The 58,177-nt window shown below is 38.7% G+C and overlaps 6 protein-coding genes across 6 annotated transcripts; 2 read left to right on the top strand and 4 right to left on the bottom strand.

The window, feature by feature from the left end:
- The first annotated feature begins 3,437 nt into the window (after positions 1 to 3,437).
- On the top strand, positions 3,438 to 7,049 carry LOC121744794 (alanine aminotransferase 2, mitochondrial-like). Its single transcript, XM_042138442.1, has 13 exons — positions 3,438 to 3,582; positions 4,039 to 4,140; positions 4,220 to 4,285; positions 4,356 to 4,417; positions 4,856 to 4,934; positions 5,032 to 5,136; positions 5,214 to 5,324; positions 5,404 to 5,541; positions 5,639 to 5,713; positions 5,806 to 5,926; positions 5,996 to 6,150; positions 6,213 to 6,287; positions 6,511 to 7,049. Exons 1-13 carry the CDS (start codon positions 3,541 to 3,543, stop codon positions 6,829 to 6,831), a joined length of 1,452 nt encoding a protein of 483 aa, XP_041994376.1. The 5' UTR covers positions 3,438 to 3,540; the 3' UTR covers positions 6,832 to 7,049.
- A 10,778-nt stretch (positions 7,050 to 17,827) lies between these two features.
- LOC121745565 lies at positions 17,828 to 18,561 on the top strand. Its single transcript, XM_042139522.1, has 3 exons — positions 17,828 to 18,051; positions 18,120 to 18,244; positions 18,316 to 18,561. The coding sequence occupies exons 1-3, from the start codon at positions 17,911 to 17,913 to the stop codon at positions 18,398 to 18,400; spliced, it is 351 nt and encodes a 116-aa protein (XP_041995456.1). The 5' UTR covers positions 17,828 to 17,910; the 3' UTR covers positions 18,401 to 18,561.
- Positions 18,562 to 18,819: 258 nt separating this feature from the next.
- LOC121745563 (1-phosphatidylinositol-3-phosphate 5-kinase FAB1B-like) lies at positions 18,820 to 27,267 on the bottom strand. The gene is made up of 11 exons (XM_042139521.1): positions 26,642 to 27,267; positions 25,382 to 26,134; positions 24,538 to 24,691; positions 24,070 to 24,414; positions 22,941 to 23,789; positions 22,492 to 22,823; positions 22,032 to 22,155; positions 21,770 to 21,940; positions 19,855 to 21,327; positions 19,323 to 19,589; positions 18,820 to 19,210 (listed from the first exon to the last, which is right to left on the bottom strand). Exons 1-11 carry the CDS (start codon positions 27,196 to 27,198, stop codon positions 18,881 to 18,883), a joined length of 5,355 nt encoding a protein of 1,784 aa, XP_041995455.1. The 5' UTR covers positions 27,199 to 27,267; the 3' UTR covers positions 18,820 to 18,880.
- A 2,435-nt stretch (positions 27,268 to 29,702) lies between these two features.
- Positions 29,703 to 31,651, bottom strand: LOC121743038 (DNA-directed RNA polymerases II, IV and V subunit 10-like). Its single transcript, XM_042136217.1, has 4 exons — positions 31,529 to 31,651; positions 31,370 to 31,428; positions 30,134 to 30,245; positions 29,703 to 29,914 (listed from the first exon to the last, which is right to left on the bottom strand). The coding sequence occupies exons 1-4, from the start codon at positions 31,562 to 31,564 to the stop codon at positions 29,873 to 29,875; spliced, it is 249 nt and encodes an 82-aa protein (XP_041992151.1). The 5' UTR covers positions 31,565 to 31,651; the 3' UTR covers positions 29,703 to 29,872.
- A 2,284-nt stretch (positions 31,652 to 33,935) lies between these two features.
- LOC121745787 (FCS-Like Zinc finger 17-like) lies at positions 33,936 to 34,367 on the bottom strand. Its single transcript, XM_042139740.1, has one exon. The coding sequence runs from the start codon at positions 34,365 to 34,367 to the stop codon at positions 33,936 to 33,938; it is 432 nt and encodes a 143-aa protein (XP_041995674.1).
- Positions 34,368 to 48,980: 14,613 nt separating this feature from the next.
- On the bottom strand, positions 48,981 to 50,044 carry LOC121744005 (protein LURP-one-related 11-like). The gene is made up of 3 exons (XM_042137439.1): positions 49,715 to 50,044; positions 49,374 to 49,625; positions 48,981 to 49,298 (listed from the first exon to the last, which is right to left on the bottom strand). Exons 1-3 carry the CDS (start codon positions 49,934 to 49,936, stop codon positions 49,185 to 49,187), a joined length of 588 nt encoding a protein of 195 aa, XP_041993373.1. The 5' UTR covers positions 49,937 to 50,044; the 3' UTR covers positions 48,981 to 49,184.
- Positions 50,045 to 58,177: the final 8,133 nt, after the last annotated feature.

Genomic DNA, 58,177 nt, shown 5'->3' with positions numbered 1-58,177 from the left:
GTGGCATGAGGAGTTTTTAAGTGCTGATGATGTGACAGGAGGAGTTGTGGATGGCCTACGGCTTGTCCAGAGCCATTGGAGATACTCTAGGAAAAGGGGCTGCTTGGAGATTTTAAGCGATTTATGTCATGCTCCAGATTTTTTTTGTGGCAAACTTAATTTACAAAGTAGATTAAGTTCTTTATTCAGAATTTTCATCGGCCTCGTGAGTTTTGTTTGACAGTCACAGTCCAGGTACAATTATTGGTGACCCATTTTACTTTGTTCTGTTTATATGTTGAAATGTTAGCTAAGCTAATCAATTTACAATCAGTAATATAATCTTTGAATAAAAGTAGTGGGACATATAATGATGTGTACGACTTTGCAATATTAATTCAAGAGAGAAACAAGTTGTTCGAAATTATTGGCCGAACTTTTCATGAGAGCTGGGGGTTTCTTCATTAGCTAGCTCGGTCGAGCTTTTAATGATCACTGTTAACAAATTAAACAAAATATAACTATAACAATATTCAACATTAGTTGTTAAAACAGGTTTGAAATAACTATAAATATTTAGTGGATCAATCCTGGTCTTACCAATTGCTTTTAGGATAAAACTCTATAAATATCTATTATGATATCAGAATGGGTCGTTAACTGTGAACAAAATTTAACTAAGCTAACACTATCTTCAGTGAAACTAAAAAATGATTTACTCAGTAATATATCTTGTCTTTAAATTTCCTCTCGCTCTTTTCTTGTACTCCCTCCATCGCTGAAAAAAGTAATCGGCGGTTCCGAACAGTAACCGTCAGTTCCGGAACCGTGGGCACCTCTACTCCTAACCATTTGAGATGCTTTTTAACAGTATTGGTTATGGGTGGCCTTAAAAGTTTAGTTTAGACCATTAATTAAACTTAGCCGCTAAAAAATAAATATGAATTGGGCTGACAGTCTAGTTCCCAATTTTTCAAGAAATGAAAAAGGTCTAGTATCTTAGCAAACCCTATATGAAAGTGGATCTTTCTCCACCTAATTAGGCGATCCACAACGCTATCTCTTATCCGTCTCATCCCTTAACTATTCATGGGCCCCACTGTACCTTTCACTCAATCTCTTAACTATGAGACAGAACCTGCAACCCTCCATCTATTATCCGTCTCTTAACCATCTCTTAACTTACTATTCATTCAATTTAATTTTTTATTTTTTTCCAACAAATTCAATTAATATAAAACACACTTCATTAAATAAAATAAAAATACAACTTAAAATCCTAAAAAAATACATAATTAAATTCGTGGCAAAATAAATAAAAAAACATAATTTAAAATACAATTTTATAGAAATTAAAAAAACTACTCCGCCGGCGAATCATCTCCCAAAGGCGGTGGCGGTGCACTCAAGCTACTTAGATGCGGAATACCAATTTGTCTTGCCATATACTCAATTCCGGCAAGATGGGCTTGGTATTGTGGAGGCATCATGCGGGAAGTGTCCACCATCGTGGCGGTCAATTACATGGACAATAGGGTGTTCGAGCCAGAGCCCGAGCCCGCCTGGCTTGATTCGCCTCGGCCCCTCCTACCTCTAGCCGCCTTTTCCGCCTTGGTCCCTTGCGGCCGACGGCGCACACGGGAGGACCCCCCGGAATCGTCTGTCGTGCCCTCAACCTCCTGCGAGGCAGCCTCTAGTGCGGCGATGCCCGAACCGCCCCCACTAGATGAGTATTGGCCACCCGCCATGTGCTTCGTGCGCTTCGAGGTTGAGCCCGAGCTGGACCGCACACCGTCGGCCCACCTTTCCTCGTCTTTGGCGGCCTCCCAGAAATCGACATGTCTAAATTCTTTGCCGGTGTCGTCGAAGTAGACTCGCAAAGCCGATCTCAGAATGTCGGCTCCCGTGGCTCCGCTTTGGTAATGAGCTGCTTCGTTCTTGTAGATGCCGCAGAAATTTTTGACCTCCCTGTCGACTCGGTCAAAGTGAGCGCGGAGCATCTTCAATGTGCGGTGGCGGGACCCTCTTGGCTTGATCTCGTTGTAGACCTCGGTGACCTTTTCCCAGAAGCACTTCCGGGATTGTTGATTTCCGACGATGGGATCGTACGAGACGCTGATCCAGGCGTTGCATACCGCCATCGTGTCCTTACGGCTGTACGGATGCCGGTCTACATCCTCATCCTCCTCGGCCACCTCCTGGCTTTGTTTAGATTGTTTCTAAACAAAGATTGCGGTTTATATTAACATCTAGCTGTTTCTATATTTTAAGTAAAAGTTGAGAGAATCATGAAGGCTATATTGTATTATCATTAAATTTGAACTTAATTACATTCTAAGTTTGTAACTCTTTATATAGAGTTATATTCTACAGTAACAATGAAAGTAAATAATCTATATTTGACTCTATAATATCTATTGATTTAGATTGTTTCTAGATTGATTTCTTCCTTTTTTGAATAAACTCTAATTGTAGCATTAATTATTTTCTCCATTCCAACAAAGGGTTATTAAAATACACTTTAAATATATTTCGACTATTTTTATGAAAAAATTACTATAGTGGAGTAAGTATATTTTTGTAAGATTGCACTGAATCATAATCAATTTAAATACAATTTACTTTTGTTCTTACAATATTGTCTACTTATAACGTTGACATATTGTAAAACTTATAACTAAAATAGTGTTTGTGTGTGTAAATGTGTATTATTAACAGATATAAAGGAGTCATACGTACGACGATAGCTCATAGCCCTTCATAGATCCAACGGACTTATTTAGAATATTAGGCAGCCTGATTCTTGATGCTAAAACTTCAGAGTTGGCATCAAATATATATAATTGTACAATATTTTTTATTATTCATAATATATCATGCCTATTCTAAGGCTAGATTTCATTCATGAGTTGAGTATGATATATTATGAAGCAAGTAAATAACATTCGTATTTAAAAGCCGATTAAAAACTAATTAACATGGACACTAAACGAGTAATTAATAAACCATGTATCAATTAAAGATAAAAAATAAAACTACTATAGGTGACAATTAATTAAAACTACCACTTTTTCTTTCAAATTAAATACTTATTTTTATGAGTAATTTAAAGATATCATACTTATACTTGTTCAGACTAAAATTTTTGATGAATTTTCATACTTGTCTATCATTATTATGGTATAACCATTTTTGTGAAACAAATTTAGTACTACTATATCTGTTATATGAGTGATGCATATTTATTATTGGTATTCTTGTGTGTGTGACATTCGCATGTTAGTCACGTGCGAAATGAACATGATGTGGAATCGATTCTGAGACGAATAACTCTAGATTGGTGTCCATATTCTTGGATTGGGAATTTATTGTACGTGGTTTGTTTGGCCAACAAGTTATTGGACACACAAATTTGACCCAATAAATCTGGTTGCTCTATTAATTCCCTTTTTCCCTTGATTTCCACCTTTTTATATACCCCACATCCCAAACGTGTACTAGCGTCTCACTACTCCAAAAATCTCATCTTTTGTCTTCCCTCACTGCTCCTCTTTTCCTCCAATGGCTTCTACTCCTGTTACTCGAGACACAATCAATCCCAAGGTACTAAACATTTCCTCACCCCTTTCCTTTCCACGATTTTATTTATTAGAGGCTTATTCTTTTCTTTTTTTGCCATTTTTTTTCATTCTTGATCTGGGATTTGTCCTGCTTTTCTTTCTCTAATTGTTTGAGTTCATTGTGAGTTGTATGTCCATGGCGTTTTAATGTTTTGTCTCTTACAAATTATGCAAAACAGGAGTATTAAATACACACATCAAGATGTATTATTGAATCCAGTGGTGATTTCATCGCTCTGTTTTATGTGTATTCCCATCAAGATCGATTTTTTATTTTATTTTAACACTTTTCCTGCTGACAAGTAATCATTTTTATATGATATTATTGTATCTTTGATCACTTTTATTTGGTTCAAGATCTTAGCTTTGTGGTTAATATTTTTTAATTTCAATACTGCTTTGTGAATCTGCTTATAACAATACAAATTCTTTTTTCAAGGTATTGGAGTGCGAGTATGCTGTTCGTGGAGAAATCGTGATTCTTGCGCAGAAATTACAAGAAGATCTCAAAAACAACCCCAAGTCTCAACCTTTCGATGAGGTACTGTGCTGATTTCATTATGTTGTAGACTTTCCATTTGTAATATGAGTAATATAATAGTGTTTGGTCATCTTTGTAGATACTCTACTGCAATATTGGAAATCCACAATCCCTTGGCCAGAAGCCAATCACTTTTTTCCGTGAGGTGAGGAGAGGATGATGCATCGCCCCATGTTCCATCTTTACCGTTATCGCTAAACATTCTGATTTTTCAGGTCCTTGCTTTATGTGACCATCCTGCTCTCTTGGATAAATCTGAAACACACAGTTTATTTAGGTAACGACATTGGTTTACCGTTCATATCGTTGCTGTTCCAAAGAATTATGTGAATTGGAAGAGTGTCGATTTTCTATTTGCTACCTAGTTGGAATTCGTGTTCTTGCAATGTAATGGTGATATTAATTGTAGTGATGTGAGAAAAATGTATTCTGGTCTCTAGATGTGTAATGATATGCTAGAAAATGAATGAGGTGAAAGAAATGGTTGTGTAGAGAAAAAATTGGATCAAGTGGTCTCAATTTTTCAGTTGAATGTTGCTCTAAATAAGTGAAAGTCTGTTTCAAGCATGCATCACAATTGCTAAATAACTAGTTCTGGTTTGAAATTGACAGTAATATTTTGTGATTTATGTGATGCCACCATTAACAATATTGTTTTTCCATCTTTCTTTTTAACGAATCCGTCTTCTGTTTTCTCATCGTGGTCTTTTTGTAGCGCTGATTCCATAAAACGAGCATCTCAGATCTTAAGTCAAATTCCCGGACAAGCAACTGGTGCATATAGTCACAGTCAGGTAATAACGCTTCCTTCTTGCTAGAATCGCTATTCTTGATCAGCATTTCGAGACTGTATATCGAACATTTCCCAGCTGATCCTAATGACGTGATTAGGGTGTCAAAGGATTACGTGACACAATTGCTGCTGGCATTGAAGCTCGTGATGGATTCCCAGCTGATCCTAATGACATTTTCCTGACCGATGGTGCAAGCCCCGCGGTACAGATAAATTATGTCTTTCCCAAATTTTTACGCTTGAGAAACCATGAAATTAAATTTTGCCATTTTCTTGCTAGGTTCACATGATGATGCAGTTACTGATACGGTCGGAAAAAGATGGCATTCTCTGTCCCATTCCTCAGTACCCTCTTTATTCTGCTTCGATTGCCCTCCATGGAGGCACTCTCGTATGTATCACCATTTATTATCACCTATCTCTTTAGCAAATGAAGTTCTCAGACGTATTTCTCTAACAATGTTTCGTAGGTCCCCTATTATCTCGATGAAGCAACAGGATGGGGGCTGGAGATCTCGGAGCTTAAGAAACAGCTTGAAACAGCCAAATCTAAGGGCATTTGCGTCCGGGCATTGGTGGTTATAAATCCTGGCAATCCTACCGGGCAGGTAAACTTATATCGACGACAACATTTCATCATCTCTCAACTGATTTCTCGAACTCTCTCTAGTTACAACCTTGTCTAACATTTCGACATACCTAAAGGTTCTGGCTGAAAACAACCAAAAGCAAATTGTGGATTTTTGTAAGACGGAAGGACTTGTTCTTCTCGCAGATGAGGTGATTAAAGTCTAATATCGTGCGATTTTCAGGTCGAGTTAGTAGTTTAAAGGTTTCTAGACTAGGCTAATACTCGAGGATGTATCTTGCAGGTGTACCAGGAAAATGTTTATGTCCCGGACAAGAAGTTCTACTCGTTTAAGAAGGTTGCGCGGTCAATGGGCTACGGGGAGAAAGATATTACCTTGGTCTCGTTCCAGTCCGTCTCCAAAGGTATAATTTTGAAGATTCTTACGCATGTTTAAGAGCTATATGTGATTCGGTTTCTTCTATCCTCCCCAGGCTATTACGGAGAATGTGGGAAACGAGGAGGTTACATGGAGATCACCGGGTTTAGCCCCGAGGTTAGGGAGCAGATATACAAACTGGCATCAGTCAACCTTTGTTCCAACATATCTGGACAAATTCTTGCAAGTCTTGTAATGAGCCCACCAAAGGTAAGATACTATTATCTCTTGCTAGAAACCGCGGCCACGTCTCATTTTTGTAATATGTTTAGGCCGGAGACCAGTGCTACGAGTCTTATTCAGCAGAGAAAAACGCAATCCTGTCCTCGTTGGCTAAGCGTGCTCAGGTTAGTTTTTTTTTTTTTTAAACTCCTATATGAAGGAGGAAATTACAAATAAACTCTTATAGAAAGGAGGAAATTACAATTAATGTCAAGAGGGTTCGAACTCAGCACCTCATACAATAATGTCTAAGCTCCTAGTTAGTTAGCCTTCAACTCTTATTTTTTTTAAAAGTGCGATTCACGCAATTTCATGTCTAAAATTGCGATTTTTGGCGATGTGTTGTAGCAACTGGAACACGCGTTGAATGGCTTAGAAGGAGTTAGCTGCAACCGAGCAGAAGGAGCGATGTATCTGTTTCCGCGGATTGAGTTGCCAAAGAAGGCAGTAGAGGCGGCTAAAGGTGCCAAGACGGCCCCGGATACGTTCTATGCGCGTCGTCTCCTCAATGCCACGGGGATAGTGGTTGTGCCTGGCTCGGGCTTCGGGCAGGCGGCTGGGACGTTGCATTTTAGGTGTACGATACTACCGCAGGAGGACCGGATTCCGGCCATCATAAGCCGTCTAACGAAATTCCATGAAGCATTCATGAAAGAATTTCGTGATTGATCAAAGAGACCATCCAGAGCTATATCTAATAATCGTAAATTCAAATAAATTTGTTGGTTGAATTGTTTTGGCATCAGTTTATTGTACCTAAATATTAAGGATACTTTTCCGTCGTTTTTGAGGTTTAGAATTATTTTCATTTTTCACCCATATTTTGTCGAATTTTAACACCTGTTGATGGTTCAGCCTGAATTGAATCTCTTCTCAGTTTCATTTAATTTTACTTCTATTTAACATCTCTCACCAAAAAAAAATGTGAATTTTAGTGTGGATGAGAATGGTTTTCTACCATTTTCATTTTTCACCCGGCGATTTTTACCATTTGTAAACAAGATTTTCACTCAGTTTCTCCGACTTATAAGAACATTCACAATAGGAATAGCCCAGCAATAGCCTAGCCATAAACTCTTCTTACCACATCATCAGCCCTAAAAATTTTCCTGCCACATCATCAAGACCAGCAAATAGTCCAGTCATAGCCTAGCCACATCACTCAAAATTATATAGAACAAATAATTAACAATCACACAACATACGGAATTAAATTTACGACACAGATACGGGAAAATTTAATAATACTATTAAAAATAAAAAAAGTACATTAATTAAAAAAAGGTACAATAAAATAAAAAAAATACATTAATTAAAAAAAGTACATTAATTAAAAAAATTCACTCATCGTCTCCGTCGTCGTCGTCGCCGCCTCCGTCGCCACCGTTTTCGAAAAAAAAATCCGCTGGGCGATGCGCTCGGCGATCCGGACCCTGCAATGGCGCCGAGCGCATCGCCGAGCGCCCGTATATCGCCTAGCGCTAGGCGATTTTTTTTTTCGGAAAACCGCTAGGCTGTTGCAATAGTTCGCCGAGCGCACCGCCTAGCGCTGGGGCTCGGCTAGGCGGTGCGCTAGGCGCCATTGTGGATGCTCTAAAAAACGGAAGCATCGTTCATATATTTTCTACCTTTTTCTTCGATTCATAATGGAATCAAACTCTACCTATACAAACCAATACTTTCTCCTGAAATTTATCACTTATTTCCATTTTACCCGTCACTAAAAATTTATCATTTTTCACTTTTACTATTTTGGTAATGGACCTCAAATTTCAAAGCTCATTCTCATTCATATCTTATTATAAAACTATTATAAAAATAGGACTCATATGCCAATAACTTTTTCAACTCACTTTCTATTATATTTTTAAAACCCGTGTTGAATCAAATGGTAACAAATTATTAGGGATGGAGGATGCACTGTAGAACAATAAATTATACACTAATATAAATAGAAAAGCTACTCCCTCCATCCATGAAATGATGAAATATTGTTCAAATTTGACTTGACACGAGTTTTAAGAAATACTCAATCCGTCCACAAAGAATATGCACTTTGGGTTCGACACATGTTTTAATGTAAAATTGGAAAAGTAACAGATGGGTAGAGAGAAAAAGTAATTAAAGCATTGTTAGTGGAAAATGGGTCTCACCTCATTAGAGTGGAAGGAGTTTCTAAAATTAGTAAGTGCATATTCTTATGAGACGGAATAAAAAGGAAAGGGTGCATATTCTTATGCGGTGGAGGGCGTATGAAGAAAAGTATTTGAAAAAATTTGTGGAATGAGGGTCTCATGTATTAGTTTTATAAGGGCTCGTCTGGTAGCCCTCATATGCTGTGAAACCCAACTTCCATCACGCCTAATCCACCGTTTGGTACGCCTCACACCAATCGGCCGACCCGGAAAACAACAGCCGGGTTTCAGGCTTTCACATACTACTATCGGCGCATTTGTGTCAACTCTATCAAGGTGAGGGTGTGGTATTAGTTTTCGACTTCCGTCGATTAGGCTGAAAAGTTTACATTTGTACCAATTTGCCCTTTGAAGTCGTTAATTCCTTTTGTTTTGTGCACCGTTCGCAGCTGAAATTTGGTCGTCGGTGTGCGAATCGACATTCGCCGGTGTCGGACTCTTTTCAATTCCGGTTCGTTCGCATTACCTTTGTCTGGGTATGTCGATTTATCGAGTTTGGGGGTTCGATCTGTTGGCAGTGAATATGAATTTGGTGTTGATGTTTGAATTTGGGTTTGATTTGAACAAATTTGTCTCTGCATCTGTAGCTATAAAACTACCAAACGGTAGAATTGCATTGTTTTCAAGGTCGATCTGTAGGTTTATGTTTTGAATATGCAACTTGTGTCTGGTTGTGATGTTGCATTCTTTATGGATTTGTGCCAATTTTGCGAATTTGTCTTCGATCAGTCTGGGTTGCAAAGTTTATTTCGTCCTGCATCCTCCATTAATTGAATCATTTTTTAGGATAGCTTTTTGAGCATCTACGAAAAGCTAGGACGTGCTTCTAAGTTGTCGTTCCGTGTTGCCGTATTAGTTCAAATTTGAGCTTTTGTGGATTGCGATCTGTTTGATTAAGATTAGAATATGTTATCGGTCTGGTTGTTTAAGATTTGGAATATGTTATTGCCGTATTTCCTTGCTTCTGTTCTTTGAGCAAAGTTTGTAAAATTGCATATGTTTTTTACTTTGTCTTGAATAATTGATTTGGTACAGCCTTAAAAAATGTCACTCAAATGAGAGGAGATCTTGTGCACCTACTCTAATTTATTTGTGTTTCTATGTTGTTGTTCCTAAGTAACCAACTAGTTCGAATTTGGAGGTGTGAATGGACTATTTCTGGATTGATTCCAGTGGTTGTTATTCGGTTATTTAAGATTACATCTATACTAACGTCCCTCGTTCCAGCAACCTAGTCTCTTTGTGATAGAGCTCTCTTTATTTGGTTCTTGTTGTAGTCGAGCATGCTCCTGATTGCATGGTATAAACCCTTGGATATTAACTCCTGATTGTCAATTTTCAGAATGGAAGACCCAAGGCAGAGAAAGCGAAAGGAGGTGGAGGCCGCGATAGTCATGATTGAGGACATTATCCGTGACCATCAACAGAACTACTTGACCATTTTAAATATGGTTAGCAGCTTGTTATACAATTCGAACAAAGCCAGAGATGAGGAAACACGGGGGTCTTACAGCATGTCAGAAAAAATTCCAGCTCAAGTCTCACATATGAACCGGCTTACTGGGGTGACTGACGTGGACTGCATCAACAATCTGCGTATGGACCGCAATGCATTTGGGCACCTATGTCGCATTCTTCGTGATAGGTGTGGATTAGTTGATCAAAGGTATGTTCGCGTGGAGGAGCAGGTTGCAATGTTCCTTAGCACTCTGGCTCATCACACAAAAAATCGTGTGGTTGGGTTCCAATTTCTTCGGTCAAAACATACTGTGAGTCGCTACATCCATGAGGTTATGCGCGGGGTTATTCATCTGCACCGAACCCTATTCGTGCAACCGTCTCCGGTCGATGACAGTTGTGACGATCCAAGATGGAAATGGTTTAAGGTAAACAAATCGTTATCCAAACACATGACTTCGTTGGCATGTTTATGCTTATTAACTTGTACGTTTCACAGGGCTGCCTAGGTGCACTAGACGGGACGTACATTAATGTCCGTGTTAGTACAACAGATGCTCCTCGGTATAGGTCTAGGAAGGGTGAAATCGCAACGAACACACTAGCCGTGTGCGACAGGTTTCTTCGGTTTGTGTACATTCTATCGGGATGGGAGGGGTCCGTTGCAGATTCAAGGGTTCTGAGGGATGCTGTTACTCGACCCAATGGTCTCAAAGTTCCTAAAGGTATAAACTTTGACTGGCATCGATTGGATTGAACTTGATTACATTTTAATTGGATTTAAGTGGCTTCGATTGTTTTATATACCTCAGATTGTAGCTAACTTGCATTTTGCATAAGGTTCGTACTATTTGTGTGACAATGGGTATGCCAACAGCGAAGGTTTCCTAACACCTTTTAAAGGCGTGCGCTACCATCTCAAGGAATGGGGCCCTAACAATCAGAGACCAGCCTCACCCAAGGAAGTGTTCAACATGCGACATACAATGGCCCGTAATGTCATCGAGCGTGCGTTTGCAATTCTGAAGATGCGATGGGGTATATTGCGCAGCGCTAGTTTCTACCCAATCGAAACTCAAACCCGTCTGATTATGTGTTGCTTCCTCCTGCATAATTATGTTCGAGGGGAAATGGGTGTGGATCCGGTTGAAGTAGAACTAGATGCACTACACGGAGATGGAGACGGGTACCATGAGGGTGCGCAGTCAGAACCACCAGCTGAAGTCCAGTTTGTCGATACAATTGAAGCGTCACCCGGTTGGAATCAAAAGCGTGTTGATATGGCGAACTACATGTGGAAGAATCAGTAGGTGTTAGCTGAGTCCTTGTTGTTTAGTTGATCGAACCGTGATTTCGGTATACGGCAATATGCGGTATACCGCGATTTCGTTCTTATTGTGGAATGATTTAAGCTCAATAGCTAGTGTTGAATGGTTAGATTTGTGTTCTTATTGTGGAATGATTTAATACATGAGATGGTTAGTGTTGAATGGTTAGATTTGTGTTCTTATTGTGGAATGATTTAATACATGAGATGAGAGTAATATTGACATTGATTAATTTCGTTCTTAAACACTATGGATAATCTAATTAAATGATACTTTCGTTATTTATTTATTTTTCTTTATTCTACCTCATTAGTTCCTTAAAAATAAAGATTTTATGGACTATGCGAGTTTTAATGTAAATTTAGTTAAGTATGAAAAAAAGAATAATAGTTTTAGATTTTTGGATGATAAAATGATACTTTTACATCATAAAATGATAGTTTGAGGGGACAAAATGATAGTTTCAAATGATAAAATGATACTTTTACATGATAAATTGATTGTTTGAGTTCTTTGGTTGGATAAAATGATACTTTTGCATCATAAAATGATAGTTTGAGGGAACAAAATGATAGTTTCAAATGATAAAATGATACTTTTGCATGATAAATTGATTGTTTGAGTTCTTTGGTTGGGTAAAATGATACTTTTGCATCATAAAATGATAGTTTGAGGGAACAAAATGATAGTTTCAAATGATAAAATGATACTTTTGCATGATAAATTGATTGTTTGAGTTCTTTGGTTGGATAAAATGATACTTTTGCATCATAAAATGATAGTTTGAGGGGACAAAATGATAGTTTCAAATGATAAAATGATATTTTTGTTTCATAATGATAGTTTTAGTTCTTTGGATGATAAAATTATACTTTTACATCATAAAATGATAGTTTGAGGGGATAAAATGATGTCGAAATGTTTCATTATTTGTTCACAACCTCAACATTCTTCTGCTCATCTGAAACAGAGTGTGCTTCCATCCATCAAAAACTCAGTTTCTAAATAATCAAGTCTTTTACCAACAGATTGAGTTGAGAGCCCTAACATATTAAAGCATATGCTTTTGTGAATAAAATTTTAAACCTGCACATTTTTTATGATTAACAGCAACTAACAAGATAGAAAAGCATTTTAAGTTGAAAGAGGGAAAACTCGACCAGCCCATAAGCTTTTTCAATTCAACTCTGATACTTTTATATCATAAAATGATAGTTTGAGGGGATAAAATGATACTTTTGCCGTATAGAATGATACTTTCAGACGATAGAATGATACTTTCAGCCGATAGAATGATAGGTATTTTTGGTGTATAAAATGACATTTTTGTTCAATAAAATGATATTTTTACCTTATAAAATGATAATCTAAGCGGATAAAATGACAGTTAGCTTATAAAAATGATAGTTTAGCTGGAGAAATTGCATATAAGCTGATAAAATGATACTTTAACGTGACAAAATGACATAAAACTGATAAAATGATACTTTTGCCCGATAGAATGATACTTTCAGCCGATAGAATGATAGGTATTTTTGGTGTATAAAATGACATTTTTGTTTAATAAAATGATACTTTTACCTTATAAAATGATAATCTAAGCGGATAAAATGATAAATAGCTTATAAAAATGATAGTTTAGCTGGAGAAATTGCATATAAAACCACAGGGAAGGAAAGATTATTTAACTCTAAGACATAGAAAACACATACTAAAAGATGATTTGATTTGAGGATTTTGATTTCAAAATTAAGCTAAAACAATTACAAAAGATTAAACAAGCAAGGCGAATTAAGAGAAGAACGTGTTACTCCAAACATTCACGGATAAAACGATTTTTAGCCAAGCATAATCAAACTAGGAGCAATTGACAATGGAAGAAGAATCCTTTGATTCATGGAGTAAGTAAGCTTGAAGAATTAACAATTCATCAACACAAATCGGCACGTCTTCTTTTTCACTTCAAATCTCCCCCAAAGTCAACTTCTAATTTCCTCAATTTTTGTTCAATTTCCTTTCAATCCCAAATCAATTAAGTTTTTATCCCAAAGCTATAATGTAATCTAGAAAAAAATGGAGTTTGAGGTGATTTTAGAATAAAGATTAGCGAACTAAGAATTTTGTGAGGTGATTTTGGTGGAAGAAATCCTGAGCCAAAGAAATAAATATTTCAGGCCTCACATGCATAAAGCAAACTAAATGTGAAAACTTTATACATATAAAGCTCAAATAAAGTAAAAGAACAAGTACAGATTGCAGAAAATTAATTGCAAAATTTAGTAGAAAGAATATGCCTAAGAACACATTAGCTAAAACCACTTCCTACGCAGCAAATGTCAAAACCCAATAGAGAATTCCAGGATTAAAAGTAAGTTCTCATAGCAAAATCGTTCTGAGAAATCTAACATCAAGGGTTGCGAATGATATTTCATCATGCAAAAAAATGTTTTTTGGAACACAAAACAACTGATATTCATGAAGCTGTATAGGTAAAGTGGCCAAGCAACTATAAATCACAGCTTAACGCACTGTTATTTAAGAGCCCACAACATCATTAGATTACTTCTATCAAAATGAGGTACACCCATGCAAATGTATATATCAAAGTAAACGACAACTATTCTACCATCTACTAGTTGCCACCTAATACAGAGAAGTCCACATAACTACCGCTTAGACATCCACATAACTAGTACTTATGCATCTAGATAACTAGTACTTATGCATCTGGATTGAAATTATGTGTCTGCATCCCACACCGCTATATGCAAAATAAGTGGAATGTTGAACCAAAAAAACATCTCCATCCATGAAGCAGGACACGCCCAACCCTACATAGCAAGCTTCTCCTCCAGGATGTGGATAATGTAATCCGCCTTGTCGACGATGGAGAAGCCGGAGAATAAGTCCAGTCGTTCGGGTTCCTTAACAAGTATGTCGCATGCCATAAACTTCTGCTTCTTGGTGATTTCTGGGATTCTATCTAGCATTTTCGCAACTTCCACTCGCTTTGTACTCAGATCAAAGTCGTATCCGATGCGCATAGAGAGAGTGTTGAGGCGGTCGCTGGTATTCTCATTCATCTTGGTCATCGCGTCCAACATCGACTCCATAACTTCTTCGACCTTGCGCTTGCGGAGTGCCTTCTTCGGAGCAGGTGGGCTTGGTATGCTTTTTGTGTCACTGTCAACAAAGGCATCAAACCCGTGCCCATCATAATTGAGCCCTTCATTGATCTGTTCCTCGGTGAAGAAGTCGTCGAGGTGGTAAGGACTCATAGTGGGTTGGGACTCATCAGCGATGGATGCGTCTGAGCCGTGGAGAACATCATCAGCTTCAGACACCTCCTCCGCACGTCCACCCGATGCGCGATCCTTACCGAAGATCATTTTCCAGTCTTCGTAGAAGGGCCAAGCTTTGTGGCGCATATGTTTGGCGTGGCTGTCAGACTAGATAACAGGTTTGATGTTAAAGGAAATGATCAATGTGAATGTGTCAAAGCTCACCATAAAATACCTTAACAATTTGAGCCCATTGGTCATCGTTACACTCAATTCTATGCCCACCGTCTGAGTTGAAGCCGATTCCGCTACGGTTTAGGATATTGGACAACGAGTGATAGTCTCTCTTCCAAGTGGCGATCTTGGAGTTGATGTGCAGCGACACCCTCATCTCAATGTTCGGGATCTCCCGTTTCAGCACGTTGTATATAATTTTAGAGTGCCCGGGCCGGAATCCGTTGTCCGCCTTCCAACCTCCCGCAACGATGTCGTGCAAAGCCATGATCATAACCTCTTCCTCTCGCTTCGACCAAGAACGCCGCGTACGTTCCGGCTTAACAACCCCAGACGGACCACCCGATGCTCCAACTACACCCACATCACATAACACAGAGTAACATCCACTCAACACAGACTCATACACTACAATTGACATATAAAGTCGATTCCATACCAGATTGACTCCCGTTGCACGTCACCTTCGCCTTTCCCTTCGACGCCATGGCTGTGACATTACGCATACAACATAATCAGTGCGACTAGTACTACTAACAAGACCAAGTAGTGAACACCATCGTATATATTTGTGTCGGAATACAACAAGAGGATAAGCAATCGCATGACCGAAATTTGTGCTCAATATGCATCGAAGAATACGTATTCCATAGCAACATAAATACACATCAACAGATCAGTGAGCTATCACTAACCTTGTTTCAGCGGCTCAAAATGCTAGCCGGTTCGGGTATGCTCGATGAGGCGTTCTGCTTGCTGATGATACAATGCTGGTAACTAACATCCAACATTTAAAGTAACCTAGTTATGCTGCATAATGAAGTTTCGGAGTGATTTGGCGGGAATCAATCGTAATTTACCGCCTAATTTGGCTCCAAATTTTGGTGGATCGCCGCTAATTTACTTCCTCACGATGAGAGGGTAATTTTGTCACAATAGATTTTGTTTCCTTCACACCCTGCTTGAACCAAACATTATATATAAGCCCAATCAGCCTACATGGGCTGAACCAAACAATGTATAAGCCTACCAACCAATTTAGGAAAACCCATTAACAATAGAATCATGTTAAAATTTGTGGTGGCTACCAGACGCACCCTAATAGAATATGAGTGTAAAGAGTTAGTAGAAAGTGAGGTCCATTTAACAAAAATAGAAGAAAAAAAAAAGTAAAGTGGATAATTTTTCACAGACGAACCTAAATGGCAAAACTGAACAACATTTTATAGACGGAGAGTATAAAGTAACATAACAATAAAAATAAAGTAAAAAAGCAGCTAAAAACAACTAAGGTTCCACTTCCACTATACCAAAAATGGACATACATTCGTCCTCTCAAATTAATATTAAAGACTAAAAACAAACCAAAAAAGGATAAAGAAAATAAAAGAACAAAAACAATAAAAAATACATCAATGATCACCATAAAATAAAAATGAATAAAAAAACCCAAAATGCAAATTTGTATCTAGTTTTAGAAATATACACTAAATTTCTGTGATTGGCCGCTTAAGCTTTCAAGAAAATGAATCGGGTTCAACGGTTTGGGCTCTGACCTTACAATTAATTCTACTCTTGCTTTTGATTACTAATACGATATTTAATGGTATAAGTGCTACTATGATATTGAGAAACCAGTGTTTTAAAAACCATTTGAACCGGCCGGTTCGACTGATCCGACCACAAACCGGTAGGTAGCCCGGTCCGGTTTACCTATTTAGACCAGTGTGAGGTTGAGCCACCGAGAACCGTCTGAACCGGCCGGTTGGACCGGTCTGGCAGGAAACCGGTTTTTACTTTTTGTGTTCAAAATTTTAAAAACTTGTTGTTAGAAGGGCTTAAACTCATGACCTCAACTCCAATTAACAAGAGCTTAACCACTCCACCACAAGCCCCACATGGAAAAATAAGAACATTAAACAATGTTATACATAGAACATTAATATTTTTATTTAAACCAACTAATAATTTATTTATTATATATTTTTTATGTAATTATTTATTATGATATTTATTATGATACATATAATTATCATCCTCTAAATTTTATCTATACTTTCCTAGTTACTATATTATTACTATAACGCTTATTACTATCGTTATATTATAGTAAGATTCGATTTTTTCAATATATTTATTTAGTATAGTTTATTATTTACTAAATATATATTTTTATAGCATATATTTAATTTATGTAGCCTAAATATTTATATTAAAGTATTCTTTTGTTTAAACTAACTAATAATTTGTATTCGATTATCCCACCACATACATTTTTTTTGAATTAATATAAATTTGGTTTATTTTTATATGTAAAATATTTAATTTTTATTCACACTAACTAACAATTTTTTATATTTTATTATATTCACTAAATTTTAATGTTTTATATTTGTATATATACTAATTATTTGTAAGATTGAATGTTTCTGTGATACATTATTGATCATATTTTATTATTTATTATATTGGACACTATATTTTACATTATAAATTGAATTATACATATTTGTAACAGTGAACCGGTTTGGTCAGTGATTAAACCGGTCCGACCGGTTGGAACCATGAACTAGTAGCTTCACCGGTTCGCTTACCGGTCCGATTTTTAAAACATTGATTGAAACATAGTAGGTTGATACGATGGATGGTGGATCCACCATCAATTACTTACTTTATCATCTTAATAATTTATTTTCCATCTTTCTTTCTATTGGAACTACCTACTTTATGCTTTTCCCCACTTTATTAATCAAGTTCTAGAATGGATTGTTGACTCAATTTCACTAACATTAACTTGGTCTCACTCAATTTAGTATACTATTATACCCCACTTTTAGTTTCTACACCCTTGATTATATGTGAAATGAAATCCAACTAATTACTCACTAGGTTACCATACAATTCCTAAAAGATTATTCCGTTGGCTTTAATTAACGCTCCCATCTGGAATATCTACATCTAATCATACTCAATTACTTGCAGATTATTTATTTTAGGGGAGAAGAAAAAAATCAAAGAAAAAGTCATTGAAGATGGGAAATGATTTCCATCATCAACAGGTAGATGATAAGCCAAGATGGGGCCCACCAAACCATGGTTTCTTCCCCGCATATTTACATTCTAAAAAGACAAAAAAACCCCAACTACAACCATAATAAAGCAGTCCAAACTTCATTCATTAAGTCCCACATCAAATAAATAAAGCCCACTCACTCTTCTTGATCTGTCTAATTTTGTTCCAAATTGAGATCAATGGCTTCAAGATTGTCTCTTTGTTCATCTCCAATGGCTGCTACATTCATGGGATCAAGGGTGGGCTGTCTAACAACTAGTAAACTGGTGATGATGTGTTCCAAGAATCATACTCACACTAGAGCATCTACCAAGAACAAGGTGAGTAAATGTGTGTATATTGAATTTGGCTTTGATTGTTAGTGATGCTCATCTTCATCTTCAAGCAGATTTTCGAAGATCGATCGGCTGGTATTGTTTGCTACAGAGATGAGAATGGAGAGATAACATGTGAAGGCTACGATGAGGGCCCTCGTTTTCATCAGAATATTTCAAGATTCAATCACAATCAAAGGCAAGTTTACCAACATTCTTAGTTACACTATAATGAATGCCTAATTATGCTCATCATTTGATTGATTACAGAGATGTTGAGATAATTGAACTCCTTCAAAGATGTTGGCTACAAGTGGCTGAAGAGAGTCATCAAGACAATGGAGGGGAGAGTTAACTGTTTCAACAGATTATGTTTACAATTATTGGATATGCATATAATAAGAATCATTCCCACTTACATACTTCATTATATGGTGTGCTTTTGTTTGGTTTTCATTCTGGTGGTGTGTAATTTGATAATCTGGAGTTCTACTATATATTTCTTGTTCCTTTCAAGTTCTCTAATGCTGAAAAAACAAAAAAATGGTTAGGTGAAATAATAGTGAATAATCATATATTATTGAGTTTGATCCCAACTCAGCAGAAGAATCAAAGTATAATGGAACCTCACTTTATACAAAGAAAGAATGACAATTGCATGGTAGTTAAAATATACACAACTAGATGGCATAAAAATACAAAAAAAATTACAAAAAAGGACCTTTTTTCAGGAGATCATCAAATATTTAGTCCTTGGTTTCAAGAACTCCCCAGTTTTGCTTTACTTGTTTCTTTCCTAACAAACAATCATGGCTTCTAACACAAAACTGGAGTGTTACCCAGCAGGGGTAATGGTTTGTGAATGGTTGTCTTCAGATAAGTCAGTGTGTGTCTTAGAAGGAACGGATGCAGGAGATGACCATTGGTCAGGGACCATCAAGAAGTAGGCAGTCATAGCTTTCCTGAATCTCCTCTTGTATTGCTTCGGAGATATCACGGTTGGTGAGGCATTTTTGGGGCCTCCGAGGATGCCTGATGCCTTCACCCAAGTCTCGAGGTGTTTGTCCCATGTGTACTGTCTCATGAAATCAATGATACCAAGAACAAGCTCATTCTTTTCTTCATCCACCCCAACCAGTAGTGAGTAATCCATGACATCTACAGACTGCATTTCCATGAACCTAATAAATTAGGAGAGAGATACGGTCTGCGCACATGATGAAAGAATGGAGATGATGGTGTACGTGATGAAGTGAAAAAAGAATGCACAAACTTACAGCAAGAAAAGCAGTATCATTCCAGACTGCTCGTTCCAATATTCTCTTGGCTTTGTTGCCGACAAAAATTGGAGAAGTGGGCATTGCTTCGATCAAATTCTGATCCAACAAAACCTTGTTGCTTCCAGAAGTATCTGGATTATATCGTGACCTAGAGGATCCTTTTAGATCATAAAGTCGAGATAGATTTCTCCCATAAAGAAGGTTCTCCATAACAAGAAAATTCATTTTCGATTCCTTCCCTCCTTTGTGCTGTCTGGATCCAACCTTTTCAAAAGGAAGCCAGATGTTTTATGGCAACGCAACTATTAGAAAATCCATGATGTTTTATGCCAACAGAACTAATAGAAAATCATTTCAAAACAGAACCTTTATATAAAGCATAAATGTGTAAACTTTCATGTGTGAATAACAACCTTTTAGGATAGAATCATCTGCGGGAGAATGTATACTGTGAGCAAGGGACTGGGGTAGACAGAGAGAGAAAGAGTGTGTCTACCTTATGATAGCAAACTCAGTTGCTCAGACATACCTCATAGATTCCAAGTATCTTTGCGAGGCAAGTTGGACTTCCAGAGGCAATTGATTCAGAGAGATATTTAAAGTATCCAGGTGCAGATTTAGTGAATGATTCCAGTTCTGTCTTAGTCACTTGCTTAATGATGAATCGATCATCCAAAGTCTTTGCAAAAAAGACATTGCTCTTACCACCTTGAGCACCCCACTTTTTACAACGGCTAAGAGATCTAACGAAATCAACTTCAGATGGACAGCACATCCTCCTCAAGGTATCAAAACGCTTTGCAAAATAACAAGTGACGGTGTATGTTACCTGTCCGAGGGGTCCATCAACCTCAAAAGACACCCTGGCATGCGATGCTTTCGCGGGTAAGAGAGGATCCATGGGTAAGGGCAAGGAACTGCGAGAAGTTGTCAATGATAAAAAGGTCTCATCCCCAGGTCCAAAACTTTTTGAAGACTCCAACATCATTTCATGGAAAGACTGAGAATGGGGGAGACTCAGAGAGTCGAGGGACTGCATAGGAAGCAGAGAATCAACAACATCCCTCTGTCTCTCCGTCTCATCAGATAGTTGATTGACATAATCACCCGAAAGCAGAACATAAGATATAATACTGGTAGGTTCGTCATCATACACTGGAACAACAATGTCATTAACTCCAACAGGCAAGAGCAGCCTGGCCCCAGTTTGGAGTGAGGATTCCCGAAATGATGATATGTACACAGGATCATAATCACTTAGTGTATCCAGTTTCTGAGAAGTCCCTGAGATCAATGATCTATAGAAACCCTTAAATGGCACCCTTAACCAGCTTACAGTTTCCTCTATATTACTATAACTTTTCGGAAACGCAGTGGATGGCTGATCCTCCCCGTGGTCTTCTTGCTCCAGCTTTTCCGAAAGTCCCACATTGGGCAACTTATTGTCATAAGATAAATTATTGTTCTTTGTGATCTCGAAATTTAGATTATTTCCGCCCGTCCATGCGGTATCCAGAGTCTCTGTCAAACTAAAGGGAACTTGCCCGTCAGACAGGGACCTACGAAGACTACGATCAGATTCCACAACATTAGATCCATCTGTGGTTTTTGTTCCAGCAAGATCACTGGAAAAAAATGAAGTAGTTCTTTGATGGAGTGCCAAAGCATGATGGTTGCCTTGCTGATCACTTAGACCATGCTTGTGGCCTTTTGCAGTTTTTGACTTAGCTGATACAGAACCAGAAGTACCGATTGATTTGTCTGTTTTAACTGGCACCCCCAAAATATTTTCAGTAAGAGCAGGTTTCTGAACAGTTTCTGTATTTTCAACCTCCACATCACCTTGTAGCGTCTTGCTATCTAAACTATCTGCATATATCAGGCGGTGGTCCCACACATAAGAACGAAATATAAGTTGCCTTCGGAGTCGATTGATCTCTAGAATATCAATGGCTGGTTGTCCTTTCTTTGGTTCCTTGTTCACCATATTCCGGAGATACTCCTGCATGGTTACAAACATCTCTCAGCACCCACGTACCTAAATTAGTCCGACAAAGAATGATAAAAAGAACTGTGTTCCTTTGATTCAGTCTATTAGCATAGCATAACTTCCCAGTATACATCGCAATAAAGGATGCTCAAGGCATATATAGTAGATGTCAGACAAAACTTATATCCCCGACCTCTCTCTCGTCGAAAAGGCAAGAGTTATATTAATACGTGCATATCACTTATTGGAAACTTATGATGCACAAGCAAAGGATTAAATGATTCTATCTTAACAAAACAGTTAGCAAAAACTGTGACTATGTAGGAACATTTATCAAGTTCATATAATCCTTTCACAATTAATTCATGTCAGTTATACATAGAAGCATAAGCAAGATTTATACTTAACACTCGGTACGGATAATATAACAGGACACTTCAAATTGATACCAGACCTCAACTTCCATCTTCTCTTCATGCAAGGTCACTTCTAGATCTGCCAAGTGATGAGCTGATTGAGGAACACTGCTGCCAGTACCGATCATACTTGAGCAAGATTTGTTTTCTACCAGAAGATGCAGAGCACTAAGCACTTCAGAGAACAAAAGCTCAGCATAATAAACCACCTGCTAGATAAGATAGAGAGATGAAAAAGTTTTCAATGTTGGTATCACTGATGAATGAAACGAGAGAAGGGAACAAGCAAGCTGGTTTCACCTCATTTACTTCTCTCTGCATCCACTCCTGAATTTCATAACTGAATTCTAGCTTTGAAGGTGGCAGGTATACCGAGTGAACATCAATTGATGCATAACGAAAGCAAGCAACCATGTTACCAAATCTGCATGTAGAATAAATCATAAAACATGCAAAACACACTGCAAGCATTAAAAATTAAAAGGCACTTTGCTGTTGTTCTTCAGTCATCATGATTAGCCGAAAAAGGAACCCATCTATGAGAACATCTTGAGATTTACAAGAAAAGTAGAAAAGCCACAGAAACAATGGCGTTGCTCACTCAAGTAAATCTTGTTAGTGTAATTGACTCAGAAATCCCAGTTTTTACTATGATGTTACAACAATGACAAAAACTGAATAGGGTTAAAGTTGAAAGAAGATTAAATGTATTTATGATCATTAAGATGACAGTAATAAAACACAGTAACAGATATCATACCCATAGAACCGAAGACAGTCTCTATGTAAGGAATGCCCGCAACTTGCAACTCTGCTAGCTGCAGCATGATTTGAAAAGCTAAGCTCTAAAAACTTTCCAAAGGACAGTCCCCAGGCCGCATCAGACATTACAACTCTTCGAGTTGCAGGAGGGAAGCCATTAGCTCTAGGGCACTTTAGGCAGCGGTGCCACATCCAAATCTTTCCATCCTTCTCACCAGGTAAGAGAATTTCTGCCAGTTTCTTTACTGAGATTGTAAGGGTACCTTGTCGATGAGTATAGCATTGAACGTGAGCTTCTGCAGGCATCTCACATGAGCGACAGCTATAATTCTGACACAAATTAGGTATTTAGTCAGAGACATGTCTAAGTACATCTCTAGAAATGCATATGATAGAACAGTTTCACTATTATTGTATTTTATAAAAAAAAAGAGAAGAGCAAGGTACCTGATCAAACAAATTATCTCGTAGGAAACGACCCAAAGGCTTGTCAAAGTTCCCGTAGTATTTGATTCGGAAAAGATGGGATCTTTCACAGACAGTTCCCTTCCACACACATCGTGATGATAATGAAACCAGGATACTCTGCTGGTCAGAAGGAGTAGGTTGAAAGTCTTCATTTGGTGTAGATTGTTCCTCAATAATTTGTCCTCCATTAACATCAAAAGATGGTGGAAGTGAAACACTCCTGGTATGTTTATTGATAAAGGGATCCCCTTGCAGGATTTTGACATCTGAATCATAATCACAACTGACATTGCAATCTCCCGTAGCAGTTAATCTCTCTGCATCTAAAAGATTTGCATTGGGAGACCAAAAGAACTCTTCGTAGCCTGTTTCTTCTGATCCATGCCAAGGTGAGTGGTCATTCAATGAGTGCTGAAAGGCTTCTGTAGAAAATGATGGCGGCTCAGTGTATTCAGAGCTCATAGGAGCAGAAAGGTCAGAAGTCTTTGCATACTCATTTATAGGAGTGAGTGGAGTTGTCAGCCTAATGAGTTCTGAACTAGGCACACTGACTGACCTATGTGGTTCATCAACGGTTAGCGGCCCAGGAGTTTTCTCATTCTCTGGGACCGTAAAACCAGGTATAGTAGAGATGGACCTGTCAATCTTTGATGGCTTATCTGGAAGTGCCACAGTGATTGGAGCATTGACAGGAACCTCTGGTAGAGAGGCACCTTCGTCAGCTAGAAAAGAAGTCTCCAAGGCCAGGTGATAAGCCGCAAAGATTCCATACTGGACAACATGCTTCACTTTCTTCAAGTCATCACCATTGGCACCTCGTAGGAGTATCTAAAGGAATAAATGAGATGGATATATTTTCATTGGACTTGAAATAGGTTTTAAGGTTACAAATGTAATAGAGGAGACATGTAATATTTTCCATCAATGAATACTGTCTTTCACAAAGTGCAGAAAATGCACCGTAAGTTCGTATAAGAACTTTCCAAGATCAAGGAATCGTAATTTCAGCAAGTTAGAACATTTGCTACTAAAACTTGTACAACATTTAACCATGTAATATGAGTGTCAAGAATAATGCTATCCACTTTATTGGCAGTGACAGACTTACCGTGCAGCCTAGCGGTTTCGGACAACCTTCAAAATACATCAATGTCTTTACCAGTTTTTTCCCAGCCTGACAAGCAGAACCATGCTCTTCCACAAACTTCTCAACATGGAAGCTGTCACAATATCCTAATTTTGGGGATGACAAATGATCAATTGAAGGAACTATCTTGCTCCCAGTGCACCGGGCTATGCGCACCAATAGAGAATTTTTTATATTCAAAACGAGTGATATATTTTTTGCAAGAAGATATTCCTGTGCATGTCGGGAAACAGATTTTTCCACAAGAAGAATGTTGGGATAATGTGCCTCTATTTTTGCAACAGCCATCTTAAGATGATCCATTTCCTGGGATATAACGGTTTATGTGTAACAACATAAAATAAGTACATATTAATATTATATTAACGGTTACCAATAAACCAAAATTCCCTGAACCAATAAACAATAGAAAGTATCTGTATACTCAACCTGTTGCAATAGAGTATCGAAGCTTGAAAGAGCATTAGAAACCCGATGGTATTCAAGAGCCCCTCCAAGGATCATTATACGAGGTTTCTCAATTTTTGATATCATCCTGCGATGAGCCACATTTTTCTTGCAGACAACTCCTTTGACCACCATACTTTTCCAGAAGAAAAGGCAGATCATAAGGAAAAATTAGAAGGATCCATAAGAAACAGAAGTAGATAGATATGGTAGTGTAGCTTTAGTTTACATTTGATGAACCATGGACTCAAAAAATAAAAACTTGTGGCCTTTCAACTCATAAAGTAGTTGCCTTTATGCTTGGATATTAATCAGTAAAGAGGGGTGTTTGCGAAGACGTAATAAGCCAAAAGATATTTGATCTCATATGATGCCAAATCATAATTTCAAAGTTGAACAGTGAGACTTTAAGATATGATATGATCATAGAATTTTATAATTCTAGTTACAGAGATCTTGAATAAAAATCATCAAATGTAAAGGATTTGATGAAAGTATGACTTTTCTGTTCGAGACTAAGTTGGCTTTCCTTCTTAAAAAAACGTACACCTTCAGATTTCCTACATGCTCTAAGCAGTCTGTAAGTTGCTTCAGAGATCCAATAACCATACCCAAGAATCGTCTAGTTGGTTCTGAGGACTGAGTAGGTATTTGTTAGAAATTAATTACATCCCTTCTAGTTTATCTTTCCACAATCCAATGCATCATTTTCATGTGACTATCATCTAGTTTGGTCTATTTATTTAGGAGCCAATCATTCTCAATGAAGAATATTTACTATAACTACTACCTTAGTGTAAAAAGGAGGACAAATGCAAATTATTACCTCTCACTTCGACACCCAGAAGCCAAACATTTTACTTTAACGTAGCCTCCTGGGTCCATTTGTCCACTTTTGCTCATATCTGGCTTTATTAATGTTGCAGCCTCCCATGACAATGATGTGATTATTTCTAACCAACTCTCTTCGTCATTTTCATCCCCTGAAGGAATATTCTCAACCTGCAAGAGCTGAGCCACTAAAGCCCGAAAATGACCATCAACTACACTGTTCGCCACTTTCTTCTGCTCCTCATTAGTTTTGTCATTGTTTCTGTTCTCCCCACTTTCGAAGCTGTTTGAGTTGCTTGCGTATCCCCACTCTTCATCAGCAGCAGCAGCTTCGACGTCGTCATCATCCTCAAATAAAAGTGCTTCCCTTTCATCTTCTTCGTCTTCTGGTTCTGGTGGAAGCCAAAGCACTCCGTTGTTTTCAAAATCCACAGGTTCAAGATCCACATCTTCAGTCACATACAAAGAAGAAGGTGCCTCACATTCATCACTAACATCATGTTCGGCAGCTTTTTCCGTAACTAGTTGGGAATCTTTAGAAGCCTGGAAATTAGAACTACTCTGTGTTGGATAGTTTTCCATGCTTCTTGAATCAACATTATCTCCAACGGGATGAGCTTTACATGAATTAAGGTCACTTGCAATGTCATCAAACTGAACACTACTAAAGTAGTCATTAACCTGTGAATAGTTACTTGTCCTAGAACTAAAGTGAGATGCTCCAAATTCTGCATCTTCATCATCACTTCTGTATGAGAAAGATGTGGATGATGTAATTTTAGAGGATAGGTTAAGCAGACATAGATAAACCAGAAAAGAAGTTTTAGAGCTTTGGGGATCATTAATTACTCACTAAGTTAAAGCTATCAAGATTTACTGGCACATAAAACTTGTACACACTATCAACAGTAATAAGTATCATCCACCACTACGAAATAACTTCCAATGTCCGAACCTATAGCAGATAAACTCATAAATACATCTCGTGATCTGGGCAGAAAAAGTAAAACACCAAGTAATTCCTACGATGCATAGTTATTCGACTCTGTTACTCACACATGACTAACTTGATAATGTTTCAAACAAATCGAATATTCTTCCATAACGGATTGAAGGAATATGCAAACAATGGAGACTTCGTGTTAAAAACAGAGAAAAATGTTCTAAAAGCTTCACTAAAATAAGTAAACAAGATAATCTATTTGGATACAAAGTGACAAGCATGCTACACAGTTCAAGAGGGAGAAGCAGAAACCTGCATGCGAAAAAATTTAACTGGTCTTGGGATAGACTCTGGACTCCTACACCCACATCAAGATCCTTATTCATTGCTGGTGCAATAGTTAGTCCTTCAAGAGAAGCTCCTGCTAGGGATTGGCTGTGACCAACAGACTTTGTGAATGATACAAATTGCATGCTACTGCTATCACAGGTGGTGATGAAACTGGTTGCTGATGGAGAAGAATTGCTCTGATCAAGGTCAGGAACCAGGTCCCCATTTTGAACAGGCATCGACAATCCATGTTCCCATACCTTGAAACAATAGTTGCACACCCTAATCCTATCCTGATCCTCTTGTGGAAGCTCTGGTTCAGTAGGAATGGAGTTCAAGGTACACCTGGAACAGAAAATTCTACCACAGAGTCGACAATGGTGCCTCCGGTTGAATAAGGTGAACTGCGTATCACACTCGTAGCACACCCTGCAGCTCTCATCGGGCATCCAAAAATCCCTCGAAACATGTAGAGGCTCAGCCCGCCAAGGGATCCAAGACTTTACTATATCAGAGAGTGTCCTATTTGGGGGATCCATCTACTAAATAACTCACTTTCCCATCTCATTTTCGTGTTCTCATTCTTGCCTCCACCTCCTATTTCTATTAAAAACCAACATACAAAAACAAAATCATCCACTCACCAATGCCATCACTAACTAAACAAACTGCAACAACTCTTCATTCATTCTCCATTTCCCAACACAAGTAACCGAAATTACCTTCCTTCATCAACAATACACATATATGTACGTACACACACGTATGCAAACCCTTGAGAGACTCTATAATCCAAAATTACCACTGAAGAATTCCAAATGACAACACAAAATTGAAAATTCGATTTAAATTAAAAATCGGACCGAGATCACCTTCATGCATGCAATTGAATATCCAAATTAAAAATCCGATCAAATTCGAACAATTCACTCCCAACGCTGCATATTCAATACATTCCTCAAATTCAGAAAAACAACAGCAAAAATTTCCCCGAATACGTCGATCACTTTTCCCTCATCAAATCGATCAAACAATAAGACGCTAGATAAGCATGGAATCGAGAGAAATCATGCATTGCACATGTGTGCCCAGAATTCCATATTTTTTCATGTAAAACATTTCGAATGAAATGAATTGGACTGTGTTTAAGGCTATATTATAGATGGAATTCAATCAAAATCAAAACGAATGGAATTTAAGAATTTGAGAATTTGAGAGAGACGGAATGCGGAATCAACTAATAAGGCCGCCACACGTGTTCAGTTACGTGCATTTTTTTAGCTCGTTTATACAAAATCGTCCCGAATTTTTTTTATCTGCAATTTTAAAATTGTAAATAAAAATTATAATTTTAAATTGTTCTCAATTTTTTATTTTGTCTAATTTGGTGAAGTTATATCTATTATCTGAAAAATATTAAGTTATTTAGTTTAATTGTTCTCAATTTCACTTTTTTATTTATGTAATAAAATATGAGTTAGAATAAATTGGTGGAATGTTGTGTCTACTATAAAAAATGGTAAAAATGGAATATGACAAATTTGGTGGAACATATGAAAATAGAAAAATATAATAAATTTTGTTGGATGGGGATTTTCAATGCATAAATAAAAAATAGAGGTATCTTTACTTGAAAATTAGCGTTTTTTTTTCCTCAAACACCATCATGGTGGGGGTTAAGGCGGACCCCAACCTGTCTATATCAAAATCACCAAAAGAACATACATCAACCAAGCCCAAAAGTGACTCGGTCCGCACGAGAGATACAAATCACAAGAGCTAACAAAAGCTACTATGGTATCCCCACAGACCGGGTACTTACCATCTAACTAACGAGAAAACAAACATAACAAAGGTATACATCATAAAAAGAAGAAGGATGATAGCCAACAGTTGGCCAACTCCAAAGGAAAACAAAAAACTACAAAATAAATCCACGAACCAAATGTAGTAGTCATCCATCTCGATATCTGAATCTGAAGTTCGGATAGACGTTTTTTTTTTAAATTAACTTCATATATTTATATCATATATATGAAGGAGGAAATTACAAATCAACTCCTATAACAAGGAGGAAATTACAAATCAACTTCTATAACAAGGAGGAAAGACAAATTACGCCACCCAGGGTTCGAACTCGAGACCTCCAGGATGGACGCGGTATCCAGCACCCTTTACCGCTAGGCCAAGGGGCTTGGATGTTCGGATAGGCGTTGAAGATGAAGGATTTCTTGTTTTTTTGATAAAAAAAAAAGCAGTCAAAGCCCAAATATAAAGACGAAATCAATGAATATAAACAACACCTTCTCTATCGTGCAGCATCCAGCTATAGAGCCCCGACGGAAGAGGGATTTCTTGATTTTCTTTCTTGTTAACATGGTATATTTTGGATCGTGTGGAGATGTCAAGTAGTGCCTTGTGCGTGCTTGGGAAATATAACGAAAATACCTAACTATTTTATATAATATAGAACACCGGTATCTAAAAATATCCCAAATTTTCAAATATTATAGCAAAGAGAAATTGTTATAAAATAATTAAATTTGGTCAAATTCTAGTTCTTCCTCCAATTTTGAAAATCAGTCACAAAAAATATAAAGTTTTGATTTAGTCTTACTTATCTCATGGAAAAAAATTTCTAGTCACATACATGTAATATATTGTCCAATTTTCAATCAAACGATGCCGTTTTCTTAATGAAAATACAAAATTATTTAACTAATCAATGATGATGTCCATGTATGATTTTCAATTGCTATATTAGATACATTTCAAAAAAAATCACCACGGAATAACTGAAAATAAATTCATACTTTAAAAACGTTTTTGTGATTGAGTAATTTGGCCAAACTTAATGATTTATTAAACAATTTGCACTATAATAAAATACTTCAACTATAATTAACACTATGCCAAATTATAGCTCATTATCACAATTATAAATCTGAGCATTATTAGTATATATTATTAAATCCATACTATAAATTTAATTTAACATACTACCAATGTTAAGATTATTAGTAATAGTCATGCTAAAATGGTATAATTAAAATAGTACTAACTAACTAAATTCTACAGTATAATTAGCATTGTTTACAAGTATCAATGATACCTTGTTGTCTCATGTTACATAGTAGCTAATAGTTCATAGGAAACCATTTTCATCAAGTTTCAGAAAAAGTTCACATACTTCCCTCATCTCCCAAGTAAGACTCACTCCAATGTTGCATCAACTGCCTTCGGATTTCTCCAGAGCTGCCAAATAAAGAAGACCGGGTTAGTTTGAATAGTTTAACATCATTGCGAATCAACCACAATAGCAAGGGCATGGCAGAAGCTCATATATATACATACACAGTTCTTTCACAAGGGGTAGCATTTAAGAAAAGTTCTCTTCAATATCAAACTAATGTCATTAGTAAGATATCTATTCGTTTAAAAACATGCATAAGAGTAAAAAGACAAGCAGGGCACGTATGAGAGAGAGAGACTGTTATAGTTCAGGAGCTTCTCGATCAGATCGACATGTGTCATCAACATCCTTCGGCAGCAGTAGCGAACCAATAGCAAGGAATCAAGGGCATCTCTGCAATTAGAAATGCAGGTTCAGTGCAATGAGAAAAACAGAGGCCAGATGCATCACTTCCAAAGAGCACAAGAAAAAACTAACTATGCATCTTGTTTCTTTCCTCGTATGATTAAAACTAACTCAAAACAAACATAAATTAATTTGATATTGATACTGCAAATATGATCTCCACAGCATATTCGATGGTAAGTTACCAATACTATAGTCAGGTCACAGCCATAATCATATTCCTACATCTAATTTATCACAATTTATCCTCCCAACAAAGTCCAACAATGCTTGCATAGTGCAGAAAACTAACTCATTTTACTGACAAAGATCAGTGCATCACTTCCAATGAGCACTAGAAAAAACAAACTACACATCTTGTTTCTTCACTCGTATGATTAAAACTATTAACTCAAAACAAACATACATAAATTGATCTAACACTGCAATTATGATCCCAACTGCATACTCGATTAAGACCAACAACACTTGCAAAGTGCAGAAAACTAACTCATTTTACCAGGTTCAATGCAATGAGAAAAACAGAGGGCAGATGCATCACTTACAAAGAGAACTAGAAATAACAAACTAAACATCTTGTTTCTTTCCTCGTATTATTAAACTATTAACTCATAATTAACATATATTAATTTGATCTTGACACTGCAAATATGATCCTCACCGCATAGTCAATAGCAAGTTACCACAACTATAGTCGGGTTGTGCCAAGATCATATTATCCTTACCGCATACTTGATGGCAAGTTACCACAACTATAGTCAGGTCACAGCCAAAATCATATTTCTACACCTAATTTATCACAATTTTATTCTCCAAACAAGGCTTGCATAGTGCAGAAACTGACTCATTTTACTGACCCTTCATAAACATAAAGAAAATCAGTGCTCAAGCCTCAAATTAAACATTCTCTAACTATTTTCAACTATTTACTCAACATACAAGAAAAATAGAGCGATTAAGTTAAATTCTAATAATGGTGGTGACCAAATTATTGCTTTTTGGCCAATTCAGCAAATAACCCCACTTCTCAGCCCTAATCGAACGCAATTCTTCAAAATCCAAATTGAAATTCCAACAGAAAACCCTAAAAAGAGCAAGAAAAAAATACTAACCCCTCACTGTAGTCTGCCTGGAGCAGATCGAGGTACATATCCCATTTGTTTCCAATAACCTACGCATATGATTTTAATACAAAAATAGTACGAAATTAGAAACGGCTGGTATGAATCAAAGCATTATAGTTTCGATAACCGAGTTAATTTAGAGATTACCTTCCCACAAGTAAAGCAACGAACCGGAATAATCATCTTGGACGATTTCGGCTCTTAAACCCTTTGCTTATGTTCGCCGCCGGTAACAAATGAAGAGATTTTGAATGTTAATTTGAATTTGAATATATATAGCGAGAGGTTTTGTTTCTGCAATGGGCCTTTGAGAGTCTGTTTATTTTTTTTAAAAGATGGGCTTAATTTGGGCCCAACAAATATATCAAATTATTGATTAAAATTGATTATAATGCTAGATATCAACAATGAAATAGGAATATAAAGTTATTTATAGTAAAATGAGTAAAGAGAACATTGATAGATGGCGATTAAAAATAAAATTTAACTTAATTGGTAAGTTATTTTTCTGTCAAACTAACTTTCCTTTCCTCCACTAACGAACACACTTTTAATATGCAAAATTCCTAATTAGAAATAAATGTAAAATTTATACATCAAAATAATCAAAACTAGTTAGTTGGCCAAAAATTTTAAAAGTAATTTATGTATAGTCAAATTTAGATTACAAATAATTTGACTCCAAATTTTCGATCAAATTCCTGTCAATTCATTTTTATATAATTAGAGAAAGGAAATCTACTATACTAATTTTGAATCGCGTCTTGTTTATTTTGGGAACCAAAACATATTCTTTCTAATTCTTGTTTATTTTGCTGGTCTTCTACTAATTCTTTCTAATTATATTCCTTTTGCTAATTTCTTTTGTGTCTACGGATACAAAGAACTAACATTTCGAAAGGTAAAAAACAAACCCTAACTTATTAGCTTGGTCATGGAAAAAATTGTGATAACTGATTGAGTAAAATACTAAATTATGATGTTTGTATAGTAAATTAATAAAATAACAAAATATAGTAATTCTATGTAGTTTATAAAATAAAAAATTTCAATAATATTTTTAATATCTTAAATATATAAATAAAAATAAAATATAGTAAACATACATTAAATAAGAATAGTCCTCTCGAATGATGTAAATAAGAATATTGCTTTCGAATGATGCTTAGATAAAAATAAAATTGCATAGCCATCGAATTCCCGTGTGGCCGTGTTACATGAACTAAAGAGAGATACTAGTATTAAATTGGTTGTACAATTAATAAATGATATATCTATAAAGTAATAAAAATTATAGCCTAGCTATAGATAAGTGTTCAAATATGTGAGATGTCACAGTCACACAAACACTCAAAGGGCTATATCTAACAAAATTGTGGGTGTCATTAAAAAGCCAGGACCACAAATTAATTAAAAGAACAGATATTATCATTTTCGAAAAAGACAAATGAAGGTGAATTCAAGATTAAAAGGAATTCAAACTTTAATTAGTTTGCCTTTGCAAATTAAACTTTCGTGGGTTCAGCAGTGAAAAAAATAAAATCAAATACTAGTATAACATATTACAACTGTTTAGCAATCCATAATCTCTTATATATATATCCCCTAACCATCTCATTCATTCGCTATTTATGATTCCACGGCATTTTTTATTTCATCTCTTATTTAAGAGACAACACCTGCAACTCTCCGTCCATTGTCCATTTTATCGCTTCACTTTCATGAGTCTCATTAATTCATTTTAATTTTATTTTTTTCTAACAAATTTAATTTATATTTAGATTAAATATTATTTTAACACTAAAATTTAATACTACTAACTTGATGAGTGTACTAATTATTTTTATTTTCTTGACGGAGAGAGTACTACTTGTTTTCATATCTTGATCGACCAATCATCATTACTTGTTACACTATCTTGGCTTATCCAAGATAAGTCACTTGAGAAACGGATCATGCGAATCCAACATTCCAAATGGATTATGTGATTCCAACATTTGTAGATATTCTTTTAGATATTTTTTAGTATAAACTGAGTGTGCCACAAAATATCGTAACGTTTCAATTATGTGTTATTTTATGGGAAGCTAGGATATTAAATGAAGCTTTCTAACATTTTTATTAAAGAATAAATGACAATTTTAGTACTAAACATATGACCAAAATACGAATTTTGTCTAAAATATTTACTTTTTGAAAAACAAGTTAATAGTGGCATGACCGTTAATTTTTTGACGAAACCGTAAAAAAAAGATCACTCCGACAAAGATTTCATTTGTTAAGAACCTGTTTTTCAAAAAGTGAATGTTTTTTACCTAATTCATACGACCAAAATTGACCTTAACTCTTTATTAAAGTACGAAAATTTAAAATTTACGAATCTTGATTCGAGTAAATGCAAAAAAAATATCCCAGACTTCTCATTTGTCTTTGTACAATTGTACACATGCTTCAAACTTTATGTTTCTCAAATTGTGGAAACAACGAAAAACTAAAAAAGAAATACGAAAAGGATAAGAATAAAAAAAAAAAAAATTACTGTGGTGAATTTTTTTTAACTATAGGAGAAAACAACTCTTTCACTCGGCGGCGAGAAAGGGCGGCGGAAGTCCTCCAAGAGCTTGGCGGTCTCACAGCGGCCACCGCCGTGGCGCTGACGGAAAGTGGAGAGAATTCTCTTAGTGTTGGCTTCCATTTGTTGAGTCTCGTCCATGTAAATCTGCCTGTCTCTGCACTCCACACTGCAAAATCCCAAATCGCCCTTATACATGAATATTTCTTTGTCGAAATTCAAGGGTTTGACGCAGAGATGGCAGAGCTTGAGGTAGCAATTGTGGGGATTTGGGGATTTGGATTGGGGTTTGAGCAGGAAAATTGGGTTGACAACGACGTTTGAATTCGAGATTTCTATCTTTGTGAAGAAGCGAAGGCCTTCGCAATTGGTATTGATTGAGGGCTTTTTCTTGCTCCAGATCTCGGCAAACATTTTTGTGTTTTGGGATCTCTGAACAGTGAGCTAGCTGAGTGATTATAAACTGAGAATATGTGTGAGGGATGAAGAATGTGAGGTGGCTGGATATATAGACTAGAACATGATTGTTTTTAATGAATTATGCACCTTTTTTTGTCCTACAATTATTTCCAACGTTTAATGAATTACTAGTACTATTTCATATGGAGGAGTAATATTTTATCATTTTATGAGTTCACGTGGTGGTAATTAACTCCGACAAGCAATTATTTCAAAAAAAAAAAGAAATTCTTAGGAGTAATTGTTTGTTATTGTAAATCTGAAGTTATGCATAAAATCATATTCCACTTTTCATTCCATGTTAATGTAATGGAGTCGATTTTTTCATTCTGAAAAGTTATAAAAAAAATTGAGTAATTTCTATTTTTAGTAAAAGGAAAAAAATTTCTTACTTAAATCGCCATCTACTTAGCACACTATTTTTAATCTTCGTGTCGAAAATAAGTATCTCAATTAACGAGAAACGGATGAAATACTACGTTATACGTAGATATGTAAAGTTAAACCAATACTGAAGCTCCATTTCATATCCATCTATCCCACAATTTTTGATGTCCTACTACCAGTATATAACTATATATTGCCTCCGCTTTTTAAAAATAGAAACTTTTGGAATGACATGGATTTTAATACAAAATTGATAAAGTAAGAGAACTATAGAAAGAATAAGTGTGTTAGTGTTCATAGAGAGAATGAACTTTCTAAAATGGAGTGTTTATTTTTAGAGAACAACACAAAAAGAAAAGAGTTTCTATTCTTAGGAAATGTAAAGAGTATAAAATTTACTCCTTTCGTGCCAAGCACTTCGCTCCATTTACTATTTTTGCCAATCCCAAACTATTTGTTCTATTTTAACTATTCTATTATTATTATTATTAAAAAAATAAAATTATTTTAATATTATAATAGAGTTTACTAATCTCGTTTGTCTTATTGTTCTCTGTTCATCATTTAAAGAGCAACTATTTACTTTTTTTCGTTTTGTAGTAAGTGGACTTCATATTCCATAAACTTTTTATACATACAATTTATATATGACTAATATTAAAAGTAGGTCTTACATTCCACTCACTTTTTTTTTATCTTTTCTTTAATTTATTAAACTAAACAAATTTTAAAACTTGTATATTAAGTCAAGTAAGTGGACTTCATATTCCGTAAACTTTTTATACATACAATTTATATATGACTAATATTAAAAGTAGGTCTTACATACCACTCACTTTTTTTTATCTTTTCTTTAATTTATTAAACTAAACAAATTTTAAAACTCGTTTATTAAGTCAAAAGTGCTCTTTAAATTATGAATGGAGGGAGTATAATATTAGAGATGGCAAATGAGAAGGAAGCCGACAAATAATATAATGAGATTAGTCCCTATCTACACTTTCCTGCCCCACAATTATTTCAAACCCAAAAGAAGAAATGGTAAAAGAGAGGAAGATGATTAGGCGCGTTTACATTTACTGTACCTAAGTCAGGCGATTCCTTCAACAAAAAAGAAACGTGGAAGTTGTGATTCCCCAATACTTAATTACTTCACCGATTCATTTTTTTTAATGTTAAAGGCCACAACTATGAAAATGTGCGACGAAATTTATGAACAAGAAAGTATTCATGTGGAATCTATTGTTTCATTTCTTAACTGTAGAGCTCAACTAGCTGATACATATATCATTACATTCGAACCATCTAGATCCCAACTCTAATAAAAGATCGTACAAGCTAAAGCAAGTTTACGGAGCTTAATCATAACAAACTGAGCTTAATCATAACAAACTACGGTCAAGTACTTTCTTATTTAACCCTTTGATCAACACGTCTCTCCAAGTGGTACACAAATGGTCCACGATCTTAGTTGTGTCTTCTGGTACAACCACGAGCTTGGCACGCGTGAGGTTGATGACTTGTTTATCACGTGCATGTTGCTTTGTTACCATACACTGATCATCATGGTTAGTAATCTCAGCTTTGTTAGCAGCAGCTTGATCAACTTGGTATGCAGCTGCTTGATCAACTCTGTTAGCAGCAGCTTGATCAACTTGCCATGAAGCGACTTGATTAACTTTGCTACCAGCAGCTTGATCAACTTGGTATGCAGCGGCTTGATCCACTTTGTTAGCGGCGGCTTGATCAAATTGGTATGCAACGGCTTGATCAACTTTGTTATCACTTCCAACACACCCCCTCAAACCGAGTGAGACTAGGGATATTATTCCTAACCTTTCTCTCAGCTTCACAAAGGGTTGACGACTCAGAGGTTTGGTGAAGATGTCAGCTATTTGATCAGCTGTGGGCACATGTCTTAATTCCAGCTCATTGCTCAAAACTTTATCACGAACAAAGTGCATATCCAACTCGATGTGTTTGATCTTTGCATGTAGTACTGGATTAGATTCCAGAGCTATTGCACTCATATTATCAATCCAAATCACTGGAGCTTGCTTTCTCTTGATCTTCAATTCACCAAGTAATGAGACTAGCCATGTCACTTCTGATGCAGCTTGAGCCAGACTCCTATACTCTGCTTCAGTACTTGATCTTGCAACCACGGTTTGCTTTTTGACACACCAAGATATCAAGTTCCTTCCATGATAGGCCCACACACCAGTGGTCGATCTTCTGTCATCCAAGTCAGCAAACCAATCTGAGTCAGAGAAAGCTAATATATCACCATTTGATTTCTGGATTTGAATACCATAATCCAATGTCCCTGACAAGTATCTCAAGATTCTTTTAACTACTCTCCAATGTGTATCCAATGGAGCTGCCATGTATTGACTCACTTTGTTTACTGCAAAGTTGATATCAGGTCTAGTAATGGCTGCATATTGAAGTGCTCCCACTATACTCCTATAGAGTTTGGGATCTGATATAGGTTCACCCGCACTTTTCCTCAATTCACAGTTAGAAACCATAGGGGTTGGACACCCCTTCGCTCCTGTCATATTGGCTCTCTTTAAAAGGTCTTTGATGTATTTGGACTGACATAGGTGAAGACCATTGTCTTGAGTTTTAACCACTTCAACACCTAAGAACAAGCTCACCTCCCCAAGATCTTTTAAAGAGAAGAAGAGTTAAGCTGAGAAATGACCAATTGAATGGATGCATGAGCATTTCCAGTTATCAACATATCATCAACATAGATTAGAAGATACTCCCTCCGTCCCATGCTACTCGCACTTTTCATTTTAGGCCGTAAATTTGGGATTAATTTTTTTGTGTAATTAAAAAAGAATTTTAGGTGTAATGAGACATCACTTAATAAAAGAGCTCTTAACTTAAACTAACATATTAATTAAATGCATTAATTCTAACTTAAATTATAAATAGTGTAAGGACTTTGTGACGAGCCGAAAAGTAAACGTGCGAGTAGCACGGGACGGAGGGAGTATATAACTTCATTTCCCTGTTGTCTGAAGAACATTGATGCATCTGCCTTGGATTGAGAAAAGCCTAGAGCAAGCAAAACAGAGTGCACAATAAAGAACCAAGCTCTAGAGGCTTGCTTTAAGCCATAGATTGCTTTATTGAGTTTACAGACAAGATGAGGGCCCCCTGCTCAAAACCCAAAGGCTGCTTCATATAGATATCTTCTTTAAGCTCACCATTCAAGAAGACATTATTCACATCAAGATGAGTTATCTGCCAGCCAAGTGAGATTGCCAAACTGAGGACAATTCTGATCGTAGTAGGTTTCACAACAGGACTAAAAGTCTTATTGAAATCAAATCCAGGCTGATGAGAAAAGCCTTGAAAAACTAAGCTGGCTTTATGTCTGGCAATGGCACCAGATAACTGCAGTTTGATCTTAAATATCCAGGTGCAGCCTATAAGGTTCTTGCCTGGGGGGGAGAGATGTTAAAATCCATGTTTTGTTTTTAAGAAGAGCATTAAATTCATTCAGCATAGCAGATCTCCAAACAGGAATAAGCAAGGCATCAATGGCAGACTTAGGCAGAGAAGAAGAAGAAGTGGTGATGTTGAAAATTTTTGGCTTGAAAATGCCAGACTTAGATCTAGTGGTCATAGAATGAACAGGCTGAGCAGGAGGATCAGGGGATGATGAATGATCCTCAATATAAGACTGAGAGAGTGGAGAGGCCTGGCTATGTTCATCAGGGTGAGGCTGGAACAACTCAGGAACTGGTTCTGAGTCATGCTGAGAGGATGGTGAAGAAAAAGGAACATATTAAGATGGCTGGGTAGTGATGGGAATAGAGTGGATAGGAAAAGATGGTGTGGGAGAACTAGAATCAACTGGACTAGGTATTGCAGGAGGGGAAATTTGGAAAGAAAACACTGTTTCATCAAAGACTATGTCTGTAGTGACAATTAGTCTCCCATCTGGGAGGAGAGCTTTGTACCCCTTATGAGATGGACTATATACCCCAGAAAAGTCCCTTTCACAGACCTGAATTGCAACTTATGTTTGTTATAGGGTCTAATGAAAGGATAGCATAGACAGCCAAAAGACTCTTAAGGATGAATAATCTGGCCTTTTGAGAAAGAGTTTTTCATATGGAGAGGAGTTTTTGATGACCTTCGATGGCATAATATTGATCAAATAGACTGCAGTAATGAATGCATCATACCAAAAACGTTGAGGCAAAGAAGATTGAACAAGAAGAGCTAACCCAGTCTCAACTATGTGTCTGTGTTTTCTCTCAGCTAGACCATTTTGTTGAGTTGTGTGTGGACAAGAGACTCTATGAACAATCCCACACTCCTTAAGGAAAGGAACTAAACCCTGAAACTCACCTCCCCAATTAGATTGTAGAATTTTAATTTTCAAGCTTAAAAGAGTTTCTACCATGACCTTCAACTGTTTAAAGACAACAGTAACATCACTCTTGTTTTGAAGTAGAAAAATCCAAGTGAACCTTGAGTAATGATCAATAAAGGACACATAGTATGAAAAACCATTTCTAGATTTGACAGGAGATGGTCCCCAAAGATCACTATGAATAAGGTGAAGAGGGGAATCATATTCTGAAAGAGAATTAGAGTATGGTAATCTGTGAGACTTTGAGACAGAACAAGGAAAAACAAGAGTAGGATTTTTCATTTCATTGTAGGAGATATTAAAACTATTTAAAGCAAGCTTGACTACATCAAGAGTAGGATGTCCTAGTCTATTATGCCATAAGGCCAAATTTTGACTAGAAACATGAGAAGAGCTACTACTGGTGGAATTGAAGTTAACCAAACTCAGGGAATGAACTGCTGGAAAGTCTTGACTGGAAGGTGATTTGGAGCTAGTGCTGCACTTGATTGAGGAATGATCTACTAGAAAATGGTAAAGGCCTCTCTCAAGGGTTCCTTTGAGCACAACTGCCTTGGTCCTCAGTTCCTTAACAAGACAAAAATTTGGGTGAAATTCAAAAAGACAGAATTGTCTTGTGCTAGACACACTAAGCAAGTTTTTAGTTATATTAGGAACATGTAAGAGATTTTTAAGATGGAGTTGTCTGGAGAAACCAGCTGAATGAGATTTAAAAGCATATTCTCCAACATTAGCGATTTTAACACCATCTCCATTACCAAGCAAGAGACTCTTACCACCTGTGTACTCTGAGCTGATGTTGAGAATGTTGAGATCATTTGAAATGTGGTGAGTGGCCCCTGAATCTGGATACCAGCTTGATGATGATCCAGCACCATACTTAAACTCAGATGGAGTAGTAACAGAGAAAGAGCCTGATGGAGATCTTGGAACAGATTGGACAATATGAGCCGAAGGATTAAAATAGCCTTGTTGTTGTTGTGGTGGTGTAGTTCCTCTGAAGTTGGCTTGAGGTGGAGTGTAGTTATGTTTAAACCTATGCCAGCATTTGGCTGCAGAGTGACCAGGTTTTTCACACAACTTGCACACAATTTTGTTGTTGTTTCCTCTTCCACCTCTGCCTCTTTGCCCTCTTCCTCCAAAGCCTCTTCCATTTCCAGATTGAAATTTGTTGTTGTTGAAGGGCTGATCTCTTTTCTGGCCAGATTGTTGATGAACAAGGTTGTGGGCTGGTTGAGATCCTTCTGAGCTCACTGAGTGCGCTCTAGTTGTTTCCATTCTAGACTCAAAACTGAGCAAAAATGCACTAACATCTCATATATTCCATGGATCTGTTCTTGAAGTAATAGCACACACAGCAGGATCATATTCCTGGCCTAGACCTCCCAGAATGTGTAGAACCTGTTCTCCCTCAGAAATTCTACATTCAACAGATCCTAACAAATCAGAGTAAGTTCTCATCTTACCCAGAAAATCAGTCATAGTGAGACATTCTTTCTTCAAATTCTGCATTTGCTGCCTATATTGCATCACTTTGGCAGTTGAGCGGCTTGCAAAGTTTGTCTCAAGCGCCCTCCAAATGTCTCTTGCAGATCTGAGCCCAACCACTAAGGTTAAGGCATTTTCAGATAGTTAGGATAGCAACCATCCAGCCACCCTTCTATCTTGTCTCTGCCATGCTACAAAAGCAGGATTGATCACCATTGATTCACTCTCTTCATCAAGGATCTGTCTTTCTGGAGGATCTACTTCTCCTGTGAGAAAACCCTCAAGACCATATCCATAGACTGCTACATCTACTTGTTGCTGCCACATGAGAAAGTTTCCATCATTCAACTTGACAGAAATTGGAGGCAATTGTGAAAAGATAGGTGGCAGTGTTGCCAAGGGAATCGACTCATTGGCTTCGGCCATTTTGATTTGAGTGATAAAAATGAAAAAGTTGAAAAAGTAGGAGAGACAGGATCAAAAGGATCCTGCTCTGATACTATGAAAATGTGCGACGAAATTCATGAAGAAGAAAGTATTCACGTGGAATCTATTGTTTCATTTCTTGACTGTAGAGCTCAACGAGCTGATACATTTATCATTACATTCGAACCATCTAGATCCCAACTCTAATAAAACATCGTACAAGCTAAAGCAAGTTTACAAAGCTTAATCATAACAAACTAAGCTTAATCATAACAAACTACGATCAAGTACTTTCTTCTTTAACCCTTTGATCAACACGTCTCTCCAAGTGGTACACAAGTAGTCCACGATCTTAGCTGTGTCTTCTGGTACAACCACGAGCTTAATGATAACAAACTAAAGCAAGTTTACAGAGCTTAATCATAACAAACTACGATCAAGTACTTTCTTCTTTAACCCTTTGATCAACAAGTCTCTCCAAGTGGTACACAAGTGGTCCACGATCTTAGCTGTGTCTTCTGGTACAACCACGAGCTTGGCACGCGTGAGGTTGATGACTTGTTTATCACGTGCATGGTGCTTTGTTACCATACACTGATCATCATGGTTAGTAATCTCAGCTTTGTTAGCAGCAGCTTGATCAACTTGGTATGCAGCTGCTTGATCAACTCTGTTAGCAGCAGCTTGATCAACTTGCCATGAAGCGACTTGATCAACTTTGCTACCAGCAGCTTGATCAACTTGGTATGCAGCGGCTTGATCTTTGCTAGCGACGGCTTGATCTTTGCTAGCGACGGCTTGATAAGTGTTGGTTTCTGGGATTACAAGAGATACAGCCGGGCGTAATACAACCCAAAAGAAGGAATACAAGAGGGGAAACTGAACTGAAATGAAATTACAATTGAGAAATCGAAACAGTAACCGTGAACAGTTGTTTAGCTGAGTCGAGGAGTCCTCTTTCCACAAGACGAGATACGCCCCGGTAGTGCTCTCGGTTTGACGTGTCATCCCCAAAGATAAAACGGCTACGTCTCTGGTGAAGCAGCACCGCAATCAACAGAGCTCCGGCGAACTGGATGGAGGAGAGGGCAGAGCTTTAGACAGAAAACAATGCAGAGAGAGAGCTTATGATACAAATGTCGTGAATGTTGTGTCTAATGCAGTGGAATGGCTAGCCTATTTATAGGTCAAGCCACCATGCAGGGTCAACCAAGCCTTGAAGGCTCATCATGGCTCATTTGTAACCGTCGGCGGTTACAAGCTTGTGGCATGAGTGTGCCTTTCGCGTGTGGATTTATCATGTGGTAGCCGTGTAGGCTTTGACTGTGCTACGCTTGACGATGTGTCAAGCCACTTGGATTGCTAACTCAGCGGTGGTCTAAAAAGATTACTACGGGTCCAGACCCGAGCCAAAAGACCACCCAAAGAGCAAGATCCAAGATCCAAGCCCAAGATCGAGATCGAGAACGAGACCGGGCCCGAGACCCGCGGCCCGTGACCACGACCACGACCACGGGCTCGGGCTCGGGCTCAGGCGGGCGGCGGCACGCGCGTGTGGGCTCTTTCACCCATCTTGGTCCACTATAATTATTAAGTAACATAAAGTCACTTAATTTATGCACATTAAAATATATGTCACTTCTCCAATGTGGGATAATTAACACTAGTTAATTATTTCCTAAGCTCAAACTCCAAGCTTTAATTAAAAGCTAATCATTCCCAACTTTAATCCACTATTTCTTACTCACCGGAAATCGGATTTGAGAAAGTGAATATACTACATTTATCTGCGTAAAATGTAAATCGTCGTTATATCATTTAATTTCACAAAATTAGATGTCTCGTCACATTTATTATTTGGTCAAAATCCATTGACCGAGCATATTTTATTCCATGATTTCTACAATCCCCCACATGAGTGGAAATAGTCAAATGCATATGTATGCAGACACAAGCTCAACCCTCGAGATGTATATAAGCATAAGGATAGGTAGTTGTTGGCTTTGAACCCTCCATAGTCGACACCATCGGATACACAGACGGCTTAGTAGCGCAATGCTTTGAACTAATCCCCCACGGCGTGCACCGAGACAATGATGTTAACGCTTAAACACCTCAACCTCATCCGTTCTCACGTTTTGTGTCCTTTGCGGCCTTGGACACCACTTTGGGTTCATAAGTGTGTTATTTGAAGCGGCCTCACTTCACACTTATATAAGTGATTCCTAATCGAGTATCTTGCCCTACTCGGTCTCCTTGAGAACTCAATCTCCTCAAGATCCTTTAGGAGTCATTAAAAGTCATAGACTTAGCCTCACCACTAGGCAAGCTTTCCAACACTCTATTGCTTTATAGGGAATAGATATAGTTGAGTGTTTCTCATGAACTCTCATAGCTTAGTTGTCCATTTGAACCAAGTTCTTGGGATCTACAGTCATCATGGTTGGGTTACCACTATGATAATTCTTTAGTTTGTGGATTTCAAACCCATTCCCTCTAGCAACTTATTCATTTGATCACGGTTTAACCATTTGGTTAACGGATCCGCTAGATTATCTATTGACTTTACATAGTCAATTGTAATCACCCCTGTTGTGATCAAATGTCTCACGGTGTTATGTCGTCGACGTATATGTCGAGACTTACCATTATAGAAGCCATTGTTTGCCCTTCCAATAGCCGCTTGGCTATCGCAGTGGATCAGCACTGGTGGCACTGGTTTAGACCAACATGGAATATCTTCAAGGAAGTTCTTAAGCCACTCGGCTTCCTCACCAGCCTTATCTAAGGCAATGAACTCCGATTCCATTGTTGATCGGGCTATACATGTCTGTTTTGTGGATTTCCACGATACAGCACCACCCCCAATAGTAAAGACGTATCCACTTGTTGAAAGTGAGTCTCTATTGTCGGATATCCAATTTGCATCACAGTACCCTTCAAGTACCGGGGGGTATCTCGAGAAGTATAGCCCATGATTTTGAATATGTTTTAAATATCTCAAAAACCCTCACAAGAGCTCTCCAATGCTCCTTGCTTGGATTGCTCGTGTAACGACTCAACTTGTTCACAGCACAAGCTATGTCAGGTCGAGTGCAATTAGTCAAGTACATAATGCATTCGATGACCCGTGCGTACTCTTCTTGTGCAACGGGCTCGCCTTTGTTCTTGCTCAAGTGAACGTCGAGTTCAATTGGAGTCTTAACCGGCGCGTCATCATAGGCTTTGAATTTATTCAATATTTTCTCAACATAATGTGATTGTGTTAAGATGATTCCATCAGACGTTTTTAGAATCTTCATTCCAAGAATTACATCGGCTAGACCCATGTCTTTCATGTCAAAGTTTCTCTTTAACATGGCCTTTGTATCGTTAATTACTTGAGTGTTACTACCCAAGATTAACATATCATCAACGTATAGACACACTATAACATGGCCGTCATTAGTGCTCTTGATGTAGACACATTTGTCGAACTCGTTGATTTTAAACCCATTTGATAACATCACATTATCAAACTTCAAGTGTCATTGCAATGTGCTTGTTTCAATCCATATAGAGACTTTACGAGTTTGCATACCTTATTCTCTTGTCCAGGTACTACAAACCCTTCGGGTTGCTCCATATAAATTTCATCTTCTAGTTCACCATTTAGAAACGCGGTTTTTACATCCATTTGATGAATCTCAAGATTGTGCAATGCAGCAATAGCGAGAAGCACTCGGATAGATGTAATCCTTGTTACAGGTGAATAAGTATCGAAGAAGTCATATCCTTCCTTTTGTTTAAAACCCTTTACTACTAGTCGGGCCTTATACTTATCCACTGTTCCATCGGCCTTAAATTTCCTTTTAAGTACCCATTTGCAACCTAGAGGTTTCGCACCTTCAGGTAGATCTACCAACACCCAAGTGTGGTTTAGTAAAATTGAATCAATTTCGCTTTGAACAGCTTCTCTCCAATGTAGCCCATCTGGGCCATCGAAGGCTACTTTTATAGATGTCGGTTCTTCATCTAACATAAAAGCAATGTAGTCAGGACCAAATGTTTTTGGTGTTCTGATCCTACTACCACGTCTTAGTCCTGTATCCTTTGGATCATGCCTTGCACGCTTGCGCGATTCAGATTCCTCGTCCGCTGATTTAGAACTAGTGGCTTCTACTTCTATTCTTGTCTCAGAATTGGTTAAGACTTTTTCCCTGTCTTTGCAAGGAAATGTATTTTAGAGAAATACAACATTCCTTGACTCAATTGTTGTTCCTACTGTAATAGTCGATATTTCAGACTTGTGAACAATAAATCGATATGCACTACTATTAAGTGCATATCCAATGAAGATGCAATCAACCGTTTTAGGTCCGATTGTAACTTCTTTGGGCGGAGGAACCATCACCTTTATCAAACACCCCCACACTTTGAGGTATTTGTAGGATGGCTTCCTTCCCTTCCACAACTCATAAGGAGTAACATCTTTTCCTTTGAGAAGGATTTTATTCAAGATATAGTTGGCTGTCAAAACAGCTTCCCCCCACATGTTATGTGGTAATCCTGAAGTCAGAAGCAGTGCATTCATCATCTCTTTTAGAGTTCGATTTTTGCGTTCTGCAACACCATAAGATTGTGGTGAATAGGGAGCAGTTGTTTGATGAATTATACCACTTGCGTTGCATAACTCCTCAAACGGGGCTACATATTCGCCTCCTCTATCGCTTAGAATCGTTTTGATTTTACAATCAAGTTGATTCTCAACTTCGTTCTTATAATTTTTTAATGCTTCTATTGCTTCATCTTTACCTCTTAAAAATAAATGTAGCAATACCTTGTGCAATCATCTATGAAAGTGATAAAGTACTTTTTACCACCTCTAGTTTGCACCATCTTTAAATCACATACGTCCGTGTGAATTAATTCAAGGGGTTTTGTGCTTCGTTCAACCGAGTGAAACGGCAACTTAGTCTTTTTTGCTTCAAGACAAATTTCACATTTATCTTGGGTATCCACTTCATTAGCCTTTAGTAAATCTAAATTCACTAATCTTTTAATGGCTTTTGAATTTACATGTCCCAATCTACAATGCCACAAATTTGAACACTCAGTCAAGTAAGAGGAAGTAGATGCTTTATTATTATTAGCCAACGGTTTTGCAACACTGCGAGTTGCCACACTGAGCTTGAAAAGTCCATCGGTTACATAACCTTTTCCGAGTGACTTTCCAAACTTATACAATGCAAACCTATCAGACTAAAATACAAGTTTAAACTCCTTATTAACTAGTATTGATCCTGACACTAGGTTCTTGCGGATGTCCGGGACATGCAGTACATCCTTCAAAATGATAGTGACGCCAGACGTCATCACGAGAATCACGTTGCCAATGCCAAGAACTTCGGACGATGCTTGATTCCCCATGTTGATCTTCCTTCCTTCAACCGCAGTGTAGGAGGCAAACTTGCTCCTATCTGAGCAGACATGAGCAGTAGCGCCGGTGTCGATGTACCAGCCACCCTTGTTATCAACAAGGTTAACTTCTTCAGTGACCACAGCAATGAGGTCGTTTTCATCCCAGCCTTTGAACTCCTTCTCAACGACGTGGGTCGCCGCCTTCTTCTTCTTGCTGCGGCAGTCCTTGGCAAAGTGGCCAGTTTTGCCACACTTGAAGCATTCGCCTTCAAATTTTTTTGCAGGCTGTTTTCCCTTCCCTTTATCCTTTTGACTTGGGCGAGGGCGTTTGTTGGAGGGACCGCCCCGTTCCAACAGATTGGCTTTGGCTTCAAGTGGGCTAAAGCCCTTGGCCTTTTGGTCACTTTTGCGCACATCAGCCTCAATGCGCAATTTCACGGTCAAGTTTTCAAGGGTCATCTGCTTTCGCTTGTGTTTGATATAGCTCTTGAAGTCCTTCCAACTAGGAGGAAGCTTGTCGATGATGGTACACCTTAAGAATTTGTCGGGCAAGGTCATCCCTTCAGCCATTAGTGCGTGGATGATCATTTGGAGCTCTTGAACTTGGTCCTTGATGGGTCGAGAGTCAACCATCTTGTAGTCCATAAATTTGGATGCTACAACTTGTTCGGTACCTGCAGCATTATCTATGCTATACTTTGTTTCTAGGCTTTCCCACATCTCTTTTGATGTGGTTACAACGGAGTATACATTGTACAAACTATCATCTAAAGCACTTAGAATGAAATTTTTACAAAGATAATATCCTTTTCTCCAAGCTTCATAGTCCGCCATGACTTCGAGCCTGGTCTCTTGATCGCTTGGCGCGGGCGGCTCGTTTTCCGTGAGGAAGTTGGCGACGCCCAATGTTGTCAAGTAGAACAACATCTTTTGGTACCATCTTTTGAAGTAAGATCCTCCAAACTTTGGTGGCTTCTCGGCAGGTGGCATCATTCTTGGTGCCAAAGGTGCCGAACTTGGTCCATGGAAGGAACCAATTCCGTTGCCCCCCGAAGGAGCCAACAACGTGGTTGGGATAGAGCCCGACATGGTCGTACCAGCCCCGAAGGAACTAGCACCCGCGTGAGACCCGAAGGCCCCAGCATTCGTGTGAGACCCAAAGGCCCCAGCACTCGATCCATTAAAGGATCCGAAGGAACCACTAAAAGTGGAACCAACCGATCCACTCGAGGTGGATCCACCAGTGGGCCCAAGGGGGTTAACAAACTTCCAAGGGGTTGTTGATGAAGATGGATAGAACCCGGAGGTTGGCATCATCGATGGAATTGATGACGTGTTGACAGGTCCAGTGGTCAGCATGGTGGAGGAAATGGCGGCGGCGGAGGTGGCAGCAGCGGTGTTGGATTCAGTCGACATCTCCAGCAAAGGTGTTAAGTTCAGTTTATAGTCCAAATCCAGTTTATAGTCCAAATTCCTTCAAAGGCAAGCTATCTCGTCATGCGATTGTTGGTTTCTGGGATTCCAAGAGATACAGCCGGACGTAATACAACTCAAAAGAAGGAATACAAGAGGGGAAACTGAACTGAAATGAAATTACAATTGAGAAATCGAAACAGTAACCGTGAACAGTTGTTTAGCCGAGTCGAGGAGGCCTCTTTCCGCAAGACGAGATACGCTCCGGTAATGCTCTCGGTTTGGCGTGTCGTCCCCAAAGATAAAACGACTACGTCTCTGGTAAAGCAACACCACAATCAACAGAGCTCCGGCGAACTGGATGGAGGAGAGGGCAGAGCTTTCGACAGAAAACAATGCAGAGAGAGAGCTTATGATGCAAATGTTGTGAATGTTGTGGAATGGCTAGCCTATTTATAGGCCAAGCCACCATGCAGGGTCAACCAAGCCTTGAAGGCTCATCATGGCTCATTTGTAACCGTCGGCGGTTACAAGCTTGTGGCAGGAGTGTGCCTTTCGCGTGTGGATTTCTCACGCGGTAGCCGTGTAGGCATTGACTGTGCCACGCTTGACGATGTGTCAAGCCACTTGGATTGCTGACTCAGCGGTGGTCTAAAAAGATTACTACGGGTCCAGACCCGAGCCCAAAGACCAATTTCCAAGTCCGAGTCCGAGATCGACCGTTGATAATAATAGCAACAAAAATGTCAACACAGCATCAACCGTTGATACTAATGTTAAAACCTGTGCTGAACCAAATGTTCTTTCTTTTCAAGGACGGAGGGAGTATCATATTTGGTTGTGGATTTCATATTCAACTAACTCATTTCATTCACATTTTATTATAAATATATAAATATATGACACATATTTACTAATATTTTCAACTCAATTTCTATTGCAATACATTTCTAAAACTCGTGCTAGTTAAAACATGATAAAATTTAAGAGAGGAAAGGAGCCAATTGTACAGTAAATTAATTATAGGATAAACTTAAAAGAGGAAAAAAAAGACATTTAACAAGTATTGATGTCTATAATTGGTATTCAATGAATTGTAATTTTATACACAGAAATCAATCAGTGGGCTAGATTGTTGATAACTGCATCTCTTGTCCTTGATTCCTCCGAACACAATACTTTGAATGGCGATTTGAGCATCATGTGATGCCATGTCCAATTCTTAATTTTTGAAAAATAAAATAATACTCCTTGTAGATTCACATGACAAGCACCAATCCCATAACAAGAGAGTGATCAATATGAGGTTCAACAACCATTGTCAACACATCTTCTCCAAGAACAACTCCACTTGTTGTTATCTTTCTTTTTACCTATACATTCCAAAACACACATAGTTATAAACTATTACACTATTTAATCAAGAAAATCATAAACATTGATCTCACCTCTGCAACAAGGCCACCAAAAGCATCAACTATTCGGCAAGATTGCTTACAACTTTTAATTTCCATTCTGTATTCACACACTTTATCTTCTTCTACTCTGATCAAAGCCTTGCAAATTGAGTAACCTCTCAAATATCCGAGAAACGCTCTGATTCCCATGAGTTTTCGAACTTGAAACACAGGCTTCTTCCTCCTGCCATCCGTGCTTTTTGTTGATCTGTATCCCTCCCATGTCTTAAATAGGGAGAATTTCTGTTATACAAAATAATATGATATGATGAATTAGTTAGTTATGAACTTAAATTTTTATTTAATTTTGAGTTTCTAAGAAATTAAATTACCTTTTTAACTATAGTCAATAGGACTTTGCCTGTGGCATCCATGATGCATATTTGAGTGGTGCACCTGTGGCTATAGTTGTCGACACGAAACACGATACAACCGTTGGAATCGAAAACAGCGCAACCGTTGGTGCTCATGATTAGAGACTTCATCCAAAGAGTGAACACTTCTTGCTTTGATGAAGTGCATGAAGAGACAAGCTGCGGATGCACCTTTGCCATGATGTGATGTGAAAGACTAGATTTTGTAGCAATCTTATTTGTGTAAACTGCAAAAACTCAATGACCCTTTGTGTTTCTTAATTAGAGAGAATGATGATAATTGATGGTGAAGATGTGAGCTATGAACATTTTATAGATATAAGAAAAACACACACATAAAGAAGTAACAAGTGGATATATAGACATGCATCATCTTTTTTGTCCTAACCCAGCCTTGTAGCTCTCTATGGGCTGCATTTTGTTAGGACAAATTTGAAATTTATTCACATTGGTTTGTCATAGATTTCAACTAAGTGACCACAACATCCCAAAATGTGTTTGGTGTTTTCTACTAGACACCCGTGTCCTACTACACAAATTGAAATTAAATGCTAAAATGATCATACTGGTAATCATGATTTACAAGTACAAAATAAAAAAGAAATTGGTGGTTCAGCACCCCGTCCGTTAAGAATGAGGTTAGGAGTTCGATTCCTGGCCATGTGCATAAAGCAAATCATTTGGTAGATGAAAGGACCTGGGTGCGTATGTGTCGTTCAAGCAAGGATATATCCTACTGATCAGGATAGAGATCCTAACTAACCTAGACCTTGGTTTCAAAGATTCCTCAACCCACTTCTACTGATCAGTATAGTGGTGGTAAGAGTCGAATCCCACAGAGATGGTGCGTTCTTAAACTACCGCGGTGACAATTGGAAGATTTGGTTAGCTACCACGCTTGGGTTGAGTTTCTACCTAGGCTGGAACTTAAAGGAGGTGTTCTACTAGTCAGACGGTAAGGAAAACATTTGGAATGTAACTGTGTACGTGGAATGGGGAGACAATTTTGTAACAGAAAATATTTGGAAGGTACGGGTTTCTATTTTGGGCTAAACAGAATATTCAGAGTGTAGTGGAAGTTTGGTGACTAGGCTGACAGGGCTTAACTAAAAGTGAAGGACAAAAGCAAAAGCATCTCGAAAAGTAAGTGGTCCCCTCCAATTGAAATAGACATCATCTTCTTCAACAAACACTTCCAAAATTCAGATAACAATTCCAGATTCAACACGGAAAACTCAGATTAACAACTCACAAACACAGATCCAAAACTAAGAAATCAAATCTGAAATCAAACACTGAAACTGGACTTCTGCATACTGGTCAACATGAAAGAACGATTCAGAAATTAAAACTAAGCTTTGCATGCAACGATCTACTTTCCGATCAAACAGTACTTGTTTATCTATCCTAAAGAAATTTGTTACGTAAACGGAATTGAGAGATTCAGCACTTTAAACACCGAGAAACTTTAGATCTAAGCTAACTAGGCAAGGGAAATAAAGAAACACCACAATAAACGAAACGGAAATCAACTTCATAGCATAAACACGTTCGGATCTTCAACAAAGTACTTCAAAAGCAGAAAATATCCAAAGGCAAACAAGATCCTACGTAAGGAAAGCGAGAAATTTAAAACTACGAAAGCAATGTAAAAGTGTTTTGCCACTCCGGGCGATGAGACTCTAAACTACGATCTTGCTGGCTGGAATGGACGATGACTGGAATTCTGGGAACATCTGAACGTCAAGTGATCATGGCTACGGCGAGGCAAGAAGCGGGACACGGCTGAAAGACTGAAACTACCGAGAAAACTTTCTACCTAAAGATGGTGGTGAATGAGTGAATGTGTCTCTCTCTCCAATTTGGCTTCCTTTTATAGGGAGGCTACCCTTGATTTTAGGGTAAATCCTCGTTGCAATTTGACTTCTTTGCCCTTAATTGTGGGTAATCCGTCCCAGCTATCCGTCTTCTCCATCTCAAACCGTTTTAGCACGAATACTGATCAGTATGAGATCATGCTGGCGCCTCCTTCACCTGAACATTTCGAAACTTCCCTACTGGCTAGAATGCTTAACCTGCACACTTTAAACAACTGTTTTGCAAATATAATCAATTAAGCACATCATACTGACCCGTAACCAAGGCCTAGAATACGACTTATCAAACTGCTCACATTTACCACAGGCTTGTCCTCAAGCGCGAAGAACAAACAAAGAAAAGAATAAGTCGAATTCTAGCCTGGTTACTCCCCTGACCGACTCTACCTAACTTAGACTCTAAACTATGACGCAAAGAAAAACACAAACAAACACAGAGAAACATAAACACATAAAAGACTGAAAACACATAGATCGGGCTATATTTTCAACCATCCCTCCCCTCTGGATCAGGTGCAATCCGGCCTTAGACAGCCTTGAACTTCTGCCACCCCCCTTTTCTCTTCCAGTCAGTATATCTGTTTGTCAAGATCGCCCACACTCTCGGCCCAACACTAGGTTCGCTCAGTCACTCATACCTCACCAGGAATGTTAGGACTGCATTCTCTCATTATGCTCACCACAATTGCTTCGGACTTAGATTCCACAAGCGGCTACTGAAGGACTTATAGGCTTGTAACGGGGTTGTTGGCTTGTAATGTTTTCGGTGGATGTTCCTAAGGCTCTAAGGTTCAAAATTTCTATTTTTATTTATGCGGGGGGGACTGTGTATATTAGGCTTCTGATCAGTTGCTTTCTTTAGTTGGCGCTTCTGGCTTTGGTCTCCACTGGTCAGTAGCATCTTGTGGCTTCGCCACCCTTATTCCTTCATTCATCTCTTTTTTTGTGGTCAAATCTTTCTGACCATTTTCTTCATTTTCTCGGTTTTTTTTTTTCGTTCCTTCGTGGCTTCGCCACCCTTATTCCTTCTTCTCTTTTTTGGACTGGGAATGACTCCCTGGTCGATTTTCTTCTAACTTTTTCGCCCAGCTGGTTTCTGCTTTTCCGCACTTCTTCCTGGCCAGTAAGCTCCATTTGTTTCATGCCTTACACAGTCCCAGTCGGCTGGGGTGTTTATCTGGGTATATAAAAGGTTAAGAAGAAAGGGTTCTAAAGGCGGTTTTTTTTTTTTTTTAAACGGGGGGGGGGGGAGGGGTTCCTACTGCCTTCAATATTTGCTACCCGTGATCACTTCACCCTAGGCGAATTGTGGCAGCCACTCTTTTCTTTCCAATATATGTGGAAAGTGGTTCCACTTTAAGGCTTATAACTCACATTTTTAGAGGGCTTTCGTGTTTGGCTCTAAGTATGGGCTTTTCTCTCATACTCACCTCATCTATCCTGACTAGGAGGTACTAACGGGGATGGTTTAGGTTTTCCAGCATGTCCTATCTCCCTCAATTCCCCTCACCTTCAGCTCAAGACGGTTGAGTTTTAAGCCCAATCACACACAACATAAAACTAGACCTAACAAAACAAAACAAAAGCACAAACACAAAGACTACACATATATACATACATCCTACTGGCCATTGCGTCCCCCCTCTCACTTCACAAGTGTCTGCCCTCAGATAAGGCTGTGAAGTGGAAAAGGTAATGGCCAGTACGATGGCACATAGACAACAAACAGCAAAACTAAAACAAAAACTTCTCACACTTAGACTATGGAATAGGCTAAGTGAGAGAGGTTTTATCACCTATACAGAGATCAACAAAACATAACCACAAACACATATATACAAACTCCTCACACTTAGACCATGCAATGGGCTAAGTGTGAGCTAACATGCATGCGACATAGAAAACAAAACAAACAAAACAAAGAAAACATGCTCCAAAGAAACAAACCCTTAACTTCTCACACTTAGACTATGGAATAGGCTAAGTGTTATGAAGTGGGGTTTGCGCGCAAACACAAATTATACTACCTAAACAAAAACCAACTCATAACAACAATACGAAAAGTTAAAAGAAAAACTGAAACTTAAAAAGAAAAACTAACTTGGTCAGTAGGGGGGGTCTATCGGAGTCTCCTGCTCCTTCGTGGGGCAGGTGGTGCAGGTCGTTCTATCGGTTGGTCCTCCGGTTGGTCTGTCTCCATTCCAGCTTGGTTCTCATCATCCTTTGCCGGCTCCTCGGCAGTTGCCGGCACCTCGGCTTTCTCTTCCTCTTGCTCCTTCACTACGGTCTCTGGGACTTGTGGTTCAACATCCTGGCCAGCATGGCCGCTTGGTCCGGTATCCTGGGCTACACTGCCCCTTACTCTCATAGCTTCAGCCGCCCTCTGGTGGCTCACCTCCTCTAGGATATTGTCGATCATGGACAACATCCTATTCATCTCCGTCTATATCTTGTGGTTCTCCTCTCCTAAATTAGTCACGATCACTTCCATAGACGCTTGCCTCTGGGTCAGTATCCTCTGCTCCGCAGATTCCTTCAACACCCGTTCCACTACTGATGCCAATCGGATCATTTCTGCCCTCATCTGTCTGTTCTCCTCCGCCAATTCAGTAACCGTCCTTTCCAATAACGCGACTCTTCTTCCTGCCGTGGCTTCCTCACCCATTGCATAAAATTGCGGTCGTCCCACCCTCATGTAGACCGCATTTGTCCTAACGAAGTAAGGTATGTCGAATAATCCCGGTGGCCGCACCATGGGCAGCGGAGACAAGTCTTCAGCCTCAGTGATAATGAGGTTGTTGCCTACGAAAGCTCCCAAAATGTGGCAAAGAGTGAGGTTTCTGGCAGGGTGCGTAGCGATCAAGTGGCACTGATATGCCGTCCAAAATCCAAGATGCAGCTTGCGTCCCTGTCTTGCGCACCAAAGGAGATACACCTCCGTCATTGAAGTGCGGACGGCTGAGTTAGATTGGCCCAGCAGGTTGGCATCAAGGTGGAGTTGTATTAGTCGCAGAACTGGATCATTGAAATGGATGGAACGGGAAACAGTGGACGCGAATTCTCCAGCGCCGGGGTGAGTAAGTTCAGCCCAGGCCTCCTGTTGATCAAAATCCACGTGCCTACGAGGGATACCCCTCTCCCTGTCTCTCCACTCATAACTGATCGCTTCTTCCAATGTACACATGCCCATCCGACATGTCCACTCTATCAAGTTCATACTAAACTCTGCCGCAAACAATCTAAAACTAATGGACACTTCATCCAGGTCCGTTGTCACCTTAAACCGAAAGGTAGTGAAGAACTCCTTCGCTAATCTCACACTGATACGTGGATCCCCATTTTGCAGTAGCCACTCAAAACCCAAAGCATTTATATAAGCAAGGAATTGGTCACGAACACCTAGTTCATCCAGAGAAGGGTAGTGTATTACCTTGCCGCACTTAATTTCCTTGCTGCCATCGTCCAGACTCTCGAAGGTATCCTTCAGTTTCTGCTTCTCGAAGAGTTTCATCTCCTCGGTGATCTCATTTGTGAAATCCATGGTCCATCTTCTATATCGGAGCCTCTCCACTGGTGGGTGGACAAGCTCTCGGTGATCACCTGGGAGCGACTGTTCCCCATATTCCTCCTCTTCCACGGACTCATCACTATCCGATGCAGACTCCTCACTAATCTCATACTCACTATCACTCTGCTCTTGCCGGCTCGATGGGATCCTCTGAGAAGCTTCGGTAATCACAATTCCTGTGTTTGCTGCCCTGGACCTCTTTGTTACTGCTTCCTTCTGGATTGGAGCCTTCCCTTTCCTCTTTCTGGCTCGCTGATATTGTGCTTCTTCCTCCTGAGCAGTAGGCTGTGCAGGTTCACCCCCTGCCTTCGTTGGAGTGGCTTGTTCTTCCTCGCTCTCGATCTCTACTGGGTTCTCAGTCGTGCTTGTCTTGGCCTTGCTGGCTGCTCTTTTACCCAGGCATCGCTGAGATACCCGCATCTTCAGAACCAATTGCCGCTTCACTGGGTGGGGTTTTAAGACGGGAGGCGCCACAGCTTCCGGTACTTGAGTGTCTACGGTTGGTCTCTCCTCATCTACTTGCATTCGATCATCCCCTGCTTCCACTTGGGTATCAACTGGCTCTGGCCCTTTCTCTTCACTCTGTTCTTCCCTCTCCTCTTCCCCTACTGACTGGGATGCCTTATCCTTCGGTATGGGTTCTGTAAAAGCTTGTTCATCCTCTCCTACTGCCCTCGATGCGAGGTCTAGACCCTCAGCCATTAGAGCAGTATCTTCCCTGCGATTCACCTCTTCCACTATTGATTCAAACTCCGTTTCCGTCATGAGGCCGCACTTTTGGGCCGACTTATTCAGGTCGATCTCCTCCCTAATTACTTCTTGGCGAACCGCTTCCACTTCTGGCGTCTCCTCAATTCCTTCTCCCCCTTCCTGGTCTTGTTGCTCCCTTCTCAGCCTTTCCGCTCTTTCTTCTTCATCAGAGGCATAATAAGCCGCAATGGCCTCGAGATCCTCAAGTTCGGCTTCCTGGGTCGTCGGAAAAATTCCTTCCGTCTCTGTCATTTCGGCTTCAGTTGGGGGGTTGCTTTCTTGGGGAATCATCGACGGAATCGGCAATGTAGATGAAATAGGGGTCAAGGGTTGCGTAGTGGTTACTGGCATGGTTGCCGCATGAGTTGCTCCGGCTCCGCTCCCTTGCCCTCTACCTTGGTTAAAATACTCTAACTCCGCTGCCCAATTCCTATTCGGATCCTGCAATCGGAGAAACTCCGCCATTGCATCCAGAGAGACCATCGGCGGGGCTTGTTGTGTTGGCGCGGGACGTTGTGGGTTTAGTGGTGGTGGTATTTCAAGGTTTCCTTCCTCACTGGCTTTCTTTGAGGGCGGTTTGATTTTGGTAGCAAATGCTTTCTTCCCCATGGCTGAAAATTAGGGCTTGTAAAGAGTGGAATTTGGTCTTGATATCTGGGAGAAAATGGAAGAAAATGAGGGTTTGTGATTTACGCTTTCTTGAGAGAGTATGGGATAATATCTCTTGAAAAAGGGAATTTGAAAATGAGGGTTTGTGAGGGATAAAGTTTAGGATGGTCGTTTAATTTAGGCGAGAGATAGCAGTTGCAGGTGGTTACAACCGGCTATAGGGAGTTGCCGGTCGCGACGCTTGGACGGAAGGCGGTTAGGAATGCTGGCCCCTGATTGGCTATCGCGTCTACTCTCTCTGCTCCACGCTACTCCAGCCGCTGCCACCCTGCAAAAGCTGCATAAGTCTTAATTCAAAATTTCGTCTTTTCTCGAAACCTACCATTACTTGCCTAATAAGGGAAATAATTCAAATGGGCTCTTAAATTAGAATTGAAATAGCACCAAATAGGTAGTCTCTTGGTCAATGTGTACTCCAAATTAAATTTAAGGCCCGAAAATATTTTTGGATTTTCTTAGAAATTATCTGACATGCAAAGACTAATTACGTATTTACAATATTTACGCCTTTCTTGGGTAATTTGGAATCCTACTTGGCCAGTATACGCAGAAAATTATCAAAATGGAACTAGCCATGTGGAATTCCAAATTCCTATCTTACTGATCAGTATGAAACCGATGTAAGTGTTTGCAGTGGAATTTCATCCACTACACCCACTTCGTTATTCTCCCTGAATATTTTCAACCTATGTCCATTTACTATGAAAGGTTCCGAGTTAGGAAAACTCCCTGAAATTTCTACTGCTCCATTGGATCTGAGTGCAGTTATGATGTAAGGTCCTGTCCATTTGGACTTGAGTTTCCCTGGCATAAGCTTCAATCTTGACTGGAAGAGTAGTACTTTCTGGCCAACGTGGAGCTCCTTAGTTCTCAGATTTCGATCATGCCACAGTTTGGTTCGCTCCTTGTACCACATGGCTGAGTCGAATGACTCCAATCTAAGTTCCTCAAGCTCCTGCAGCTGCAGCTTCCTTTCCTCTTCGCAGGCTGTAGCATCCATATTCACTTTCTGTACTGCCCAGTATGCTCGATGCTCGATCCCAACCGGTAAATGGCACATCTTCCCAAAAACGATCCGGTAAGGGGACATGCCTATGGGGGTTTTGTAGGCTGTTCGATACGCCCAGAGAGCATCCTCTAACCTCACACTCCAGTCTTTCCTCGAAGTGTTCACAGTCTTCTCCAAAATCTTCTTTATCTCACGGTTAGAGATCTCCGCTTGACCATTGGCTTGCGGATGGTACGGGCTGGAAAGTCTATGGTGCACACCGTATTTCTTCATTAAGGCTTCAATTGTGCGATTACAGAAGTGTGTACCTTGATCTGATATGATCGCCCTTGGAACTCCGAACCGGCTGAAGATATGACTCTTTAAGAACTTGGCCACCTCCTTTGCTTCACACGTACTTGTGGCCTTGGCTTCTACCCATTTGGAGACGTAATCTACCGCGACTAGGATATACAGATTGCCATAGGACGAAGGAAAAGGCCCCATGAAATCCATTCCCCATATGTCGAATAGCTCGCAAACTATTATGGGTACCTGTGGCATTTCGT

The sequence above is a fragment of the Salvia splendens genome, chromosome 8 (assembly GCF_004379255.2).
Source record: "Salvia splendens isolate huo1 chromosome 8, SspV2, whole genome shotgun sequence".
Taxonomy (NCBI): Eukaryota; Viridiplantae; Streptophyta; class Magnoliopsida; order Lamiales; family Lamiaceae; genus Salvia; species Salvia splendens.
Note: the sequence above shows the minus strand (reverse complement) of the source record. Positions and strands in the feature narration are given on the sequence as shown.

Bases quoted from the DNA above. Each gene is read 5' to 3' on its own strand.
- LOC121743038 (XM_042136217.1), bottom strand. From the start codon at position 31,564: ATGATTATTCCGGTTCGTTGCTTTACTTGTGGGAAG. The intron at 31,429-31,528 runs GTAATCTCTAAA...TCATATGCGTAG, and splicing joins GTTGCTTTACTTGTGGGAAG to GTTATTGGAAACAAATGGGA. The intron at 30,246-31,369 runs GTTAGTATTTTT...TTCTAATTGCAG, and splicing joins CAGGCAGACTACAGTGAGGG to AGATGCCCTTGATTCCTTGC.
- LOC121745563 (XM_042139521.1), bottom strand. From the start codon at position 27,198: ATGGATCCCCCAAATAGGACACTCTCTGATATAGTAAAGTCTTGGATC. The intron at 23,790-24,069 runs GTAAGTCTGTCA...TTATTCCTTTAG, and splicing joins CGAAACCGCTAGGCTGCACG to ATACTCCTACGAGGTGCCAA. The intron at 21,941-22,031 runs GTGAAACCAGCT...CTTATCTAGCAG, and splicing joins TGCAGAGAGAAGTAAATGAG to GTGGTTTATTATGCTGAGCT.
- LOC121744005 (XM_042137439.1), bottom strand. From the start codon at position 49,936: ATGGCAAAGGTGCATCCGCAGCTTGTCTCTTCATGCACTTCATCAAAG. The intron at 49,626-49,714 runs GTAATTTAATTT...TTTGTATAACAG, and splicing joins TATTGACTATAGTTAAAAAG to AAATTCTCCCTATTTAAGAC. The intron at 49,299-49,373 runs GTGAGATCAATG...TGGAATGTATAG, and splicing joins TTGGTGGCCTTGTTGCAGAG to GTAAAAAGAAAGATAACAAC.
- LOC121745787 (XM_042139740.1), bottom strand. From the start codon at position 34,367: ATGTTTGCCGAGATCTGGAGCAAGAAAAAGCCCTCAATCAATACCAAT.
- LOC121745565 (XM_042139522.1), top strand. From the start codon at position 17,911: ATGGCTTCAAGATTGTCTCTTTGTTCATCTCCAATGGCTGCTACATTC. The intron at 18,052-18,119 runs GTGAGTAAATGT...ATCTTCAAGCAG, and splicing joins GAGCATCTACCAAGAACAAG to ATTTTCGAAGATCGATCGGC. The intron at 18,245-18,315 runs GCAAGTTTACCA...GATTGATTACAG, and splicing joins AGATTCAATCACAATCAAAG to AGATGTTGAGATAATTGAAC.
- LOC121744794 (XM_042138442.1), top strand. From the start codon at position 3,541: ATGGCTTCTACTCCTGTTACTCGAGACACAATCAATCCCAAG. The intron at 4,141-4,219 runs GTACTGTGCTGA...TCATCTTTGTAG, and splicing joins AGTCTCAACCTTTCGATGAG to ATACTCTACTGCAATATTGG. The intron at 5,325-5,403 runs GTATGTATCACC...AATGTTTCGTAG, and splicing joins CCCTCCATGGAGGCACTCTC to GTCCCCTATTATCTCGATGA.